Raw genomic sequence first — 72,089 nt, 5'->3', positions numbered from 1 at the left:
ATTTCAATTTCAGCATAAAAGTGTCATAAATACGTCGTTTTTTGGCGTTTAAATTCTGGAGGTGATCGCAGCTCGCTGGAGAAACCACTGCAGTAAGCGGGCTAGACCGAAAACAGTATCGTTAGTCGACGTCTGTGTGCTCGGGAATCCAGCCTAGCCTATGTACACCAGTTCAGAGAGCCACAGCTGTCTGCAGAGAGCGCTCTGATCGCGCATCAGGCCAGTGTGTGCTTTTTGAGACCTGCCTGTCTTTGCATTATACACTACTGGCCATTAAAATTGCTACACCACGAAGATGACGTGCTACAGACGCGCAATTAAACCGATAGGAAGAAGATGCTCTGATAAGGAAATGATTAACTTTTCAGAGCATTCACTCAAGGTTGGCGCCGGTGGCGTCACCTACAACGTGCTGACATGAGGAAAGTTTCCAACCGATTTTTCATACGCAAACAGCAGTTGACCGGCATTGCGTGGTGAAACGTTGTTGTGATGCCTTGTGTAAGGAGGAGAAATGCATACCATCTCGTTTCCGACTTTGATAAAGGTCGGATTTTGGTCAATCGCGATTTCGGTTTATGGTATCGCGACATTGCTGCTCGCGTTGGTCGAGATCCTATGACCGTTATTACGGCACGAGGTGGTTGTTCTGGGTACTGATTTCTCAGGATCTATGCACCCAAATCGGGTGAAAATGTAATCACATGTCAGTTCTAGTATAATATATTTGTCCAACGAATACCTGTTTATCATCGGCATTTCTTCTTGGTGTAGCAATTTTGGCCAATAGTGTATGTATGAGTGTCGGGTGGTCCATAGCTATTTGCAGGAAGCAGACATGATTATTTTGTATGGTGCAGGATACGAATTGTGTTTACTACAACGATATTGTATGGCAGTGCAATCGTTTGTGGTGAGGTACCCTGATTGGAGGTCGGTGTTACCCAGAAAAATCAAGCTTTCCTCGACAGTAGCAGATCAGTGTAATTGAGGAAGTGTCTTAGGCAACAGTTTCCGTATTTCATGACCTTTAGACCACTTTTGCAGGGTTTTACTGTCAGTGCAGTAAGACTGCTGTGTGTCTTTCGATCTGTACAAAGTAGTTTACTACTGAAATTCTCGTAATTTGTCTGTCTGCAGAAAGTGGCGTACAGTGCTCCCACACTGGCATCAGCAATTTGGTGGGTAAATTCAGCAGGAACCAAAGACAATACTTCACTCGCAAGAAGTTCCATGACATCAGAGAGTAACAAGACTTTTTTGTGCGGGGAGTAGGAGCATCTAGACTGATTCGAACAGGACAGGGACAAGGTATCTACAGAAATTCGTCTGAGAGCCAGGTGATGTCTTCTTTGCCCAAGTGTAGAGAGACAAGTTCAGATGAGCTTCCTCTGCTTCAGAAAGGAGGGATGCTGTCCCCCACCTGCCATTGTGTCTTCAGATCATTTCCAAACCAGCAGTTGCAGGACATGGAAAAATCACGGAAAATTGCAGCCATTTTTCCCGTCTGTAGGACAGCGCTTCGAATTTTGTTCTTGTTTTTTTTCACGATTTATTGTGGGTTTAGAATATGCCCTTAACCTTTAGACGTGTAATTATTCTGATTTTCATGTCTGTGCTTAGACACCAGTGAGCTTCCAAAAGTGAGGAAAATAAAAAGTAGGAGACTTAACATCCCTGAGTGGCTCTGGCTCTGAACACTATCGGACTCAACTGCTGTGGTCATCAGTCCCCTAGAACTTAGAACTACTTAAACCTAACTAACCTAAGGACATCACACACATCCATGCCCGAAGCAGGATTCGAACCTGCGACCGTAGCAGTCGCGCGGTTCCGGACTGAAGCGCATAGAAGCGCTCGGTCACAGCGGCCACCTTAACATCCGTGAGTCCAGCAGCAGATATAAGCTAAGCCCGCTCAGCGTTCCAGAGAGGTGACGACCACCACAGCTGCTGTAGGACACGGAATTTTCTCTCTCTAGCAGTGGCTTCGGAAGAGCACCTAAAACTCGAATGGTGCTGATTGCCATATTTAGAGTTACTAAGATATTTACTTTGACTTCAAAATATCCTCGTTATGGAGTGTAAAACTGGATATTGCAGCTGTGTTTAGCGCGATTTGTAACAGTGTAGTTGATAGGTTTCTTTCGCTATCAGAATCAAACAACGTACAGCTGTTCTTGAACAGTGTCCAAATTGTTTGAACACCAAATTCAATCTCGAGGTGTATTGCGATTTCAAGAATAAGTGAACAATATTCTTAAACAAATTGTTTAAACAATGCCTTAGCTCGCTATATTAGCCTAACATCGTGAGATCCTCCCAGTCCAGTAGCTCGACACAGACTGAACGAATTCCCCAAATTTTTTCCCTGGGCCTCCATATTGGATTACGTCACAGATGGGGAGGGGAAAGGGAGGGTACTGGGTGTTCCCTGAGGAAGTCCGATGTGTCGGATGGGAAAAACTCATGACATCATCAATGGTTGGGGTAACTAAGTGATCAGTTAATTAACTTGCTTAATTATTTTGTTATTAATCTGATATCAAAAACCGCACAAGAACTGGCTTTGTCTCACCACTCAGAGATTCAGAAAATATGGTTCATGTGAAACACAGCTAGCTCTTTATTTTCACGAAGTAATGAATGATATTCATAGGGAATATGAAAAATGATTCCGTACTTCTAGATTTGCATGAAGCTTTTCATAACATTAATCACAAGCGACTTCTAGTCAAATTGCGTACCTATGGCGAATCGTTTCAGTTGTGCGTCTGGAATTCCTGTCAGAAATTTCATAGTTCGTAGTAACTGACCGATACTCATAGGGCCACTGCTGTTGCTGATACGTATAAACGATGTGCGAGACAATCTGAGCAGCCGTCTTAGACTGTTTGCACAAGATGCAGTCATTTACGGTCTTGTAAAATCGTCAGATGATTAAAACCAATTGCAGAACGATTTAGAGAAGATATAAGTGTGGTTGAAAAGTGGCGATTGACTATAAGTAATGAAAAGTGTGAAGTCATCAATATGAGCACTAAAAGGCATCCCCTAAATTTCAGTTACACAGTAAATAATGCCAATATAAAAGCTGTGAATTCAGCTAAATACTCTTTCTTTCTCTTTCTCAGGGCCTTTGTCCAGTTCCAACGCGGGGTCGGCTTTGTTTTTACGGAGTTGGCAGTGTTAATTGCAGAGTGTGGCCGGATGCCCTTCCTGCCGCCACCCCGAACCCCCCTGGGACGGAAGTAGTGTACCCAGCTGTCTGCATCTAGTGTAAGTCATGAACTAGTGCGAACGTCTTCAAATGTCTGTGAGTCGTGTAGCTGAGGCGGAACTTGGGGACCGACCAGTATTCACCTAGCGGTATGTGGAAAACCGCCTAAAAACAACATCCAGGCTGGCCTCGTCGTTAATCCGCCGGGCGGAGTCGAACCGGGGCCGACGAGCCTACCTGAGTCCAGGAAGTACCGCATTAGCGCTCTCGGCTACCCTGGTGGGTGAATTCAGCTAAATACGAGGGATGTTAAATAAGCAATGCAACACATTTTTTTCTGAAAAGAGGCTGGTTTTATTCAGAATTCCAGTACAGTTTGTTATTCCCCGCCCTCTTGGCTACAAAACGCTGTTTTTCAACATAAGCTCCGTTCAATGCGACAGCTTACGCCGGCATACTGGGAGGGCCTGTATGAATGTATGGTACAACGCTACACGTCCACGTCTGAGCCAACGTCTCGCTGCATCAATAACCTCCCCGTCATCCATGTACTTCTCGCCGTGGAGTGTGTCCTTTATTGGGCCAAACACATTGAAGTCCGGAGGTGTGAGGTCCGGGCTGTACGGTGGATGGGGAAGCACTGTCCAGTTTTGTGATCTCATCTTGGGAGCGCAGACTAGAGTGACGCCTAGCACTGTTATGGAACTATAGGGGCCGAAGAGGGAATATTCCACGATGTCCCACAGCAAATTCCGAATTTTTCCTTTCGAAATTGTACGAGAAAGAAAACATGTTGCATTACTTATTGACCGTCCCTCTACCAGGGATTACTATTACGATCAACAAATCGAACCAAAAACTACAATTTATTGGCAGAACACTTAGAAAACGCAACAGGCCTACTGAAGAGACTGCTTTACAGAACATTTGCCCACTATCTTCTGGACTGTTGTTGTGCGGTGTGGGTCACTTATCAGTTAGGATTGACGAAGAACATGAAAATGTTCAAAGAAGGGTACATGAAAAAGTTCAAAGAAGGGCTCATCCTTTCGTACTATCGCGAAATAGAGGAGAGAGTGCTACGCATATTAGGGTGGCAAGTACTGAAACAAAGACATTTTACGCTGTGGCAGAATCTCCGATTGCGAAATGCGGAAAAATGATCATCATAAAAAAATAAGAAAAATCAGCTCTCGCACAGAAAGATTAAACTGCTTGTTTTTCCCGCATGCTGTTCGAAAGTGGAACGGTAGAGAAATAGCTCGAAGGTGGTTCGATGTGATCTCTGCCAGGCACTGGACTATGATCTGGAGAGTAATCATGTAGATTAGAACGGTAGAGAAATAGCTCGAAGGTGGTTCGATGAAACCTCTGTCAGGCACTGAACTGTAAATTGGAGAGTACTCATCTAGAGGTAGATGTAGGTAGTGTAGTTGATCAGACGGGAACTGAAACTTCCGACATTTTCCGAGCCCACTACGCCGTTATATAGTGAAAAGTTACAGAAGATTCAAAGACGAGTGATGCACTTCATCGAGGCTTCGTTAAAAAATGGCTCTGAGCACTATGCGACTTAAGCTCTGAGGTCATCAGTCGCCTAGAACTTAGAACTAATTAAACCTAACTAACCTAAGAACATCACAGACATCCTTGTCCGAGGCAGGATTCGAACCTGTGACCGTAGCGGTCGCTCGGCTCCAGACTGTAGCGCCCAGAACCGCACGGCCACTCCGGCCGGCGAGGCTTCGTTAATTAAAAGAGAGTATTACAAATTGTTGTGTTTGCGGTAGAAGAAAGGCGGTGGGCATTGCGTGGAGCCTGATCAGGAAGCTGGAGGCTCCTACTGTCCCTCTGGCCGCAGATCATACGCCAGCAGCACTAGAAGCAAAGTAATACCCTTACCAAAGGAACAGTGACAGCAATCGACAGAATTAAATTAAAGGATTTATATAAATTTTTTAAATTCTAGAAATTCATCAGATCGCTTAATTCCGTCACGTGATGATGTCAGGTTTTAGTAAGAGCGATTTAGGTTTGTAACGATTCACCTAGGTCCCATCAGCCACCGCTCCGAGTGAGCCGAAGGGGCGCACGAACAATATTCCCGGCTGCCTCCGTGACGGTGGTCATGATGAAGTCTGCTTGCAGCAGTACCGAAACGTGTGTAGTTTACCACATCATGAAGTGGAATCACATTCAGAAGAATTTTACTGAAATGGAATCTGGCCTCGAAAGCCTGTGCTCAGATATGGACATAATTTAGGTGAACTATGGAAAAGCTTAAGCTGGATTAACGGACGTGGATCTGAAGGCCGATCCTCCTAAATGCTTCACCAGTGCATTAACCACTGGAGAGGCATTAGATTCACCAGTGTGATACCTCTCCGTGACGTCTCTATGACGCTGACCTCTTTGACCACTGGGATTTCTACTAACTTTCGACGTCGTTTTAAGTCCGCATGTGGTGAGCCTTGGTGGAACGAGATTCTCGTCTGGTGAACTTGCTGCCGTGACTTAATGGTTCTTAGGAATACTGTGACTGGTTGTTATTTTCAAAACCTAGTTATTTCCGAGCATGAAAGTAATGTCTGGCTAACCAGATTATACTCATTTTAGGAATGTTGTCTACCAGTGTACGGTCACTGTGTGCCTTCATTAGTGTTAATAAATGGATACTTATTTATAGATTGCGCACCAGTGGATAAGTCGTACCTTGGCTCATCTTAGTTGATTTAACCTGTTCATTGACTTTGCATTAATTGATCCTGTTTATTCATTTAAGGACCATATGCCTAGCGTAATGCCGTCTAGTTATGTAATGGCTGTACAAAATTATACGAGCTTTGTGACTTTTACTGCACAAGATCCTCAGACGAAACGGCGAGTCAGTGGTTAGCGTCATAGCTCGATTATTGTTTTTATTAATACATTTTATTTATTTTTATTGTTTTCGTTCGTCAACACATGCCCTTAGATGGTTACTACACGAATGAGTCTCATCATATTAGGAGATACACAGGCGTTATATTAGCTGTAAGTAGAGGGGTCACAGACTTTTTAAATTCTTTTTCATTTTCACACCAGTTCTTATAATAAATTTTATATTTTATACATATTTTTCCCTCCCATGAACCATGGACCTTGCCGTTGGTGGGGAGGCTTGTGTGCCTCAGCGATACAGATAGCCGTACCGTAGGTGCAACCACAATGGAGGGGTATCTGTTGAGAGGCCACACAAACGTGTGGTTCCTGAAGAGGGGCAGCAGCCTTTTCAGTAGTTGTAGGGACAACAGTCTGGATGATTGACTGATCTGCTCTTGTAACAATAACCAAAACAGCCTTGCTGTGCTGGTACTGCGAACGGCTGAAAGCAAGGGGAAACTACAGCCGTAATTTTTCCCGAGGGCATGCAGCTTTACTGTATGATTAAATGATGATGGTATCCTCTTGGGTAAAATATTCCGGAGGTAAAATAGTCCCCCATTCGGATCACCGGGCGGGGACTACTCAAGAGGATGTCGTTATCAGGAGAAAGAAAACTAGCGTTCTACGGATCGGAGCGTGGAATGTCAGATCCCTTAATCGAGCAGTTAGGTTAGAAAATTTAAAAAGGGAAATAGATAGGTTAAAGTTAGATATAGTGGGAATTAGTGAAGCTCGGTGGCAGGAGGAACAAGACTTCCGGTCAGGTGACTACAGGGTTATAAACACAAAATCAAATAGGGGTAATGCAGGAGTAGGTTTGATAATGAATAAGAAAATAGGAATGCGGGTAAGCTACTACAAACAACATAGTGAACGCATTATTGTGGCCAAGATAGATACGAAGCCCACAATTACTACAGTAGTACAAGTTTTTATAGCGAGTAGCTCAGCAGATGGCGAAGAAATTGAAGAAATGTATGATCAAATAAAAGAAATTATTCAGATAGTGAAGGATGACGAAAATTTAATAGTCATAGGTGACTGGAATTCGGTAGTAGGAAAAGGGAGAGAAGGAAACGTAGTAGGTGAATATGGACTGGGGCAAAGAAATGAAAGAGGAAGCCGCCTGGTAGAATTTTGCACAGAGCACAACTTAATCATAGGTAACACTTGTTTCAAGAATCATAAAAGAAGGCTGTATACATGGAAGAAGCCTGGAGATACTGACAGGCTTCAGATAGATTATATAATGGTACGACCGAGATTTAGGAACCAGGTTTTAAATTGTAAGACATTTCCAGGGGCAGATGTGGACTCTGACCGCAATCTCTTGGTTATGACCTGTAGATTAAAACTGAAGAAACTGCAAAAAGGTGGGAATTTAAGGAGATGGGACCTGGATAAACTAAATGAACCAGAGGTTGTACGGAGTTTCAAGGAGAGCATAAGGGAGCAATTGACAGGAATGGGGGAAAGAAATACAATAGAAGAAGAATGGGTAGCTTTGAGGGATGAAGTAGTGAGGGCAGCAGAGGATCAAGTAGGTAAAAAGACGAGGGCTGGTAGAAATCCTTGGGTAACAGAAGAAATATTGAATTTAATTGATGAAAGGAGAAAATATAAAAATGCAGTAAATGAAGCAGGCAAATGTGCAAAATGGCTAAGCAGGGATGGCTAGAGGACAAATGTAAGGACGTAGAGGCTTATCTCACTAGGGGTAAGATAGATACTGCCTACAGGAAAATTAGAGAGACCTTTGGAGAAAAGAGGACCACTTGTATGAATATTAAGAGCTCAGATGGAAACCCAGTTCTAACCAAAGAAGGGAAACCAGAAAGGTGGAAGGAGTATGTAGAGGGTCTATACAAGGGCGATATACTTAAGGACAATATTATGGAAATGGAAGAGGATGTAGATGAAGATGAAATGGGAGATACAATACTGCGTGAAGAGTTTGACAGAGCACTGAAAGACCTGAGTCGAAACAAGGCCCCTGGAGTAGACAACATTCCATTGGAACTTCTGACGGCCTTGGGAGAGCCAGTCCTGACAAAACTCTACCATCTGGTGAGCAAGATGTATGAGACAGGCGAAATACCCTCAGACTTCAAGAAGAATATAATTCCAGTCCCAAAGAAAGCATGTGTTGACAGATGTGAAAATTACCGAACTATCAGTTTAATAAGTCACAGCTGCAAAATACTAACGCGAGTTCTTTATAGACGAATGGAAAAACTAGTAGAAGCCGACCTCGGCGAAGATCAATTTGGATTCCGTAGAAATGTTGGAACACGTGAGGCAATACTGACCCTACGACTTATCTTAGAAGCTAGATTAAGGAAGGGCAAACCTACGTTTCTAGCATTTGTAGACTTAGAGAAAGCTTTTGACAATGTTGACTGGAATACTCTCTTTCAAATTCTGAAGGTGGCAGAGGTAAAATACAGGGAGCGAAAGGCTATTTACAATTTGTACAGAAACCAGATGGCAGTTATAAGAGTCGAGGGACATGAAAGGGAAGCAGTGGTTGGGAAGGGAGTGAGATAGGGCTGTAGTCTATCCCCGATGTTATTCAATCTGTATATTGAGCAAGCAGTAAAGGAAACAAAAGAAAAATTCGGAGTAGGTATTAAAGTCCATGGAGAAGAAATAAAAACTTTGAGGTTCGCCGATGACATTGTAATTCTATCAGAGACAGCAAAGGACTTGGAAGAGCAGTTGAATGGAATTGACAGTGTCTTGAGAGGAGTAGATAAGATGAACATCAACAAAAGCAAACCGAGGATAATGGAATGTAGTCGAATAAAGTCAGGTGATGCTGAGGGAATTAGATTAGGAAGTGAGACACTTAAAGTAGTAAAGGAGTTTTGCTATTTAGGGAGCAAAATAACTGATGATGTTCGAAGTAGAGAGGATATAAAATGTAGACTGGCAATGGCAAGGAAAGAGTTTCTGAAGAAGAGAAATTTATTAACATCGAGTATAGATTTACGTATCAGGAAGTCGTTTCTGATAGTATTTGTATGGAGTGTAGCCATGTATGGAAGTGAAACGTTGACGATACATAGTTTAAATAAGAAGAGAAGCTTTCGAAATGTGGTGCTACAGAAGAATGCTGAAGATTAGATGGGTAGATCACATAACTAATGAGGAAGTATTGTATCGGATTGGGGAGAAGAGAAGTTTGTGGCACAACTTGACCAGAAGAAGGGATCGGTTGGTAGGACATGTTCTGAGGCATCAAGGGATCACCAATTTAGTATTGGAGGTCAGTGTGGAGGATAAAAATCGTAGAGTGAGACCAAGAGATGACTACACTAAGCAGATTCAGAAGGATGTAGGTTGCAGTAGGTACTGGGAGATGAAGAAGCTTGCACAGGATAGAGTAGCATGGAGAGCTGCATCAAACCAGTTTCAGGACTGAAGACCACAAGAACAACAACAACATATTTTTATTCTTCAGAAAGATTAGGATACTTATTGCAGGAACATCCTAAACATAATTATTCCGAACGCACGGGCATCGCCACAGTGATATTTCTTCTTATGAATCTCACTCGAGAAAGTAATGTTGTTAACATTGCTCAAGATTTCACGCGCTGGCAATAATTTCGTGGAAAACCATACAGAATGGATAACTTTTCCGAAAACTGGTACTTGTAATTGATCATGAATCAACGTACACTACATGGAATTTACAGATAAAAATTTCAGAAATATTTTTCACTTGTTTTAAGTTCATTCATCTGACATGCAGTTAGTAGACAAATAAGGATAATGTTATATCAATATATGCAGGAAAACATTCATCTAGTAAGCATCTACAGAAATGGGTGTATAGATGAAAAATAAACACAAAAGTAATAATCGGGTTTTGAACGCAGGGCCCAAAAATAAGAAGCCACCTCGTTAATCACTGTACCACAATTTCATCTTAGGGAATCGCTCCGTAAAAGACACATAAAGTAACTGGAAAATACGCGTAAAACTTCGTCGGTTTCTCGGAAGTGGATAAGTTGAGACATGTGCTCGCTTATGTTGAGGCCTCTTCCACTGAACGACGTTTCTAGGAAATGTGGTTATGACACTTTCTGTCTTCTCTTCGTTAGCCTCAGCCATCTGTAGGTTAGTAAAGAAAATTTACAAGCCAGTTATTTTAGGGGATCCCTTTCCCGAACGAGACCATCTTCGCGTAAAGTTCAGACAGGGACGACATGTGTTCCTGATACTGGTACAAGAATTTTCGGCTACTGTTTTTTTCTCGTTGTTTCAGTTACTTTTAAGAGCAAAATAAGAGGTTCATTTTTCTTGCAGCGGACAAATTACATCATAGGCCTATTTCACAAAACCAGCACACTTTAACCATTAAGGGAGCCTACTGTTAAGTACTTCTCGTAACGCGTACGAAAATAACTAGTATGAAGTTGGCAGGTTCTCAGTTTCAAAGGAAGGGATTCAGCAATAGTTTCCAAAAATGCAATTAATGCATCAACTGTAGGTACACACTGAGGTGACCAAAGTCATGAGAGAGAGAGATGCACATACAGAGGTGGCGATAATATCGCGTACACAAGGTATAAAAGGGTAGAGGATCGGCGGAGCTGTCATTTATATTCAGGTGATTCATGTGAAAAGGTTTCCGCCATCATTGTGGCCGCACTACCAGAATTAACAGACTTTGAACAGGGAGTTGCATAGCAGTTCGGCCTAGGCGCATGAGATACTCCATTACGAAAATAATTGGGGAATTCAGTATTTTGAGATCCATAGTGTAAAGAGTGCGCCGTGGCGGCCTTGACTTAACGACCGAGAGCAGCTAGGTTTGCTTAAAGTTGTCAGTGCTAACAGACAAGTAACACTGCGTGAAATAATCGCAGAAATCAATATGAGACGTACGATGAACGTATCTTTTAGGACACTGCCTGCAGAGCCTCTCCTAGGCTCCTAACAGTCTGAATTGGACACTAGGCGACTGGAAACCGTGGCGTGGTCAGATGACTCCCGATTTCATTTGGTAGGAGCTGATGGTAAGGTCCGAGTGTGGCACAGACCCCACGAACCTATGGACCCAAGTTGTCAAAAAGGCACTGTGCAAGCATGTGGTGGGTACATAATGGTGTGGGCTCTGTTTATGTGGAAAATACTGGGTCCTCTGGTCCAACTGAACCGATCATTGACTGGAAATGGTTATGTTTGGCTACCTGGAGACTATTTGCAGCCATTCATGGCTTCGTGGTCCCAAACAACGATGGAATTTTTGTGGATGATAGAGCGCCATGTCAATAGGCTGCTGGCGATTACTTGAAAACATTATGGACAATTCGAGCGAATGATTTGGTCAGCCACATCGCACTGGCAACGCTTTCACCGTTATTCATGGCTATAGATGCAGCCGAGCTCGATATTTCTGCAGAGGAGTTCCAGCGACTTGTTGAAACCTTGCCACGTTGAGTTGCTGCACTACACATGGCGAAAGTGGGTTCGACACGACATTAAAAGGTATTCCATGACCTTGTCACATTGGTGTAGTCACTTGCTACTTTTATTTATGTGCAAAAGTGAGAACAGTCAAAGAAATACTCTATATTTGCGATGTTTTTGCCGGCCGGAGTGGCCGTGCGATTCTAGGCGCTACAGTCTGGAAACGCGTGACCGCTGCGGTCGCAGATTCGAATCCTGCCTCGGGCATGGATGTGTGTGATGTCCTTAGGTTAGTTAGGTTTAAGTAGTTCTGAGTTCTAGGGGACTGGTGACCTCAGAAGTAAAATCCCATAGTGCTCAGAGCCATCTGAACCTTTTTTTGCGATGTTTTTACCTTTTTTTTGGAAGACTGTTATGGTAATATAACATTTATTATTTCGTTTGAGAATTTTCTTCAGTTAGAATTCACATAAAGATTCTCAAAAATACATGGAAAACGCAGACCGTCGTTTTTTCAGAAATGATTGAGTATCTACGGATAGGGCGAGACACGGTTTCGCTTATTTTGAGCCCTTTTTCTCTGCGCGAAATAATTGAGAAATCAGCTGACGGCATTTGCAAAGTCCTCCTCGTAAATTATCTTTTAATCTCTTTCAAAGGTCTCAGTGTTTTCCATGGTTTTTTATACTGGGTGGTGCCTAGTTTGTTTTACGAGATAACCGACATCTGTGGAACATAGATCGGTATTTGCATCTTTCATTCTTAATTTATAAATTATAGTCAATGGCAGGTCCCTTTTGCGACAGAGCGTTCTTGTATGTACTTTGCATCGAATATTATAGAATATACTTTTATTAGATTAGTAAGAAGGTCCTATAATCTTTCAGAAAAGTGAAGATGAAAAAATCAATAATAACAATAGAGGTGGCGGGACGCAAACCAGAGCAGCAGTTACATCACTTCATAACGCCATCACCATATCCATTACGCTACCGTGACAGCATACGATTACTGATAGTGTTTTTTTTTTAAACTTACACCATCTAAAGGCATTACCCGAGGACCAGTCGTTACTTTATATTTAATTGCAACAAATCGCATAAATACCGACGTGTTTCCGAAAGATCCTCAGCATCTGAAGCGTAGCTTTAGACGACAAATCATCCAGCAGAACAGAAGTGATACCTGGTGTTCCTCAAGGTAGTGTCATAGACCCTCTGCTGTTCATGATTTATATAAATGATCCATGTGATAATCTGAGCAGCCCCCTCAGACTGTTTGCAGATGACGCTGTAAATTACCGTCTACTAGAATCAACAGACGATCAGCTCCAATTACAAAATGATCTAGAGAGAATTTCTGTATGGTGCGAAAAGTGGCAATTAGCACTAAACAAAAAAAAGTGCGACATCATCCACATGGCTACTAAAAGAAATCCGATAAATTTTGGGTATGCGATACATTGCACAAATGTAAGGGCTGTCAATTCGACTAAATGCCTAGAAATTACAATTACGAGTAACTTAAATTGGAAAGACCACATAGATAATATTGTGGGGAAAGCGAAACAAAGACTGCGCTTCGTTGGCAGAACACTTAGAAGATGCGCCAAACCCACTAAAGAGACAGCCTAGGGGTGAGAGTCACTGACATGATACGTGGGTTGGGGTGGCAGTCACTGAAGCAAAGGCGGTTTTCTTTGCGGCGAGATCTATTTACGAAATTTCAATCACCAACTTTCTCTTTCGAATGTGTAAATATGTTGTTGACACCCGCCTACGTAGGGATAAATGATCATCATAAAAAAATAAGAGAAGACAGAGCTCGAACGGAAAGATTTTGGTTCTCCTTTTTCCCACGGCCATTGGAGAGTGGAATGGTAGAGAAGTAGTATGAAAATGGTCCGATGAACCCTCTGCCAGGCGCTTAAGTGTGAATTGCGGAGTAACCTTCTAGATGTAGATGTACACTACTGGCCATTAAAATTGCTACACCACGAAGATGATGTGCTACAGACGCGAAATTTAACCGACAGGAAGAAGATGCTGTGGTATGCAAATGATTAGCTTTTCAGAGCATTCACACAAGGTTGGCGCCGGTAGCGGCATCTACAAAGTGCTGACATGAGTGAAGTTTCCAACCGATTTCTCATACACTAACAGCAGTTGACCGGCGTTGTCTGGTGAAACGTTGTTGTTGTGATGCCTCGTGTAAGGAGGAGAATGCGTACCATCACGTTTCCGACTTTGATAAATCTTGGATTTTAGCCTGTCGCGATCGTATCGCAACATTGCTGCTCGCGTTGGTCGAGATCCAATGACTGTTAGCAGAATATGGAATCGATTGGTTCAGGAGGGTAATACGGAACGCCATGCTCAATCACAATGGCCTGGTATCTCCAGCAGTCGAGATGACAGGCATCTTATCTGCATGGCTGTAGCGGATTGTGCAGCCATGTCTCGATCCCTGAGTCAACAGATGGGGACGTTTGCAAGACAACAACCATCTGCAAGAACAATTCGACGACGTTTGCAGCAGCATGGACGATCAGCTCCGAGACCGTACCTGCGGTTGCCCTTGACGCTGCAGCACAGACATGAGCGCCTGCGATGGTGTACTCAACGACAAACCTGGGTGCACGAATGGCAAAGCGTCATTTTTTCGGATGAATCCAGGTTCTGTTAACAGCATCATGATGGTCGCATCCGTGTTTGGCAATATCGCGGTGAACACACATTAGAAACGTGTATTCATCATCGCCATAGTGGCGTATCACCCAGTCTGATGGTATGGGGTGCCATTGGTTACACGTCGCGGTCACCTCTTGTTCCCACTGACAGCACTTTGAACAGTGGACGTTACATTTTAGATGTGTTACGACCCGTGGCTCTACCCTTCATTCGATCTCTGCGAAACCCTACATTTCAGCAGGATAATGCACGACCGCATGTTGCAGGTCCTGTACGGGCCTTTCTGGATACAGAAAATGTTCGACTGCTGCCCTGGCCAGCACATTCTCCAGATCTCTCACCAATTGAAAACGTCTGGCCAATGGTGGCCTAGCAACTGGCTCGTCACCATACGCCAATCACTACCCTTGATGAACTGTGGTATCGTGTTGAACCTGCATGGGCAGCTCTACCTATACACGCCATCCAAGCTCTTTTTCACTCAATGGCCAGGCGCGTCAAGGCCGTTATTACGGCCAGAGGTGGTTGTTGTGGGTACTGATTTCTCAGGATGTATGCATCCAAATTGCGTGAAAATGTAATCACATGTCAGTTCCAGTATAATATATTTGTCCAATGAATTCTCGTTTATCACGTGCATTTCTTGTTGGTGTAGCAGTTTTAATGGCCAGTAGTGTAGATACATAGATACATACAAAGGTTTTTGTCATAATACAAAACCCCTCATTTAGCTAGAACTACCAGTGTGGCGTCCGCTTCTCAGAACTCGGTATGACGACGAAGGTGGATATATATCTCAAACGGTCGAATGTGGGGAACAATACGTTATCGTGATGTGACAGAGATGTATCACCGCGGTGAGCCAAAAGTCTTCCTAACCACAGTGCTGCCCGAGTTCTCAGCATCCACATCCGACCGTATCTGTAAGTGACTTTATTTACGATCACGTCGAACAAGTCTACATTCGACGTAAAGGCCATTAAGCCTGACAGGTATCCCAACCTCGGCCGCTAGTTACAGATAGTAGTTGGTGTGTTCCATAATGCACCCTCACGAGTAGCAGAACATACTCGTTCCCTAACACGGAACGCACCCTATTTGCCTGGTGTCTATCACCGACGAACGACCGGTGTACCATTCATCAGTTGGCGCGGCTGGTCGCTGAATCGACGGTGACTGCGGAGCGCCCGCCACAGTGCAGCAGGGCGCGCTGGTCGTTTTGTGATCGGGGCCGGCGCGCTGAATGCATGAATGAAATGTATATACGGGGCCCGGCCGTTCCGCAGGCCTGCTCGGCCTTTTTTGCGGCCGCTTTAAAATACAATTGTTGTCTGCGTCCGACCTTTTGTGTCGCGCCGGCTCGCCGGACTGTCCCACGCCGCGACTGCGGCTCCTCTCGACTCTGCCCGCGCTCGGCTGCGTGCCACGCACTCACGCACCGTGTGCGCCCCGTGTCACGGCCGGCGGACGACAACGTGATCGAGCTTTTTGCTGGGCGCACGCAGCCTTCCGAGACATGCGAGCCATCGTCTCCTGCTGGCAGCGAGCGAACTAGGGGCACTCGAAGAGCGTGCAGGCCCTGCTGAAAGGGAAGGCTTTTTAGCTGCGTACGTGTTCCAGTCAGTGGATGTCTGAGATGGATTAAGCACTGTTTCGCCTGCGGGAATTGGAAGTGTCTTTGGAAAGCTGCGACCATTGCTCGTGGCATCGTGTAAAGCATTCAAGAGTAATGCGGGGTGTTCCAAATAAAGCTGCCTCAGAAAATATTTCGGGCGTCTTATGGTAAGCAACCCAACTTACGTCACTTATCCTCGGCGTGGGACATGCAACAAACAAGCTGAGTTGCATATCTTAAGGTGCTTGAAATGCACTGTCTAACAAACAAAACGAGCATAATGGAATGTAGTCAAATTTAATCGAGTGATGCTGCGGGAATTAGATTAGGAAATGAGACACTTAAAGTAGTAAAGGAGTTTTGCTATTTGGGGAGCAAAATAACTGATGATGGTCGAAGTAGAGAGGATATAAAATGTAGACTGGCAATGGCAAGGAAAGCGTTTCTGAAGAAGAGAAATTTGTTAACATCGAGTATAGATTTAAGTATCAGGAAGTCGTTTCTGAAAGTATTTGTATGGAGTGTAGCCATGTATGGAAGTGAAACGTGGACAACAAATAGTTTAGACAAGAAGAGAATAGAAGCTTTCGAAATGTGGTGCTACAGAAAAATGCTGAAGATTAGATGGGTAGATCACAAAACTAATAAGGAGGTATTGAATAGAATTGGAGAGAAGAGAAATTTGTGGCACAACTTGATTAGAAGAGGGGGTCGGTTGGTAGGTCATATTCTGAGGCACCAAGGGATCTCCAATTTAGTATTGGAGGGCAGCGTGGTGTATAAAAATCGTAGAGGGAGACCAAGAGATGAATACACTAAACAGATTCAAAAGAATGTAGGTTGCAATAGGGGAGATGAAGAAGCTTGCACAGGATAGAGTGGCATGGAGAGCTGCACCAAACAAGTCTCAGGACTGAAGACCACAACACCAACAACAAAAAGGTGAACCACACAGAAGGGCAAGAGGAAATGACATAAAATTACATGGACTGAGAGCGTATGTCATGTTATTGCAGCGATCACAAGCCAATCAAATTTATGAAGAACTTGACTGTACGAGTCCACTTACTAAGTGGACCCCTCTGGGTTGCACTGAATCTCCGGTCATTAGTCCCCTAGAACTTAGAACTAGTTAAACCTAACTAACCTAAGGACATCACACACATCCATGCCCGAGGCAGGATTCGAACCTGCGACCGAAGCGGTCTCGCGGTTCCAGACTGCAGTGCCTAGAACCGCACGGCCACATCGGCCGGCCCCCTTCGCGGCACCTGTGGTATTCGTACTGAAGACCTTCGGTACACACACCATCAGATTATTTGACGAAGTAGGCGAGTGTCAGCAATATGTCTCGTGGTCTTATCGTGGCGAGTTTATCTTCTGCCGTTAGGTCAGACGATAGAAATGCCACCTGCACGCTTAGAGAAGCAGATTGACGGTGACCAACTTTAAACAGAGCTTGATTAATTTTCACACACATGAATTAAAATAATAACAAGCATAATATTACTTAACTTGATTCTGGATGCTATTTACAATTGACAATCTGAAGTTCCTTTGGTCTTGGTACGTTAATCTTATTCTCACATCTCCGATACTTGACAAAGTGTCTATACATTTCTCTTCATGGCTGTATACAGGAATATGATAATCTTATTAGGCGCAGACTGAAACTTGACTGCACACTAATGCAGACTGGTACAGACTAATGCAGATTAATGCCGACTAATGCAGGCTGACTTATCGGAGGTCTGTACACTCGTTATAATACCTCGAGCGTTCATGTATCAGTGCGCGAGTGTGATCCGCTAGGAGAAAAGGTTCTACGTTAGCAGCAATCTCATTGGCTGCGTTACATATTAATTACGCGGTTCGTCGGAAGCAGAATTTGGTCCGTCTCTATGACAGCGCCATCTAGTAGTGCGGAGACGGGCGAGCGCTGCGTCTGAGCTGTTGTGCTTAGCGGGGCGCGCTCTATTGGGAAAGTTGTGTACGCGGTGACTACGCGGAACTATGTACACAACAGCACCATTCCGGACGCAGCAGTTTGAGTTGTGGTGTTAATGACACTTACGACGATAGCTACTTCAGTCCGGATGGTGCTGTTCTTCGACCAAATGGTGCGGAATGTCACAGAATGTTGAGGGAAGTCCATTACTCGTTCTCGGACGGCACGAGCAGTTGTGGAAGTACATGGCACACAAGACGAGGGCTGCTCCAAACATAAGGTTAATTTTCAAATTACGCGGGCAACGTACATTGGATTATGGGTCTTTTTTATGTTGGTGCACATGTCCCAGACATGTGTGCACAGTTTTAAGTGTACAGCATTCTTAGTTTATTTTGACAGAGAGTATGCTAGACGTGCTTTAGAGTGCTCGGCGATTTTCGATTATTATAAGAAATGGAACAAAGAATTTACATCAAATTTTGTGTGAAAAATGGAATCAAGTGGTCTAAAACACTTGAAATGTTGAAAGTGGCATACGGTGCGTGTGCTCTATCTGAAAAACTGTTTAAAAGTTCAACAAGCTCTTCCAGGATGGCCAAGAAGATCCCAGTGACTAACCTCGCTCTGGACCTCCCAGCACATCAACGTATGATAACTTCAAAGGTGTGAAGAAAATTGTTGTGGAAAATCGTCGATTTACCGTAAGAGAAGTTGCTGAGGATGGCATACCTGTAAGCTCGTGTCATGCGATTTGTTCGGAAGTTTTGGGCATGAGACGTATGTCAGCGAACTTTGTTCCAAAACTTCTCAGTTTTTATCAGAAGAACCGTCCCATGGGCGTCGCTCAGGAGCTCTTGAATGACGTCAGTGATGATCCTGATCTGCTGAAAAGGGTCATAAATGGCGACGAAACATGGGTTTACGGGTATCACATCGAAACCAAAATCCCATTTGTCCCAATGGAAACATCCCGGAGAGACGAGACCGAAAAACGCATGCCAAGTTCGATCAAATGTCAAAGTACTGCTACTGTTTTCTTTTTTTTCAGTTACTGTGGCTTACTGCATCATAAATTTTTGCCTCACTGTCGTACAGTCTGTAAGGATTATTACCTTTACGTCATGCGCCGTTTGCGAGAAGCAATACGCAAAAAACACCGGGATTGTGGAAAAACAAGTCATGCCTTTTGCATCACGACAATGCACCTGCTCCTTCATCGTTGTTTGTGAGAGATTATTTGGCCAAAAACAACTCTACAATCATACCTCAGCCACCATATTCATCGGATTTGGCTCCCTGCGACTTTTTCTTGTTCTCATAACTGAAGAGACCTATGGAAAGACGAATATTTTCAACGATTGAGAAAATAAGAACTGCGTCGCTGCCTGAACCAAAAAGTGCTTATGAAAAGTGCTTCGAGGGTTGGAAGAAGCGTTGGCACATGTGTATTGTGTCTGAGGGGGATCACGTTGAAGGGGACAACATGAACATTGATGAATAAATAAATATTTTTTCATAGAAATATAAAGTCACCTTACTTTTTGAATACACCTCGTATGTGGTAGACCGGAAGATTGACGGCGAGTGTGCCTGTCTTGGAGCTCCAATGCAGTCCAGCATCGGGCCACTGACACAACTCAGTGCCCCAAAAATCTGTATATTGCACGTTCGGTCAGCCAAATGAGGACCCACTATGAGGCCCCTTTGAAACTCGGTCAGACGCTGATAAGCTCCCTCACTCGAGTACGTAGGATCTCCGTCTCCTCCACAACGATCACTCAACATATGACGCTGTTCACACCCCTTACCAGGCTTGGTAACAATACTACACATCACACAGACGCTCAGTTCCAATCATTTATATACCCGTTGATGCTGTGTACGTGTACAAATTTTCAACGATATCTGACCTTGTCTTCTGTCAGGCAGCGTATTTTCCCGGCCAGTACTATTTTGTTCACATTGTGCTAAGAGGGGACATGCAATTGGACAATCGCATAAAATCAGTATTCGGAAATGCGAATGGAAGACATTGATTTGTTCGAAGGTTTCGAGAAAAGTGCGACTGCATCTGAAACGAAAATCGCACGCAAGACGCTAGTGCAACCAATTGTAGCGTACTATTCTAGTGTTTGGAGCCCTCATTAAGTAGTCATAGCAACAGACAACGATCGCCAATGGGGTTGTTGTAGCTCGGTCTGTTTCATAAGAAACTGCAAAGGAAATAGTTGCACAACTTAAATGGGAATCACTGGAAGATAAACGACACAGGTTTGTAAAACCTTGCTGAGCAAATTTGGAGAAGCTCTATTCGAAAATCATTGTACTATCACTAGGCTGGCACCAAGCTATATCTCGCGTAACGATCATGAGGGAAATGCAAGAGACATCAGGGAATGTACAGAGTTATTTCGACAGTCACTTTGCCCTCGCTCAATACGTGAATGGAATGGGAAATGAAATAGGCAGTACGTGGCCTGCCGTGCCCAACATCGCATCTTCTAATGCTGGACACACTCTTTGAGCCTATAAAGATTCCGATAGTTGATTTTCGAACTAAAACAGGCTAAACAACCCGAATTATGTATACTGGGTGTTCATAAGAGAGTTCAAAAATGTAACAGAACATGTAACAGAATGCTCCATGGAACAATTTGAGGTGCGGTACCTGGGGTCGAGGAAGCCAGCTTAAGGAGATATGGAACTTGTCTAGCATTTCTGTTTTTCAGTTTATTTAGAACTAACGCGCTTATAAGTTTACACGTACTCTGCTATTTATTTACATGAATATTCTTGGAAAACGAGCCTGATTACTAGGAAAATAAGATTCACGTTTTCTTTACTTTACTTGTCCATATGGTGGCTATGTTGCATCGTTTTTCCACTGTCCCGTGACAGAATGTGCCATGAATCAACGGCAGAGTCATTCATTACTCAGTGCTTTTCAGGGACGTAAAGTACATTACGATGGAGCAGTATCGGTGTAGTTTCACAGAACTCACTGACGTGCACTTGTATGTGGGGAAGTACGTTGCAATGCTCTCGCTGGTAAAGGGCTGAACAGGGAAAGATTTCCTAATAGGCACCATCCGTCACGATGAGTGTTTATTTCTCTTGATCGACGAATTTGGGAGACCGGTTCATTGGAAGGAAGAAATGACGACACCTGGCAACTTAAGGATCACACCAGGGATATTTGTCAGCGTGCGTCAGAATTTTATTTGCCGATGTCATGCTTGCGCCGAGGCTGATGTCCGTCAGTTTCAGCACATTTTGCGAGATACAGTACAAATTACACGTTCATTGTGTCAGTGATGCCATTTGCTGTTAACTGTAACTAATGCAGATAAAAAAAGTACACAGTAGTTTGATTTTGTTCCTATTATCTGCTTAATCTGGCCTCTCCGATCTCAATTTCCCTACTTCAAATTGTTCAGTGGAGCATCCTCTATGTTCCGTTAAGTTTATACACGCTCTTACGTAAACACCCTGTACGCACCCACGTAGCAGTCTGGTTGTGGCGCGCTATCAGACAGCTGCCGGCGAGTATTACGGAGCTTGTACTGCAAAAGATTACGGCTTGCTGACCATGTTTTGGTTCGAAAATCCGCCAATGGAGTCCTTACGGTCTCTGAAAATTTCTCAAGCAGCTACACAGAATAGTGTCTTAAAACACGATTTAATGCCCACATAACAAAAATCAACAAGAATGCAAATACTGGAGGTGAATCTCGCAATGATTCAGCACTCATTTCTGCGTTAACAACAAACGTGCCAGTATTGAAAGACATTGAAAACACGTAACCACAGATGACAGATGAGATTCTGGAGTCACTAAAGAAAAGACCAAAAGGAAAGAAGAAACTTGAGACTGAACAGGAACAACAGAGGTCATTGTTTGTTGTAATCTTCATTCCAAAGACTGTTACAATGAATACTGTAAACGTCTCCAACAGGACCCTCGAAAATATGGAAAAACCGGAGAAGAATGAATAGAATATGGTTGTCATGAAACGTACACTGTCTGATCAAAGTATCCGGACAACCCTGCGTAAAATCGGCGTTAGTACTAGTGTCACGAGAGGTGGACCTGCCAGTATGAAAAACAGGAGGGGCGGGGGTGTTGGCCTAATGCGTTTCACAATAGCAAATCAGTAACAGCAGAATGGGACCGTCAGGACAGCTCAGTGGCTTAGAACGTAGACTTCTCAGGGACAATCCAACCTTTCTAAAACTGCACAAGTCGATTCTCGGTAATGTGATTGTGTAATGGAAAAGCGAGGGAACAACAACAGCTCGTCCAGAACCAGTCAGACCTCATGCAGTGATGGACACGGACCGTCGATCATTGCGGAGGGTGGCTGTAGGTAACCGTATGAAATCAGCAAAGGAATCAGTCGTGACTTTCACAGTGGTACCAGCAGTCCAACCAGGACAATAACTGTGTGTGTACTGCAACTACGCAAAATAACGGTAATTTGACATCAATAGTAGATTACGATCATTAAGTCCGTTTTACGAAATTTGCGATTCTATTCTTTCTTCACCTATGGTGTACCAAAAAACTGCAAGTCTGCGGTGTAAGAGGCGACTCTATGGGGTCGGTGTACTATATAGAAGTAGTTATTTAAATTCCACACTTTTTCAGGTTTTCTTAAATACCTTGGAACATTATTTTTATTTTTATTTTAAAAGACGCTAATCAATATATATTATAAAAGTAAGTGTTCCGATAAACTCAGAAACGAGTCCCGGTACGATCAAGGGAGTTATATGGTGTGGTAGCCCCTATCCCCCATCCATGAAGAAGTCTCCCGTTTTTACCTGAAGGGCGTGCTTTTGAAGATATAAGTCTGAGTAACTTCCGCTTCTAGAAAGCTCTAGAACATTCCAGAACATTTGAGAGTATTCGAGAACATTCTAGAATATTCTAGAGTCTTCGACATCTTTCCAGAATGTTCCCAAATGTTCTACAATGATTCGGGATGTTCTGGAATCTCCGGGAGTAGTCTTCAACATTCGGCAGGATTCCAGAATGTTCGGGAACATCCTGGAACATCACAGATCATTGTGGAATATTCCAGAACACTCTCGAACTTTTTGGAACTCGGTAGACCATTAGAAGCTTTTTTGGTCTGTTTTGGAATTGACCACTGGGGGCAGGGTGGGGGGCGCTACCCATATGTACGGGTATATAAAGCAAGACCCGTCGTGGGTTCGGATGTCAGTTTCTTATGAGTGACGAAGAGAGTAACCAAAACAGTAGTCCAGTGAGTGAATAAAAACAAACAGTGAAATGTATCAAAAGTGATGTAGTGACTAAAGGTAAACCGAAAATAAAGCGTGTAAAGTGTACTTAGTGTAGCTGTTAATAAAAATTGGCTTGATTTATATTTTAGACAATGCCCGAACGTAAGGGAGGAGAAGATTTAGCCAGTTCGGAAGCAAAGCGGCGAAAACAAGAAGGTCAACGAAAAAATGAAACAGACGAAGAGCGCGCAGCACGTTTAAGTTCCCAGCGAACGACAACGAGTACCGTGATAAGCAGAGAAACCGAAGGACAACAGATGAAAAATCAAGAATTCTGACACAGTCTTATAATAAAAGACTGCCAATTTAAGTCAGCCATGAAAACACCGCCCTACGAGAAGCGCGGACGAGGACAAGTAAATGGTACAACCTAACAAATTAAGCATTCCACTACGACCCGACGAAAGACTGTAACAAACATGGATAACATCTGCCAATTTTTCAGCGCGAAGAGATCCAGTAGAAAACACCAGGTTTCTGTTGCATGAATGGAAAAATTCTATTACCACCACTGGAAGCATCCCCGCAGGAATTTCTACATTGCATGACCGGATAAATCCAGAATCAAAACACTTCCTTTAAAATATAAAAGCGTACAACACCTGCTTCCAAATGACTTCTTTCTGTGTCACTTCGATCAACATTAACAGAGATGAAACAGATTATGTTTTTCTTTTTTTCGTCCGAGGACAAATCTATTACAACAAGGGATCACTATTAACACTACCCCACGAAGACCATAAATTTCTGCAACTATATTTCATCGGAAATGAAGGAGCAGAATCTGATCAACGATGCAGAAATATCAGTGGACTGAAACGAGAAGTTGGCAAATATATATAGAGGATAATCAACTGATTCACATATTCAAAACAGCACTAGACCGAATGATTTCGGATGACTATAAAGTCATAATTGGAGCTGACAAAAGACCACCTGGTGAACACTACCGTAGATTTAATGCACCTCAGATACACGAAGTCGCTATAGTAATTGCGGACAATGGAAACACAGATGGTGACATAATTGTACAACAAAGAAAGTAAGGACGACAACTCATTGCAGAGACCGGTAGTTGATATGATGCCCTCCAACATCCATTAATATTTCTGCAGGGAGAGGACGGATATCATTTTAACGTGAAACAAAATCAACCTTAAATAGAAGAATAAACATACAAAAAGTCACTTCCAAGGTGTTCTACGCTTATCGCTTAATGATCAAGGGCAATGAAACGTACAATCACGTTCTCAACACTCGCTGTTTATTCGTGAAATTTCTGGTAGTTATTTAACGCAAAAATAAAAGAGGAACGGATGCCTTGCATAAGGCTGAATCAGAAGAAACAACGTACGTAAGAATACATCCACTTTCGTAAGTGACGAGCTACCACACAATCTCAAATCAACTCCTTGAGCGAAGCTGGGTACCCCAGCTAGTTTCTTATAAATCGTATGTGTCTTATTTGTCCATAAATAGGATATATTTCACACTTAGTAATATTGTGGTTACGAAATTTTTGATAATACTTTATTATCCCCTAAGTCAAGAACTGTTATAGCTTTCGAATGTAACCCGATTTTTTTATAAAGAAACATTCATATGAGAAAATATTTAAAATGTTTATTATTTTTGTGATATAGCATACGCCGTAATTTTTACAAAATTCTATTTCAAAATTACGTACAATAATGTATACTCAGTTTTATTTTTATAGATTTCACTGATCTCAACTGGCATCTTTTCTTGTAAATGTTTACTCATGTATCCAGAAAACTATGCAGAAATATTAATTTGAACAGCTGCCGATTCTAGTACAATACACAAATTCCTGCTGTAATATATTGTTTGCCAAGAACATCAAAAGTAGTTAGGGTTTATATCGAGCTCATTTCGCAGTCTTCGTTAGGACGCGGACTTGTAAATTAGTCTTTGTGCTGAATACAGAATCTGTACCACGTGCGACTTTTTACGTTGGCAATTGTAGTTTGTATTGAAAATGTATTCGCAATGTTTTACGAATTTATTGATTAAGAAGATTCTCTTTAGCGATATATAGGAAAATTATGCATAAATGTCATTGTTCTGCCATTCTTAGAGAGGAAATAGAATAAAATATGGTGAAAATGTGAATAGGTATCTTCACTAACGCTCCATAAACCTGGACCTTTAAGTCGTACCTTGGCAAGAAGAAGCTAGGAGCTAAAAATATATTCACATAGTGAGATGACTATTAAACTTTTTGCTCATTACATCATCGAATTTAGAGCTGGTTTATTTACATTGCAGTTTCTCGTACTATATAACCACGTAGCTACATAGTTATGTGAGTGGCTGAAAAATGCAATTAATTATCATCAAACGTTGTAACAATGAATTTTAAGTTGATATACAGAGTAGTATTAGAACAGCTCCTCTTCATTCACACAGTGCTGCGGTGAGTGCCAAGCGGCACTGGACAGTAGATGACCATAAGCCAGTGATTTGGAAGGATGCTATACTCTCCGGCAGTCCGATGGGAAGGTTTGGGTTTGATGAATGCTTTAGAGAGAAAGTGTAGTGCCAACAGTCAAGTACGGAGAGGTGGTGTTACAGACTGTGGACGTTGTTCGTGATTAGGGCGTAGTAACGGTAAATGCAGAATGATATGAAAGCATTTTATAGCACGGTGAACTGCGTACAGTATAGGAAGAGTACCTAGGCGATGAGTGATTGTAATAACATTAAAATGTACTGTGGCATAAACCAGCATCTGTGAGGCAATGGTTTGTGTAAAGTAACATTCCTGAAGTGGTCTGACATGCCCAGAGTCGCAACGCGAACCCAATGGAACATATTAGGGATTAGTTAGAATGATAACTTCACTGCGGACCTCGGCTCCCATCGTCTCAACCTCTGCTGGAGACGGCCCTTGAGGAAGAATGAGCTGCCATTCTTCCACAGACATTCAGACATATCATTGACAATGTTCTCAGCTCAGCTGAAGCCATCATATGGGCGAGCAGTGGACACGCTTGATATTAATGTCCTCTAATATACGTCCAGATGCTTTTGATCATATAGTCTAGAGACAATTGGAACAGGATACAGCACACGATGTTTACTTACTGACAAAAAGTAACTATAGAGAGCGAAGAACAAGGAGCATGTTGAACAGAGAAGCAAAGGGTAATTGAAGGATAGGAAGGAAAACTAGTGTTTAACGTCCCGTCAAGATCGAGGTCATTAGAGGCGGAGCACAAGCTCGGATTTATTCAAAGACGGGGGAGGAAACCGTCTGTGCCCTTTCAAAGGGACCATCCCGGCATTTGCCTGGAGCGGTTTAGGGAAATCACGGAAAACCTAAATATGGATGGCCGGACGAGGACTCCCGTCGTCCTCATAACGCTAGTCCAGAGTGCTAACCATTTCCCGACATCGCTCGGTAAAGGCAATTAAGTAAGGTAGCACAGAAAACATCAACAAGCCAAATATAAATGTAAATATCGTACGACTAGGGCCTCCCGTCGGGTTGACCGTTCGCCGGGTGCAAGTCTTTCGATTTTACGTCACTTCGGCGACTTGGGTGTCCATGGGGCTGAAATGATGATGATTAGGACAACACAACACCCAGTCCCTGAGCGACCCAGCCGGGAATCAAATCCGGGCCCTTGGGCTTAACATTCTGTCGCGCTGACCACTCAGATACCGGGGGCGGGCATCAACAAGATAAGTAAACAGATATTAGGTCACTAGAGGCGCCGTGGAAACTCTAATTCCCGAAGAATAGGGAGAAAATGGTCAGTGGTCTTTTCGAACGAATCATTAGGTAGGTGCATTACCCGCTTTAAGGAAACCACGAAGTACGTATATCTGGGGAGCTGAACTGTCGTCCTTAAAAGGAGTCTAGAGTCTTACAACTGTGCCATCTCGCTCACTGTAGCGATACATTAGAAGTGTCTGGAAAATCTACTTAGTTCTGCAGTGGAAATTACGACAACTGAAAATCAAGGCACAGTATAACGTGATTATTGTAGATATTCAGTGTTTCCCTCTAAATTTCAAAAAGGGGAGAAAAAGATTATAGTAGACTAACTGCGTACTCGGCGTTGCTCAGGTATGAATTTATTCCAACACTATTGGCCCATCTCCTTCTTCCCGCTCTCTCGATAAATCTTCCCCACACTCTGTTTCTCACCTCTCTCTCTATTTGTCTATTTCTGTCCCTCTCTCTTTCCATCTTCTACTTCCCTCCTTTCATCGTCCATCTGCTCTTCCCCACTATCTATCTCCATCAGCATCTGCTCCCTCTAACGATCTGTTCCTTCTACCTATTCCTATCTCCTCTACCACACCCCCCTGAGCCCGTATCTTCCTGTCCCTCTGTCTCCTCCTCGCTCCCTCTATTTCCTCCTTCCCCTTCCCTGTGTTCATTTCGTTCTCCCACTCTCTCCGCCTGTCTCCTCCTCCCCATCTCCATTTTCATCACCACCACTTCCCTTTCTTTGTCAATTTCCCTCTCCCTCACTGCGCCCATCTCCTCCTCGCTCGTATTTGTGTCCACGTCTCCATTTCTCTCTCTCTCCCCATCTCGTCCTCGCTCCTCCTCTACGCTATCACCTCCACAGTATTTGTAGGTTGTTGGTTCTGACTCTCATATTATTTCTTTCCAGATAGTTATATGTGTACCACGTTTCGTTGAAATCGATCCAGGGCTTTAGAAGGAACCTTTTAGCAGTGGCTTTGCCAGAGCACGCACATATAGGGCCATTTGACATATGTTTAACCTATTTCAAACATATTTGTACCCGTATTTCACATGTAGCTGTAGTAAATTTCGTCCTGCAGTTTCGATTTCATGCCCCTCAATATGTAGACGTCATATTTCCTAAACAACGTGTCCTAGAAACACGTAGTTTCGCTGGTGCATTCAGTGATACATTTTTATGCTATCTGCTTAATGCGTTTCGAACAGAGGTTGTTGTACATGATCTGGCACTTTTCACACATCTCAGTGTCTATGACGTCGTATCACCTAAGCTATGTGCCATATATACAATGAAGCGCTAAAGAAACTGGTATAGGCATCTACAGAGATACTTAAACACACAGAATACGACGCTGCGCTCGGCAATGTCTATATAAGACAAGTGAATCTGAATGTGATATTATACCCGGTGCATGAGCGATGGGACACAGCATCTCTGGGGTAGCGATGAAGCGGAGATTTTTCCCATACGACCAATTCACGAGTGTACCGTGAATATCAGGAACCCGGTAAAACCTCAAATCACAGACATCGCTAAGGCCGGAAAGAGATCCTGCAAAAACGGTACCAACGACGACTGAAGAGAATCGTTCAACGTGACAGACGTGCAACCCTTCCGCCTATTGCTGTAGATTTCAAAGCTGGGCCATCAACAAGTGTCAAGAGTGCGAACTATTCAACGAAACATCATGGATATGGGCTTTCGGAGCCGAAAGCCCACTTGTATTCCCCTCATGACTGCACTACACAAAGCTTTCTGCGTCGCCTGGGCTCGTCAACACTGTCGATTACTGGAAACATGTTGCTTTGTTGGACGAGTCTCGTTTGAAATTCTATCGAGCGGATGGACGTGTAGGGGTGTGGAGACAAACTCATGAATCCATGGAACCTGCACGTCTGTAGGGGACTGTTCAAGCTGCTGAAGGCTCTGTAATGGTGTGGGGCGTGTGCATTTGGAGTGATATGGGACCGCTGATACGTCTAGATACGATTTTCACAGGTGACACATGTCTAGACATCTTGTTTGATCATCAGCATTCATTCAGGTCCATCGTGCATTCCGGCGGACTTGAGCAATTCCAGCAGGACACTGTGACAGCCCACACGTCCAGGATTGCTTCAGAGTGGCTCCAGAAACACTCTTCTGAGTTTAAACACTTCCGCTGTCCACCAAATTCCCCAAACATGAACGTTATTAAGCATATCTGGGATGCGTTGGAACGTGCTGCTCAGAAGAGATCTCCACTTCCTTGAACTCTTGCAGATTTATGGAGAGCCGTGCGGGATTCATGTTGTTATTTTCCTCCAGCACTATTCTCTCCAGCATTACTTTAGACATTAGTCGAGTCCATGCCACGCCATGTTGCGGCACCTTTTGAGCGCTCGTGGGGGCCTTACACGATATTAGGAAGGTGTGAAAGTTGTTTTACATCTTTAATGTAATTTTGCAGGTACATTCAGTGGTACATGTGAATACTATCTGCAAAATGTGTCGTGAATACAATTAGTAATAAGGAAGGAATAAATCAAAACGTCATGCCTAGTGCAGCAGTCTTACATGAACAGCGAAAATGTAGTAGGCGTCAATATTTTTTCTGTCATTTTGTTTGTGATGTCTTGAAAGAAATAGTTTCGTTAATGCTTAAAATTATGTTTCAGGTCACTAAGCGTTCTCATTCCGAAATACTGGGTGAATAAAGGCTGCGAATTCGTACATGGTGAGCTATACTAAACTGTTTACACCTGCCAGTGGTTTAGAAGAAAATATGGAACGTACTTTTTTTTTGTCATCAATCTACTGACTGGTTTGATGCGGGCCGCCACGAATTCCCTTCCTGTGCTAACCTCTTCATCTCAGAGTAGCACTTGCAACCTACGTCCTCAATTATTTGCTTGACATATTCCTATCTCTGTCTTCCTCTACAGTTTTTGCCCTCTACAGCTCCCTCTAGTACCATGGAAGTCATTCCCTCATGTCTTAGCAGATGTCCTATCATCCTGTCCCTTCTCCTTATCAGTGTTTTCCACATATTCCTTTCCTCTCCTATTCTGCGTGGAACCTCCTCATTCCTTACCTTATCAAACCACCTAATTCTCAACATTCGTCTATAGCACCACATCTCAAATGCTTCGATTTTCTTCTGTTCCGGTATTCCCACAGTCCATGTTTCACTACCATACAATGCTGTACTCCAGACGTACATTCTCAGGAATTTCTTCCTCAAATTAAGGCCGGTATTTGATATTAGTAGACTTCTCTTGGCCAGAAATGCCTTTTTTGCCGTAGCGAGTCTGCTTTTGATGTCCTCCTTGCTCCGTCCGTCATTGGTTATTTTACTGCCTAGGTAGCAGAATTCCTTAACTTCATTGACTTCGTGACCATCAATCCTGATGTTACGTTTCTCGCTGTTCTCATTTCTACTACTTCTCATTACCTTCGTCTTTCTCCGATTTACTCTCAAACCATACTGTGTACTCATTAGACTGTTCATTCCGTTCAGCAGATCATTTAATTCTTCTTCACTTTCACTCAGGATAGCAATGTCATCAGCGAATCGTATCATTGATATCCTTTCACCTTGTATTTTAATTCCACTCCTGAACCTTTCTTTTATTTCCATCAATGCTTCCTCGATGTACAGATTGAAGAGAAGGGGCGAAAGGCTACAGCCTTGTCTTACTCCCTTCTTAATACGAGCACTTCGTTCTTGATCGTCCACTCTTATTATTCCGTCTTGGTTGTTGTACATATTGTATATGACCCGTCTCTCTCTATAGCTAACCCCTACCTTTTTCAGAATCTCGAACAGCTTGCACCATTTTATATTGTCGAACGCTTTTTCCAGGTCGACAAATCCTATGAACGTGTCTTGATTTTTCTTTAGCCTTGCTTCCATTACTAGCCGTAACGTCAGAATGGCCTCTCACGTGCCTTTACTTTTCGTAAAGCCAAACTGATCGTCACCTAGCGCATTCTCAATTTTCTTTTCCATTCTTCTGTATATTATTCTTGTAAGCAGCTTCGATGCATGAGCTGTTAAGCTGATTGTGCGATAATTCTCGCACTTGTCAGCTCTTGCCGTCTTCGGAATTGGGTGGATGATGCTTTTCCGAAAGTCAGTTGGTATGTCGCGAGACTCATATATTCTACACACCAACGTGAATAGTCGTTTTGTTGCCAATTCCCCTAATGATTTTAGAAATTCTGATGGAATGTTATCTATCGCTTCTGCCTTATTTGACCGTTAGTCCTCCAAAGCTCTTTTAATTCCCGATTCTAATACTGGATCCCCTATCTCTTCTAAATCGACTCCTGTTTCTTCTTCTATCACATCATACAAATCTTCACCCTCATAGAGGCTTTCAGTGTATTCTTTCCACCTATCTACTCTCTCCTCTGCATTTAACAGTGGAATTCCCGTTGCATTCTTAATGTTACCACCGTTGCTTTTAATGTCACCAAAGGTTGTTTTTACTTTCCTGTATGCTGAGTCTGTCCTTCCGACAATCATATCTTTTTCGATGTCTTCACATTTTTCCTGCAGCCATTTCGTCTTAGCTTCCCTGCACTTCCTATTTATTTCATTCCTCAGCGACTTGTATTTCTGTATTCCTGATTTTCCCGGAACATGTTTGTACTTCCTCCTTTCATCAATCAACTGAAGTATTTCTTCTGTTACCCATGGTTTCTTCGCAGCTACCTCCTTTGTACCTATGTTTTCCTTCCCAACTTCTGTGATGGCCCTTTTTAGAGACGTCCATTCCTCTTTAACTGTGTTGCCTTCTGCGCTATTCCTTATTGCTGTATCTATAGCGTTAGAGAACTTCAAACGTATCTCGTCATTCCTTAAACTTCCGTATCCCACTTCTTAGAGTATTGATTCTTCCTAACTAATGTCTTGAACTGCAGTCTACTCTTCATCACTACTATATTGTGATCTGAGTCTACATCTGCTCCTGGGTACGCCTTACAATCCAGTATCTAATTTCGGAATCTCTGTCTGATCATGATGTAATCTAATTGAAATCTTCTATTATCTCCCGGCCTTTTCCAAGTATATCTCCTCCTCTTGTGATTCTTGAACAGGGTATTCGCTATTACTAGCTGAAACTTGTTACAGAACTCAATTAGTCTTTCTCCTCTTTCATTTCTTGTCCCAAGCCCATATTCTCCTGTAACCTTTTCTTCTACTCCTTCCCCTACAACTGCATTCCAGTCGCCCATGACTATTAGATTTTCGTCCCCCTTTACATATTGCATTAACCTTTCAATATCCTCATACACTTTCTCTATCTGTTCATATTCAGCTTGCGACATCGGCATGTATACCTGAACTATCGTTGTCGGTGTTGGTCTGCTGTCGATTCTGATTAGAACAACCCCGTCACTGAACTGTTCACAGTAACAGACCCTCTGCCATACCTTCCTATTCATAACGAATCCTGCACTTGTTATAGCATTTTCTGCTGCTGTTGATATTACCCGATACTCATCTGACCAGAAATCCTTGTCTTCCTTCCACTTCACTTCACTTCACTGACCCCTACTATATCTAGATTGAGCCTTTGCATTTCCCTTTTCAGATTTTCTAGTTTCCCTACCACGTTCCAGCTTCTGACATTCCACGCCCCGACTCGTAGAACATTATCTTTTCGTTGATTCTTCAATCTTTTTCTCATGGTTACCTCCCCCTTGGCAGTCCCCTCCCGGAGATCCGAATGGGGGACTATTCCGGAATCTTTTGCCAATGGAGAGATCATCATGACACTTCTTCAACTACAGGCCACATGTCCTGTGGATACACGTTACGTGTCTTTAATGCAGTGGTTTCCATTGCCTTCTGCATCCTCATGTCGTTGATCATTGCTGATTCTTCCGCCTTTAGGGGCAATATCCCACCCCTAGGACAAGAGAGTGCCCTGAACCTCTATCCGCTCCTCCGCCCTCTTTGACAAGGCTGTTGGCAGAATGAGGCTGACTTCTTATGCCGGAAATCTTATTTATCAAAATTTAGACAATGGCGGGGATCGAACCCGGGGCCGAAGACGTTTTTATTATGAATCAAAGACGCTACCCCTTTTTTTTTTTTTTTTTTTTTAAAGCCTAAAAACAAAAACAAAGATAGTGCCACCGCCACTTTCATCCTACAGTTAACTAGGACGGCCGTTCGCCACCACTTTAGATTTTGCGAACGAAACAAAAATTAAATATGCCTCTGAACTTTTAATATAAAAAAAAATAATAAAAGGAGAAAGGAAAGGGTATAATACGTTATTATATTTGATTTGTTGTTCATTTTGTTCTTGTGTATTTATTAGGATTCTAAACGCAGGTCTCCTGCCCACTTTTTTTAAATCTTTTTTTTTTATTTATTTATATAGGTATCAATGTGCGAACAGTCATAATTAATCAAGCCTGGAAAACTAAAACAGAATGAAGACACCATCGAAGATATTAAACGTAAATAACATGAAAAAGAAAACTACCACGTCGTAGTTAGGCTTCCCATTGACTGCGCCCTCTGATAAAGATTGTTCAATATATGCTCGTTTGCAGTTTGTTCTGACCTCATCTGCCACTGCCTGGAACATTCCAGCTGCACGGGGGGCTGTGAAAGGCGCTCCATAGGTAGTTTGCGAAGCATTGTCGATATCTGGTATGCCCTGAAATAGCATGATGTCTTTCTTGCAAATAGAGCCAGAAGTCAAGGAAATTCTTGTGTCCGTCACGACAGAGGTAATGGACCGCATGTCCACGTATCCAGGTGACGGAGTTGGTTCGAGTCTTGGGGTAAAATGTCTCATCCGGAAACAATAACGTGCGTGCAGATATATGCTCCGGCCTAACTCGCAAGACATAAGCCAGCATCTGCCGCACTAGGTGCCAAACCGGTTCCGCCTCTCCGCAGCTGAGGCGGTGCTCGTCAGAATCTACAGTGTTACAACCCACACAATTAGGAGATTCTGCCATGTGGATATTGTAGAGACGTTCTTGCGTCACCAGCTTCCCATTAACGACTACGTACCATTGGGAAACAACGTCGGAATCAAGCATGGCATCGTGTACAGTCTTCCACACAACGCGCCACCGTACGTCAGGATATTTTAGTTCGACCACATTTAGGGGGCGGCGTTGCATCATGTCGTGATAGATACGTCGAGTCGTGGCCATTTGTGGTGTCGTGAGCGCTACACTGCAATAACTTTGTTCTAAATAGAAACGTCCTATATAAAAGAGGGGCGCTGGGATGTCCTGTAGTGGCACCGGCGCTCTTAGTGAAGTAGGTCGTAGCGCCGTCAGAAGCAGACTCGTGAGGCTCGTAGGACAACGGCGCAGCAGACATAAATGTGAGCTAACATAGAGGGCAATGGCCCTATCATGGACGTTGACTAGGCCGAGACCACCTTTTTCCTTGGGGAGAGTAAGAGATACGTATCTGATCTTCAGTAACATACCAGCTGTGACGAAGTATCCCAGCGCTGCCATAATGCTACGAGCCAAGGATTTCGGAATGGGTAGCGTTTGGGCGACATGCGGTATGCGGGACGCAAGGTATACATTGGCATAATACGCCCGCTGAACGATGTTGAGGGACCGCAAGCGCTGATTTGCAATTCCGGCCCTAATTTGGTGAAGAAGGCGTCGATAATTGAGCGTCGTCGCGCGTCGCATGTCGTTCATGAAATCTAAGCCCAAGCAGCGGACAGTATCACTGAAGTGTAAGGGGGCAATGTGTTCCTGCGGTAGCCCAATCCCGATGCTCAAGGCGACAGATTTGTCAATGTTGATTTGGCTACCAGAAGCTGTACCGTAGGTTGCAATCCAGTCCAACGTCGCGGCCATATCGTCAGCTCCTCGTATGACGATCATCAAATCATCCGCATATGCGGTGCAGCGATAGATGGAGCCGCCGAACTGTATCCCAGTGAGCCTGTCTCGGAGACCACACAACAAGGGTTCTAAGGCCAATGCAAATAACAATGTTGATAATGGACATCCCTGTCGTACTGATCGGCGGATCGGCATGGGTGCCGTCAGTCTTCCATTAACAAGAACTCGAGAAGTAGCCCCATGCAGAAGGCGTGTCAACACTGTGATAAAGGGGTCGGGATATTCCATGCGCCGTAGAACGGCAGTGAGGAAAGTGTGGCCCACACGGTCAAAAGCCTGGCTAAAGTCGATAGACGCCAGGGCTGCCGGCAAACGTCTCACCCGTGCAAGGGAGATGAGATCTCTGTAACGGCATAACGCAGTTCTGATGTTGTTTGGTCCCCCCAAGGACATCTGATCGCTGGACAGGACGTGCAATAGTGTGCCCCGAAGACGTTCTGATAGTAGCCTCGAAAAGATCTTGAAGTCGCTGTTCAATAACGTTAAGGGGCGATAATCGCGGACATGATTCCGTCCCTTCGGCTTATGGATGGGGACAATCAGTCCTTCCAAGAACGGTGCAGGCAGCGGTATACCCGGGGACATCAATTCCTGACAAATTTCAACCCAACACGGTACCAACAGTTGTTTAAATGCTCGATAGAACTCTAATGGTAATCCATCGATTCCTGGTGATTTATGGGGAGCACCTTTACCAATGGCGTCGAGCACTTCCTCTTCTGTCACTTCCCCCAGTAAAGTCGGTACCATGTCTGGTGGAACTGTACCGTGGACATGTGCTGAAACGGAGTCTACCGTCGCCATATCAGGGAGCACTGCTGAATAAAGTTGAGCGTAATGCCCATAGAAGGCTTCTGCTATATCTGCTTGTTCTGCCACGTGTCGTCCGTCGTCCGTTATCATGTCGGTTACCAGTGCCCTACGGCGCCTCCTGCGTTCTAGGAGCACATGGTGCATAGATGGCCTTTCTGATTGTATCATGTCTGGAGCACGCGACCGTATAACAGCGCCTTGTAAATGATGGCGTGCTAAGGAGATGAGTTGCGCTTTCGCGCGATTGACTATGATCTGCCGGTCAGGTGAGGGCTCCATAGCAAGACATTCTCGTAGGACGGTGTAATAAAAGTTTTCCGTGCTCCTCCTCCATGCCGCCGCTTCTCGGCCGTAAACCATGAAGGTGCGCCTAAGAGCAGGCTTGGCACATTCAATCCACCAACTGAGGGCCGATCGGTAACGACCACGACGCTGTAAGGACGCGTTCCACGACTCTTCGATAGCACGTTTACATGCCGGCTCGTCCAGATGGGCGACGTTCAGTTTCCAGGGGGGCCTACTGCGCCACACACGTGCAGCTGGAAGGGCAATGGTGCAAATATAGGCTGTGTGGTCGGTGAATGCAGTGGGCCAGAGCTCTGCTCCTCTCGTCGCCGTCGAAAGGGTGCTTGTGACGTAAATCCTGTCTAACCGACTTGATGAATGACTTGTATAGTGGGTGTATCCAGGAGCTGGGCCATGGATATGGCGCCACGTGTCAATCAGGTGGAGGTCACGCACTAGCATTTCCAATTCCGCACACGGGACGTGATGTGGCTGCTGATCAGACTGAGATAATGTACAGTTAAAATCTCCTCCGATCACCATATCGTCTATGCGGCCCATAAATAGACGTGTGATATCTTCCGAAAAGAAGCGGGCCCGGTCTCTCCGTCTCCCTGATCCTGAAGGGGCATAGACATTGATGAGTCGTACACCGTTGACAGTTACTGCCATGGCTCTTGCACTCGGTAAGTACAGTACGTCCGTAGCCTCCAAACCGTCCCGTAGCAGAACAGCCACACCACAATCGGTAGAAGAGGCGTGGGAGATGTGGGCGGTATATCCGTAGAAGTCAGGGAAACTAGCGACACATACTTCCTGTAAGAGGGCCACGTCGACGTCCGCCGCATCAAGCATGCGTTGTAGCATTGTCAGTTTGTGTGGTGCCCTTATCGCGTTGATATTGATTGTGGCTAGGCGAAAGGTGTGCTGCCTAGCCTCTTCACCTAGGGTAGACCCCATAGCAATCAAAGCTAACCGCAAGAGATGCCGGACCTACCAAATTCGTTACAAATTATGCGTCTTTTACGATAGGAGTGGCATCTCCTATGCCACCCCCTCCGCTGTCACCCGTGCCCTCTTTAGGAAGTTCCTCAACATCGTCCGACCACAGTGGCTGCAACACGATGCTGTGTAGCTGATCAGCACCTAAATCTCCCGCACGTACGTCGTCTTTGTTAGAGGTAGACGGAGCGCCATCCATCGACGCGACCTGCTGAATCCGTGGTGCAAGAAGTAACTTGGCACTCGTGGTATGGGCAAGTGAACCGTCTACACCACTTAGATTCTCAGCAGGCGCAGCATCCATGCCGTCTGAGGAGATGTCACCGTCTTGACCGGCCGTGTGTAGGAGGCAATCGTCTGAAGGGGTCCGCCGACGTCGCTTCCGTCGTCGAGGCGAACGTTGGTTGCGAACGTGGACATCCGTATCCGAATGTGGGAGGCAATCCAGCGTCGTATCACCTTCCGCTAGGAAAGCCGCGGTCGGGACAATGTTCGCGTCCACGTCCATCGCGTTCTGGATGTTACGTTGCGTCTGGAGTCCGTGGGACTGCTGCTGCTGTTGTTGCTGTGGAGGGGGCGACATATGGGTTGGCATCGGGGGTCCTTCCTCTTCCTCCCTTGGTGCTTCTGGCGTCGATGGGTGTGTCTGATCGCCCGTTTCGTCCTCAACTATGGTGCGCATCGTCGTCTGAGCGTACGTGAGGGGCAGGATTGTCGTCCCCGTCGGGGAAACGGAGTCTCCCACTGGTATCTGCGTAATTCTACGTTGTAAGCAGCTCGATCGAACATGGCCTTCCTGCCCACATCCGGAACAGGTACGCGGCTGACCGTCGTACATGATGATTGCACGACAGCCACCGATGTTCAAATAGGACGGCACATGTTTCTTGAGCTCAAGTTTAATTTGGCGCACACCATTGTAGACCTTATACGTCGAGAAAGTTTGCCACTTTTCTGCAACGTGGTTGATAACATTGCCGTACGGTCGGAAGGCGGCCTTGACAACTTCCTCTGGGACCTCGAAGGGGAGCTCAAAAACTCTTACAGTCCTTAGGCCCATGCCTGCATGATCCACCGTCACTGCACCGATATGCCCGTCAGAATGTTTGAATCTGAGAGAGTTCGAGTATTTAGACACCACTGTCGCGCAGACCTCTGCACTGGTCATTTTAACATAAACCACGCTCGCCGTTATAGAAAAATGTATTCCGACGACAGTCGCCGGATCTAAACGTAGATCGTCTCGTATGAACTGTTCTATTTCATAGGCTCGAGGACGCGCGTGATCTGGTTGGAAGGTAATTTTGATCGTATCGTGGCGCCATGTGTGTGCCATAGTCGCACCGAACTTGAAACTAATACAACTCGCGCCGCGAGAAGGTAAACACAAGCAAGCGCTCACGGTCGCGCACGGCGGGGCGCAGCGGACGTCCTCGCCCCACCGCAGCCGAAAGCAGACTGAATATAGTCGTTTCCGTGAAGAGCTAACACTTTACCGCAAAGCTAACATACAACTGCATCCCTAGACCACGGGTGCTGTATTTTCGCTGTTCCTCCAAGTCTGCTGAACTAGGCATGACGTTTTAATTTATCCCTTCCTTACTACTACATTACACACATTTAAAGAACATCAATTTTTTATATGTATGAATGATGACAGTACCAGTTTGAATTCACGAGCAGCAGGGGCACTCGAGACATAATTTTAATATCACGGCTAATAATAGCAGATTCCGGAAAGTGAAGGAATCATATGGCTCTGAGCAACGTGGGACATAACCTCTGCCGGCCTGTGTGGCCGTGCGGTTCTAGGCGCTTCAGTCTAGAATCGCGCGACCGCTACGGTCGCAGGTTCGAATCCAGCCTCGGGCATGGATGTGTGTGATGTCCGTAGGTTAGTTAAGTTTAAATATTTTTAAGTTCTAGGTGACTGATGACCACAGATGTTAAGTCCCATAGTGCTCAGAGCCATTTGAACATAACTTCTCAGGTCATCAGTCCCCAAGAACTTAAAACTACTTAAACCTAACTAACCTAAGGACATCACACACATCCATGACCGATGCAGGATTCGAACCTACGACCGTAGCGTTGGCGCAGTTCCAGACTGTAGCGCCTGGAACCGCTCGGCCACTCCGGTCGCATTCAAGGAATTATACTTTGTTTTCGTAAATTTGGAGAAAGGTATTTATAGAGTAGAGTGGAATAAATTGTTTTCTGTTCTCAGGCAGCATTGTACATGTCAGTTACAGGGACAGAAGGGAAATATGTTCTATAAGATGAGACATGGCCAAGTTTTCGGAGTATGCGACTTTTATTTTCAATATAAAATGAATTAGTCATTATTGGAAATTTATACAATGTTACTATGGCAGTCCCCCCCCCGCCCCTTGAACCATGGACCTTGCCGTTGGTGGGGAGGCTTGCGTGTCTCAGCGATACAGATGGCCGTACCGTAGGTGCAACCACAACTGAGGGGTATCTGTTGAGAGGCCAGACAAACGAGTGGTTCCTGAAGAGGGGCAGCAGCCTTTTCAGTAGTTGCAGGGGCAACAGTCTGAATGATTGACTGATCTGGCCTTGTAACATTAACCATAACGGCCTTGCTGTGCTGGTACTGCGAACGGCTGAAAGCAAGGGGAAACTACAGCCGTAATTTTTCTCGAGGACATGCAGCTTTACTGTAAGAATTAAATGATGATGGCGTCCTCTTGGGTAAAATATTCCGGAGGTAAAATAGTCCCCCATTCGGATTTCCGGGCGGGGACTACTCAAGAGGATGTCGTTATCAGGAGAAAGAAAACTGGCGTTCTACGGATCGGTGCGTAGACTGTCAGATCCCTTAATTGGGCAGGTAGGTTAGAAAATTTAGAAAAGGAAACGGATAGGTTAAAATTAAATATAGAGGAGATTAGTGAAGTTCGGTGGCAGGAGGAACAAGACTTCTTGTCAGGTGACTACAGGGTTATAAACACAAAATCAAATAGGGGTAATCCAGGAGTAGGTTTAATAATGAATAGGAAAATAGGAATGCGGGTAAGCTACTACAAACAGCATAATGAACGCATTATTGTGGCCAAGATAGATACGAAGCCCACACCTACTACAGTAGTACAAGTTTATATAGCAAGTAGCTCTGCAGATGGCGAAGAAATTGAAGAAATGTATGATCAAATAAAAGAAATTATTCAGATAGTGAAGGATGACGAAAATTTAATAGTCATAGGTGACTGGAATTCGGTAGTAGGAAAAGGGAGAGAAGGAAACGTAGTAGGTGAATATGGACTGGGGCAAAGAAACGAAAGAGGAAGCCGCCTAGTAGAATTTTGCACAGAGCACAACTTAATCATAGGTAACACTTGGTTCAAGAATCATAAAAGAAGGCTGTATACATGGAAGAAGCCTGGAGATACTGACAGGCTTCAGATAGATTATATAATGGTACGACAGAGATTTAGGAACCAGGTTTTAAATTGTAAGACATTTCCAGGGGCAGATGTGGACTCTGACCACAATCTGTTGGTTATGACCTGTAGATTAAAACTGAAGAAACTGCAAAAAGGTGGGAATTTAAGGAGATGGGACCAGGATAAACTACAAGAACCAGAGGTTGTACGGAGTTTCAAGGAGAGCATAAGGGAGCAATAGACAGGAATGGGGGAAAGAAATACAACAGAAGAAGAATGGGTAGCTTTGAGGGATGAAGTAGTGAAGGCAGTAGAGGATCAAGTAGGTAAAAAGACGAGGGCTGCTAGAAATCCTTGGGTAACAGAAGAAATATTGAATTTAATTAATGAAAGGAGAAAATATAAAAATGCAGTAAATGAAGCAGGCAAAAAGGAATACAAACGTCTCAAAAATGAGATCGACAGGAAGTGCAGAATGGCTAGAGGACAAATGTAAGGATGTAGAAGCTTATCTCACTAGGGGTAAGATAGATACTGCCTACAGGAAAATTAAAGAGACCTTTGGAGAGAAGAGAACCACGTGTATGAATATCAAGAGCTCAGATGGCAACCCAGTTCTAAGCAAAGAAGGGAAGGCAGAAAGGTGGAAGGAGTATATAGAAGGTTTATACAAGGGCGATGTACTTGAGGACAATATTATGGAAATGGAAGAGGATGTAGATGAAGACGAAATGGGAGATACGATACTGCGTGAAGAGTTTGACAGAGCACTGAAAGACCTGAGTCGAAACAAGGCCCCCGGAGTAGACAACATTCCATTAGAACTACTGACGGCCTTGGGAGATCCAGTCATGACAAAACTCTACCAGCTGCTGAGCAAGATGTATGAGACAGGCGAAATACCCTCAGACTTCAAGAAGAATATAATAATTCCAATCCCAAAGAAAACAGGTGCTAAGAGATGTGAAAATTACCGAACTATCAGTTTAATAAGTCACAGCTGCAAAATACTAACGCGAATTCTTTACAGACGAATGGAAAAACTGGTAGATGCGGACCTCGGGGAGGATCAGTTTGGATTCCGTAGAAATACTGGGACACGTGAGGCAATACTGACCTTACGACTTATCTTAGAAGAAAGATTAAGAAAAGGCAAACCTACGTTTCTAGCATTTGTAGACTTAGAGAAAGCTTTTGACAATGTTCACTGGAATACTCTTTTTCAAATTCTAAAGGTGGCAGGGGTAAAATACAAGGAGCGAAGGGCTATTTACGGTTTGTACAGGGGCCAGATGGCAGTTATAAGAGTCGAGGGGCATGAAGGGGAGGCAGTGGTTGGGAGGGGAGTGAGACAGGGTTGTAGTCTCTCCCCGATGTTATTCAATCTGTATATTGAGCAAGCAGTAAAGGAAACAAAAGAGAGGTTTGCAGTAGGTATTAAAATTCATGGAGAAGAAGTAAAAACTTTGAGGTTCGCCGATGACATTGTAATTCTGTCAGAGACGGCAAAGGACTTGGAGAGCAGTTGAACGGAATAGACAGTGTCTTGAAAGGAGGATGTCAGATAAACATCAACAAAAGCAAAACGAGGATAATGGAATGTAGTCAAATTAAATCGGGTGATGCTGAGGGAATTAGATTAGGAAATGAGACACTTAAAGTAGTAAAGGAGTTTTGCTATTTAGGAAGTCAAATAACTGATGATGGTCCAAGTAGAGAGAATATAAAATGTAGACTGGCAATGGCAAGGAAAGCGTTTCTGAAGAAGAGAAATTTGTTAACATCGAATATAGATTTATGTATTAGGAAGTCGTTTCTGAAAGTATTTGTTTGGAGTGTAGCCATGTATGGAAGTGAAACATGGACGATAACTAGTTTGGACAAGAAGAGAATAGAAGCTTTCGAAATGTGGTGCTACAGAAGAATACTGAAGATAAGGTTGATAGATCACGTAACTAATGAGGAGGTATTGAATAGGATTGGGGAGAAGAGAAGTTTGTGGCACAACGTGACTATAAGAAGGGATCGGTTGGTAGGACATGTTTTGAGGCATCAAGGGATCACAAATTTAGCATTGGAGGGCAGCGTGGAGGGTAAAAATCGTAGAGGGAGACCGAGAGATGAGTACACTAAGCAGATTCAGAAGGATGTAGGTTGCAGTTGGTACTGGGAGATGAAGAAGCTTGCACAGGATAGAGTAGCATGGAGAGCTGCATCAAACCAGTCTCAGGACTGAAAACAACAACAACAACAACACTATGGCAGTCATATTCAGGTCATTAAAAGTTCGTTATAGCGACCATCTCGTCACAGGTAATTTACGCTTATACTTTTTTATTAATTAATCTGCACCGTCGGATAACTCTCCGAAAAGTAGGAAGTAGGACTTTGTTAATTTTATGCTGTATTTTTGCAAGTACGGTTTAGACGTCACCATGATGTCAGAATGGATAAATGTCGCTTATCTGGAATCTTTATGACTCACAATTTATTCTCGCTTCAGCGTCATCATATTTCGCTTCTTAGTTTTATATCTTATGTAGCGACGTTTTTAAGCTTACACAAAATTACGTCTCTACTGCAGAACACTTACCTCTTTTTCAAGCGCGTGCCATTCCGACTGCATAATGGCTTTTTTTTTTCTCTGAGTCGACCACCGCATGCGAAAGTTATGCGTTTGCATAAACTAATGTCTAGTGGGTGGAAACATGTGACTGTCGCTTTCCCACGCAAGCCTCTAGCCGACTGATTACGTCATCGTCCTTGGCGCATAGTGTACTGCTCTAACATTCATTACTCATCTACGCGTCGCTACGTTTAACTTGAATCCACGCGCACCTTCGCCGAGTTACTTGACTACACACTGAGATAAAAAAAAGAACGACGCACCTTGAAGAAAGTATTATAATGCGAGGAAATTCAGTGGATGTGATGTACTCGTACAGACAATCAAATGATTGCAATTTCAGAAAAATTGGGTGATTTATCAAGAGAAAGAGTTTCACGGATTGAGTAAGTCAGTATCGCGTTGGTCCATCTCTGATCTGTATGCGAACCATGAGTCGGTTTTGCATTGACTGTTAGAGACGTTGTATGTAATCCTAATGGATGCGATGTCAAATTCTGCCCCATTGACACATTAAATATAATGTCGTGTGACTAGGGCCTCCCGTCGGGTAGACCGTTCGCCGGGTGCAAGTCTTTCGATCTGACGCCACTTCGGCGGCTTGCGCGTCGATGGACGTGAAATGATGATGATTAGGACAATACAACACCCAGTTCCTGAGAGGAGAAAATCTCCGACCCAGTCGGGAATCGAACCCGGGACTGGCACGTTAGATCGTCATAATTCCGAGCGTGTTTTAGGGCCCTGCGAACTATGCTCCAATTGGGCAGAGACCTGGCGACCTTGCCAACCACGGTACTGTTTGGCAAGCACGAAGACAAGCAGGAGAAACTCTCGCCGTGTGCGGGCGGGCATTATCTTGCTGGAAGGTAAAGCCAGGATGGCTTGATGTGAATGACAACAAAGCGGAGCATGAGAATATCGTCGACCTACCGCTGTGTTGTGAGGATGTCACGGATGACAACCATCGGCGTCCTACTATGATATGAAATGCCATGCGACACCATCATTCCTCGCGGTCTGGCCATATTGAGGGCGACAGTCGAGTTGGTAGCCCACCACTGTCCGGGGCACCTTCTGACACATCCTCGCTGGTCATAGGGGCCCAGGGTTTAGTTCGAAGCGGGACTCATCACTGAAGACAGTTCTGTTCCACTCAATAAGATTCCAGGTCGGTGACGTGTCTGGAGACGGTCGCCCGCAGTAGTGATGCTTGCCTAATCGGGTGGACTTCAGAAGTGCAGTAGTTTATTATGCTAGACTCGCACCTGTACACCGGACTAGTTTCAGAACAGAGTTTAGAGGAAATTTCCACAACGCTGCGCTTCGATTTGCTGGCACAATCGAGGTGGACCTCTGACGTCGCTGGTCACATCAGGCCACAAGCCAGTTTTGAAAGCGACACTCAGTCCAAAGTTGGCAGACGTCTGTAATGTGAAATAAGAAAACAAACATCTGATTACTACAGTTAAATGTGCACATTGGATTACCTACACGTTCACATGTTGCAGAGCTCATCCACGGTGGGAACTGTCGAGGAAGAATAACACAAGTTGCTGATGTGAGATACAAAAAATCTGTGCAGTTCTTCTCCCAGCTATTGAAGTAATTTAAGTACTACAGATAACAATCATATGAAAGGGCTTGAAATATACAAGATGTTCGAAATACTCAGAAAAGTGAGTGTAATCTATAGGGAAAGATTGGTGCCGGCCGCGGTGGTCTAGCGGTTCTAAGCGCTCAGTCCGGAACCGCGTGACTGCTACGGTCGCACGTTCGAATCCTGCCTTGGGCATGGATGTGTGTGATGTCCTTAGGTTAGTTAGGTTTCGTAGTTTTAAGTTCTAGGGGACTGATGACCTCAGATGTTAAGTCCCATAGTGCTCAGAGCTATTTGAACCATTTCAAAGACTGGTAATACAAAATATCAATAAGAACTAGGGGCAATAATAAGAATGGAAGGCTAGGAACGAAGGCCTCGGATTAAAAAAGGTGTAAGACAGGGGTGCAGTCTTCCGCCACTACTGTTCAATTTATACATCACAGAAGCAATGACTGAACTAAAGGAAAGATTTAGGAGTGGCACTGAAATTCTTGGTGCAAAAATTTCAATTACAGTATTGGCTGCTGACGTTATCGTTCTACGTGAAATTGAAGAAAAATTACAGGACCTATTGAACAGAAACAACAGTCTAAAGAGTAAAGAAAACTGAGTGAGAGTAAACCGAAGAAAGTAATGAGCAGTAGCCGAATGAGATTCACAACAAACTTAACACCAAAACTGACGACCACGATAATGACGTAGTTAAGGAATTCTGTGCCTTGGAAGCAAAATAACAAGGGACGGGCGAGGAAGGGAGGGTATCAAAATACACTCCTGGAAATTGAAATAAGAACACCGTGAATTCATTGTCCCAGGAAGGGGAAACTTTATTGACACATTCCTGGGGTCAGATACATCACATGATCACACTGACAGAACCACAGGCACATAGACACAGGCAACAGAGCATGCACAATGTCGGCACTAGTACAGTGTATATCCACCTTTCGCAGCAATGCAGGCTGCTATTCTCCTATGGAGACGATCGTAGAGATGCTGGATGTAGTCCTGTGGAACGGCTTGCCATGCCATTTCCACCTGGCGCCTCAGTTGGACCAGCGTTCGTGCTGGACGTGCAGACCGCGTGAGACGACGCTTCATCCAGTCCCAAACATGCTCAATGTGGGACAGATCCGGAGATGCTGCTGGCCAGGGTAGTTGACTTACACCTTCTAGAGCACGTTGGGTGGCACGGGATACATGCGGACGTGCATTGCCTGTTGGAACAGCATGGAACAGCAAGTTCCCTTGCCGATCTAGGAATGGTAGAACGATGGGTTCGATGACGGTTTGGATGTACCGTGCACTATTCAGTGTCCCCTCGACGATCACCAGAGGTGTACGGCCAGTGTAGGAGATCGCTCCCCACACCATGATGCCGGGTGTTGGCCCTGTGTGCCTCGGTCGTAAGCAGTCCTGATTGTGGCGCTCACCAGCACGGCGCCAAACACGCATACGACCATCATTGGCACCAAGGCAGAAATGACTCTCATCGCTGAAGACGACACGTCTCCATTCGTCCCTCCATTCACGCCTGTCGCGACACCACTGGAGGCGGGCTGCACGATGTTGGGGCGTGAGCGGAAGACGGCCTAACGGTGTGCGGGACCGTAGCCCAGCTTCATGGAGACGGTTGCGAATGGTCCTCGCCGATACCCCAGGAGCAACAGTGTCCCTAATTTGCTGGGAAGTGGCGGTGCGGTCCCCTACGGCACTGCGTAGGATCCTACGGTCTTGGCGTGCATCCGTGCGTCGCTGCGGTCCGGTCCCAGGTCGTCGGGCACGTGCACCTTCCGCCGACCACTGGCGACAACATCGATGTACTGTGGAGACCTCACGCCCCACGTGTTGAGCAATTCGGCGGTACGTCCACCCGGCCTCCCGCATGCCCACTATACGCCCTCGCTTAATGTCCGTCAACTGCACATACGGTTCACGTCCACGCTGTCGCGGCATGCTACCAGTGTTAAAGACTGCGATGGAGCTCCGTATGCCACGGCAAACTGGCTGACACTGACGGCGGCGGTGCACAAATGCTGCGCAGCTAGCGCCATTCGACGGCCAACACCGCGGTTCCTGGTGTGTCCGCTGTGCCGTGCGTGTGATCATTGCTTGTACAGCCCTCTCACAGTGTCCGGAGCAAGTATGGTGGGTCTGACACACCGGTGTCAATGTGTTCTTTTTCCCATTTCCAGGAGTGTAGATTAGCACAGGTGAAAGTGTCATTCATGAGCAAAAGAAGTCTGCTTGTATTTAACATCGACCATGCTTTGAGGAAGAATTTTATGAAAATGTTATATGAAAGTGATTCGTGCCGTGGAAAAAATGGAACAGAACGAAATCGAATCGTTTGTTGCCACGATACTAAAAATTAGTTAGATTGGTGTGATAGGAAATGGGCAGGTTCTTCGCATGATCACTGAAGTAAGGAACATACGGAAAACACTACCAAGGAGAAGGGAGAGGATGATATGACCTGTGTATAGGGGGAGCTGTAAAGGGTAAAAACTGCAGGGGAAGAAGGTGATTGGTGTATATCCAACAAATAATTAATGGTGTAGTATGCAAGTTATACTTTGAGATGAGGTAGTTGAAACTGGAAGGTAGGTTGTGATAGGCTGCATCAAACCCGTCAGAAAATTTGGCAAATAATTACACCAAATTGACAAAAATACACTTGACTTGTAAAATAAATAATAATGAATCTGCCAAGGGTATTAACTAATTTGCAAGAATAATACAGAATCTGGACGCAATCTACGCCGATTTTGGAAAAAAACACCGAATTTGCCCATAAAATAAAACCTTTTTCTTCTGTTCTTATGTATTACTGCTGTGATCCTGATAAGAAACTGTTCGGGTTTCCCGCGCGTGACCGGGCAAAGTGTCCTAAAAAGCCTCTCATTCTCGCGTGCATGACGTCTGAGGTTGGACCTCGTATATCACTACTGTCCGGAATCTTATGACGTCATTATGGTGATATTTGTCGTCCCAAATCCATACCGTAGATACTTACAACACTATCTATTTTACGTGATAGTTGTTCGTCCACTGTACCTCTTTGATATTATGTACATAAAGCTGTTAAGCGCCGCCTGTAAAATGTCGTAGGGAAGCTCAAAACGGATGTTGTACACTTTAATTGTTCTCGTTCCAATCGCGATTCACACAAGGAATTCAGGATTTTTCTATTTTGTTCCTGCTTTCTACTGTTAATATACATAAATTTTCATCACTTAATTTGACAGGTATTGCATATCAATATCAATCTTACAGGGCCACCGTACGTGTTCAGTTTTCAAACCTGTCTTATTAGCTATCCAATCGTCCATTATCGCTATATGTGGTTTTCGTAGCCGAATGGGCATGCAAAGCCGGCCGCTGTGACCGAATGGTTCTAGGCACTTCAGACAGGAATCGCGCTGCTGCTACGGTCGCAGGTTCGAATCCTGCCTCGGAAATGGCTGTGTTGACGTCCTTAGGTTAGTTATGTTTCAGTAGTTCCAAGTTCCAGAGGACTGATGACCTCAGATGTTCAGTGCCATAGTGCTTAGAGCCATTTGAGCCATTTTTTTTGGGCATCCGAAACGAACAATTTTTCGATGAACCTGTTTGTAAAAAAACTTTTTTTGTTTACCGTTGCGTAAATGTGATATTGTAATGAGAACTGTTACCTTTATTTGTTTCTACTGTTCGTGAGATACACTGCGTGACTGATGAAGCCCGCACCTGTTCTTAGGCGACACGTTTGCAAAAGATAGAGGCTATGGGAGCATGCAGTCGAGGTGGATATCGACTCAGAAGTCAAGGTCTCAAGGCTGTTGAGGTACGTTTTCAAACAAGTTTGATACAATAACGCATGGTATTCTTACTTGCGAAGGTCTGCATTTTCCCTACACAGTGATTAGAAAGACCTATCAAACGTTTCTTGAATATCTCATCGAGTGCCTTGCACCAAAATACTCAGAAAACATCCCTGAATAACCTCAGCAATTTTGTCGGGGGAGTTCGAGGTCACCCTTTGTAATTCAGGGTCGCTGAAACTTCTAAATCTACATCAAATTATACACAATGCTAAAAGTGTGTATTAAAGTAAACTGGATGCTGTACGGTAACAACAGCTCGAGTACAGTCCAGCGGCCGGCCGCTGTGGTCTCGCGGTTCTAGGCGCGCAGTTCGGAACCGTGCGACTGCTACGGTCGCAGGTTCGAATCCTGCCTCGGGCATGGATGTGTGTGATGTCCTTAGGTTAGTTAGGTTTAAGTGGTTCTAGGGGACTAATGACCATAGCAGTTGAGCCCCATAGTGCTCAGAGCCATTTTAACAGTCCAGCGTAGCATCTATGAGGGCAAAACGAAAACGGAGGCACGGTGCGACGCAATGGGAGAAGGGTGCAGGAAGTGGGGGCTCGTGCTGGGTGGGGAGGAATGTTCTGAGACACTATGTATTCATCGATCGGTGGGCTGGCGAGTACCGCCTGCAGTCATTCGCTATTTGCGAGGGCCATTCCATAATTAAAGAGACTACCATATGTGAAAAAAAATGTGTATTTTTACAAAATGAGACTTTTACACTTCTCAACACAATCCCCACCAATGTTAATACACTAGACCCAACGGTGACCTCGTTCTCTTATACCTGATGCAAAAAAGCTGCAAAGGTAGTTCTGTTCTATACAGTATTATACAGTACCCTCCCCACCTGCCCCCCCCCCCCTCATAGAAGATATACAGGGTGATTACAATTGAAGTTAAACTTTCAAAACGCTGTAGAAATAACACTACTCGTCAGAATGACGTCAAATTGCAACGGAATGTTATCGGAAAAGAGGGCAAAACGTATGGCAGGAGAAAAAAAATAGTGTAAATTGATCACTAGATCGCACTGAATGTGTCAGAATACGTAAATGAAAACACCTGTCATGCGCACCACCCATTGAAGTAGGTATAAACACGCCGAGTACGCGGCTTTTCTCCTTTAGCGTCTGCGTCGTTCACCGTGACTGTCTCAATGAAGGATCGCGCTCTGGTTGTAAAGCTGTATTACAAGAATGGTGACTGTGCACACGTCGCCCTGCAGAATTTCGGGACACTGAAGGGTTTGGAAAAAGGCATTGGTCCGATGACTGCTGTGGTTTTGGAGAAAATGATTCGTAAATTCGAAAAGACTGGTTCTTTTGGTGTGCAACCTGGCAGAGGGAGGAAACGAATTGAAAGCGGTGGCCACATCAGTGCAGAAGGAGACGAGTGGTGGTGTGCAAACGTGTAGTGCGTGGAGAATTGCCCAAACATTGCACATACCGGCGAGCATGGTGCGTAAAATCCTACGAAATATCCTTCTTTGCTATCCAATCAAAAATTATCCATGTGCACGAGTTACTTCCTGTTGACTTGCCAGCAAAAGAGACCTTTGCTTTAGAATTTCTTTCTCGCTTGGAAGTGGACAATGATTGGCCGTGGAAGATTTTGTGGACAGACGAAGCCCACTTCCATCTGACAGGATGTGTCAATACACAGAATTGTCGAATATAGGCAACGGAGAACCCACACTCAAATCAACCCGTACCTTTTCGTCCTGAAAAGGTCACTGTGTGGTGCGGATTTACGGCATCATTTATCATTGGGCCATATTTTTTCGTAGGGACAGGTGCTTCTGGTCCTGCTACCTATACCGTCTCTGGTAAGCGCTATGAGTGTCTTTTGAGCAACAACGTATTCCAGCTCTTCAACAGCATGAATGTGTGAATGGGATCATTGTTACGCGAGATGGCGTACCTCCGCACATTACAAATCGAGTTAAGCAGCTGCTGAAGCGCCATTTTGCAAATGCTAGAATTATTATCCTCCACTTCCGTAGAGCCTGGCTGCAGAGATCACCTGACCTTCATCCGTGTTGCTTCTGGCTGTGGGGCTATCTGGAAGATGTTGTGTTCAATGTTCCGATTGCAAACATAGCTGCATTGAAGCCACGCATTGCGCAACACATTCTGAACGTGACCCCGGAAACACATCGATCAGATGTGGAACATGGTGTTTCTCAATATCAACTTGTAGCACAAAAGGGTGAACAGCATATTGAACATCTTTTGCACCAGTCACACGGCAATTAATAATTCGATTTGATTTTGAGTGATCCCTTTTAAGTGGCTTTTGGCTTCAGGGCAATTAAAAATCGATGTGACTGATGATTTTTATACGGTTTATGGCCTTAGGATAATTGAAAGCAGATGTGATTGATGCTTTTTATGCGGTTTTTGGCCCCAGGAAAATTAAAAACCGGTGTTATTGATGCTTTTTATGCAGCTGTTGGACTCGTGACAGTTAAAAACCGCTTTTTCCCCATCCGATGTGATAAGACCTTGCCATGTTAGACGAGCTTACGTAACTAACAGTTCCTTAACGTCAAACGTACACCTTAGGCATTGTTGTATGATTCATTTGTCATTTGTAGTCGATCACTATTAAATTATGATGCTTACAGCGCCATCTGTTGTCACATTTTGTAGCCATGTACTTTTCTTCTGCCATATGTTTTCCCATTTTTGCGATAATATTCCGTTGCCATTTGTGTCATTCTGACCAATGGTGTTATTTCTAGAGCGATTTGAAAGTTTAACTTACATTATAATCATACTTTATTTCAAATTCTTTTTGTTTAACCCACATTCCCAAAAATTCTTTGACCACTTCGTTGTTGCTAAACTTTTTCCACGTAATGTCCACTCAAGTGAACCAGAAAAATGAAAATCATAAGGACCACATCTGCACTGTAGGGAGGATGAGGAAGTATCTCCCAACGCATTTAGCCAGCCGGAGTGGCCGCGCGGTTCTAGGCGCTACAGTCCGGTACCGCGCGACAGCTACGGTCGCACGTTCGAATCCTGCCTCGGGCATGGATGTGTGTGATGTCCTTAGGTTAGTTAGGTTTAAGTAGTTCTAAGTTCTAGAGGTTGATGACCTCAGCTGTTAAGTCCCATAGTGCTCAGAGCCATTTGAACCAACGCATTTTTTCAATGATCCCTTGGGTCAGCTGGGCGGCTGAGGGCGAGGATCTCGTGTAGTAATACCACTCCTCTCATCTACAGCTACATCTACGTGATTACTCTGCTATTCACAGTGAAGTGCCTGGCAGAGGGTTCAATGAACCACCTTCAAGGTGTCTCTCTACCGTTACACTCTCGAAGAGCACGCGAGAAAAACGAGCACCAAAATTTTTCAGTGTGAGCCCTGATTTCTCTTATTTTATTGTGATGATCATTTCTCCCTATGTTGGTGCGTGCCAACAGAATGTTTTCGCAATCGGAGGAGACAACTGGTGATTGAAATTTCATGAGAAGATCACGTTGCAACGAAGAACGCCTTTGTTTTAATGATTACCACATCAATTAACGTATCATGTCTGTGGCTTAGGTTATTTGCAGTCGTAATCCTTAAGTATTTGGCTGAATTTACAGCCTTCAGATTTGTGTGATTTATCGCCTAATCGAAATTTAGCGGATTTCTTTTAGTACTCATGTGAATAATTCCACACTTTTCTTTATTCTGGGTTTATTGCCACTTTTTGTACCATCCGGATATCTTATCTAAATCATTTTGAATTCATCTTGGTCACCTGATGACTTTACAAAACGGTAAATGACAGCATCATCTGCAAACATTCTAAGAGGGCTATTCAGATTGTAACCCAAGTCGTTACTACAGATCAGGAACAAAAGAGGGCCTATAGCACTTCCTTGGCGAATGCCGGATATTACTTCTGTTTTACTTCATGACGTCCCGTCTATTACTACATACTGTTACCGTTCTGACAGGAAATCACGAATCCAGTCGCACAACTGAGGAGATACTCCGTAAGCACGTAGTTTGGTTAGAAGACGTTTGTGAGGAACGGTGTCGAAAGCCTTCTAGAAATATAAAAATATGGAATACATTTGATATCCCCTGCCCATAACACTCATTACTTCATGAGTGTAAAGAGCTAGTTATGTTTCACAAGAACGATATTTTCTGAATTCGTGCTAACTATGTGTCTGTAAACCATTTTCTTCGAGGTAATTCATAATGTTCGAACACCAAATTCGTTCCAAAATACTACTGCAAATCGACGTTAGTGATATGGACCTTTCTATGAGCAAGCGGCTGTATATAAGTGCTAAACATGGAGCTATTGTATCAGCATACTCTGAAAGACACTGGTATACAGTCTGGACCGGAGCCCTTGCCATTATTAAGTGATTTAAACTGCTTTGCTACATCGAGGATGTCTACCTCCATGTTTTCTGTCTTGGCGGTTGTTCTTCATTGGAATCCAGGAATATTTTTGGTGAAGGAGTTTCGGAAAACCGTGTTTAATAACTCTGCTTTAGTTGCATTGTCATAAGTTACTTGACCGTTGTTATCGCGCAGTGAAGGTATAGACTGCATCTTGCCACTGGTGTGCTTTAGGTTTTCTACCACATTCCGAGACAGAGTTTCGTTGTGGAAATTATTAAATGCATCTCATATTGCTATGTTTCGAACTTCTGCAAAACTTTGCCAATCTTGGTGATTTTGCTTTATGTTAAATTTGTAATCCACCACCAACTGTGTTTAACCTGAACACTGTTAGGTCTTTTAAAAAAAATTCGGCTGAACCTATTTCCGGGTTTAGCCAGCTTTCTGTACCTATAACTATTTGAGATTCAATGCTTTCTATTGGGTCTTGGAGGTCTGGTTCTTTCCCAACACAGCTACCACGATTTACAGCTACAAATCAGATTGTTGCTACAACTACCTTACTGTGTCTTACCTACCGCTTTCAGACGGATACCCTTTCTGTGGTTTCCTGAGACCCTCTAACCTAATAAACCGCCCAGTCCCTTCCACACAGCCCCCGCTACCCGTGCAGCCGCTTCCTGTGTGTAGTGGTCTCCTGACCTATTAAGCAGAAACAGGAAACCTGCCACCCTGTGGCGCAAGTCAAGGAATATGCGGCCTACTCGGTCACAGAACTGCCTGAACCTCTGATTCAGACCCTCTACCCGGCTCTGCGCCGAAGAACAGCAGTCGGTTTTACCAACGATGCTGCACATAGTGAGCTCCGCCTTAATTTCGCAAGCAAGTCTGGCAGTCTTTACCATGTCCGCTTGCCGCCCGAAACCAGAGAGAATCCCCTCCGACCCAAAGCGACACACGTCATTGGTCTACATGAGCCATCACCTGCAGCCTTGTACTCATCATGACACCCGGCAGCACCCTTTTCACATCCGGAATGACTACTCCCGGTTTGCACACGGAGTGTACACAGGTTTCCTTCCCCTCCTTGGCAGCCATGTTCTTAACGGGTCCCATTACGCGCCTAACGTTGGAGCTCCCAACTATCAGCAAAACCCACTCTCTGTGAAGGCTCAGACCTGCAGGCCGGGAAGCTAGCTTTCTCTAGCACAGCGTGGACGACGACGACTACATCCGGCTTAGGGACTTCGTCAGCCACAGATAACGCCCGATGGTAGAGCTCTTGCCAGCGAAGGCAAAGGTCCCGAGTTCGAGTCTCGGTGGGGCACACAGTTTTAATCTGCCAGGAAGTTTCATATCAGCGCACACTCCGCTGCAGAGTGAAAATCTCATTCTGGCCCGAAACCTGTTCGTCAAACGAACGAGACAGGCTCTACGTTGGCCCCTCATAAAGTCTTTCGCTGCCTACCAGACTTTGGAATGATCTCCCACTCGAGCACAGGTGAGGGGTCAACTTAAGTGCAGGCAGTACCGGGGCAGATACGGCAGTGGACCGACCGGTGGGATATGTGGGATGTGCTAGACGTCCCTCGCATCCCTGTGTCCGACCCTTCACCGTGGTGCCCCTTGACGGAAGCCAACGCAGCCTGGAGCTGTGAGCGAAGAGTCACCAACTCAGCTCGTCGCATCTGTACACAGTTCCTATCCATGCTTGAAGTCGTTACTGTTTGAAGCTTTTAAAAATAAGTAACAAACGAACAGTGTACTCAGCTTATTAGCAGCAGGAACTCGAGGTGCTCTCTACTAAAGGTCTAACATCTTTTGTTTGAGATACGCGACGTTTCATTCTCTTTGCTAGATTTACTTTGCTCATCAGCGCGTCTCATTAGTAGCAAGCTGATCTTCCAGGTAACAACAAAAGACGACTTCTTGGACGTCCAAAATGACGGGCAACGTGGTCGTGGGGTTCTGGACTCTACAGTCAGGAACCGAGCGACCGCTATGGTCGCAGGTTCGAATCCTGCCTCGGGCATGGATGTGTGTGATGTCCTTAGGTTAGTTAGGTTTAATTAGTTGTAAGTTCTAGGGGAATGATGACCTCAGAAGTTAAGTCGCATAGTGCTCACAGCAATTTGAACCATTTTTGATGGGCAACAGGACTTTCCTGCTTATGCTTATGTTCTGAATTTATTTCGGACAGGTGAGCTGGTGTGCTTATATTCCATGCTTAGTCTTTTGAACTCTTGTTTAGAATGATGAATAAAGTTTCATCATAATTAAAAATCTTGTTTAGCAAAGGGTCAGCTTGCTTTCAGTCTTTTTTCCTTCTGTTGTTGCGTTATCTCTTTCGGGACCCACCTTGCACTTGTTTTGCTGTACTTCAGCTTCTTACTTATAATGTTACGAACAATACCAACAGCTGCTGTAACTCTTTTCGGTATACGTTCAGCTGTTACACGTCGGTCTTCACGAATAATGTCGACAATGTGGGTGTCAAACGGCATTTCAACTGGCCGGCCAGGTTACTGTTCGTCAGTTACTGAGGTTCGACCGCTTTTTTGGACTGTTATATCCATTCATGAAAGTTATCGCTATTTTTATAACTTTCACCATTCTGCAAAATCATTCAAGAAAAGAATTTAGCAGGCGTTTCACTTTCACAATACAGAAAAATCGTATCACAGAACGTTATCATATTCGTGTGGAAGCTTCGAGTGGACACGACATCGTAAATGCAGTAGTGAGGTTACAAACAAAACAGTTTCTATCTGTTAACTGTTCTCAGCTCATCCCAGTGATGTCAACGTAGAGTAATGGAGGTACAGAACTCCTCCTACACACAGTTTCATTTCTACATCACTTTGTCTCTTTAATTATTGAATGTCCCTCGTATATTGATACACAAAATTGATTTTGTCTAGCTTGCACTGAGGGTTCTAAAGAGAATATTTTTACATACTGCTGTAGTTACAAACTTTATTTTACAATTTCATGTATCACATGATGAATGAAATATATATGAGAAAATAACGAGTTTACCATTCAGTAAAGTGCAGGTGATGCTGAAGGATTAATGCTATAGAGAAGCGTAAATGTACACGGATATTTTGGGAGGGATAATACATAGTTTAGGAGGTGGTAGTAAGGACTAATCCCTTATAACATGTATCCAACATTTGATGGTTATAGAGATAAGACCGTCAAAATGCAACTGAAATAAATGCTCAACCAAAGTATAATGCAAAGGCAAGTAGTGAAGTTCAAAGTTGACTTTCATTAATTCCACATCCGACATCAATGATTTTGAATTGTCTTGTCAATAGCACTTGAAGCTCTTCTCAGATCGTCTTACAGACATCTGTAATGTGAACTATCAATTCTTGACTTGTGTTTACATTGTCTTTGTATGCTTCTCCTTTCAACCAACCCCACAAACACAAATCTAAGGGTATGAAATCCCGGCGCCTTGGTGACCAAAATGTGGCTTTTTCTCCCAATCCATCCACAGGGATATGTAAGGTTTATATGAAGTGTCACCTGAAACTGTAAGTGGAGAGAAAAAAAATCCTTATAGCCAAAGTAATCTCCTCCAGTATTGCTGGTTTTCGAGAAATTATAGATAACAGAGTTCTGTAAGAGGGTGCAATAACGCAATAGGCATAGTCGATTGGTTGTTCACCGCACCACACCACACATTTACAGATATGTTTTCTTGAAAACGTGTCTCCAAAAAAGTATGTGGATGTTCGTGGTATCACCGTCGTGAGATACGAGTTTTCATGGTGCCATCGGGTTAAAGTGGCTTCGTCAGTAAATGGTATCAGTGAGTTTGGTCAGTAACCGCTCCAATAGCTAAAAAGTTATTTCTCTTACTCCACGACCGGATTCGGCTTTTATATTGACAACACTTTCCAGATTCCTCAATAACGCAGTAAACAGTTGTGGACCAGCAGCGTTCTCCATATGAACTAATAACTGATGGTGTTTACTGGCGATTGGGAATCAGGCAACAACAAAATTCCAATCGTATACCTTCATCTCCTCGAGTGGATCGAATACACTGTAAATGATAAAGATAGAGGCCATGCATACATAATGTCCGCTGTATTATTATATCTGCTAGTTCAAGGGTTACGTTCTGTCAACTGTATAATGCCTTCTATGTCATCGACACTGTTCATTTGCACGTTCAGATGAGATATGACTACTTGACACTACACCAGTCTGATACCATGGAGTACGGAAATGGTCTAACGTATTATCTACAAATAGTAGTAGCAGCATTTCCACCATAAATACCACACCGTCTTACTCAGCATTCGTAAGTACGTGGCGTGTACTGAAAACCTACAGTAGAATTGGTCTGTAATGACGAGCTCAGTAACCATTGAAACATTCAATTATGTGAACTGAATTACAACTTCACAAATTGAACTTAAAATAAAAGTGACGACCAATAAACAAACCCATAGAAGATGGAGTGACATTATCTGAAATGAAAATCACTATCTGTCACCAGACCACTTGTACCTCTATAACCAACAAAATCTGGTCTCGTGTTACATGGAATGTTTTTTTTTCTTTTTTGCCTTTTTACAGAAATAAAATAACAACAAGTGACAAATGATATCAAACAGCGACAATGATCTACATGGCTGACAAGGAGTGGCTTAAAAACTCCTGAAACAACAACCAAGAAAGATATTCTGCACGATTACACGTAATAGACAAATAAGCTTGAATAAAACACTATCAAAGGTTATGAATAGAAAACAATTATGAAGTTGCACTAACGAAAATAGACCGAGACAAACAACAAAGGGGAGATAAAAGGGGCATTGAAGCAGATAAAGAATAGAAGAGCAGAAGGACCCGATATTATTAATTCAGAATGTATATAACTTTATGAGGTTTAATATTAGAGCTAAGGCAGTTGCAGTTATTAAATGAGTGCTGGACATGGAAAGTCGTATCCGACACTTGGAGAGTGTTGGAAGTAATGTCACGCTATAAAAAAGGAACTAACAGAGCTTGTGAAGAAAACTACAGGTGAATAAGTCTGTTGAACACTGGCTATAAATTATGTGCACGAAAAACTGATCACAGAACAGGTTGGTTGGTTGGTTTTGGGGAAGGAAACCAGACTGCGAGGTCATCGGTCTCATCGGATTAGGAAAGGATGGGGTAGGAAGTCGGCCGTGCCCTTTGCAAGGAACCATCCCTGCATTTGCCTGGAGCGATTTAGGGAAATCACGGAAAACCTAAATCAGGATGGCCGGACGCGGGGTTGAACCGTCGTCCTCCCGAGTCCAGTGTCTAACCACTGCGCCACCTCACTTGGTGGTCACAGAACAGAACAAAATAATTTTTAAAAAGGACACTCATCAAGTGACAGTTTTACAGTAGTGGTGCAGACATTTGAAAAGAGGCGAGATCACTAAGTTGAGACTCATATTGCATTTGTAGATCATGAAAAAGCCTTCGACAGAGTGAATAGGTTTTTGCAGTGGAATGTAACAGTGAGACGTGGTTATCCTAAACATTTAATACAAATAATAGAAAATTGCATTTAAATAACAAATATTTAATTAATATTGGCAAAGAGAGAGCAGTTAACAGAGGGGTGCGACAAGAGGCAGTGTCTACCCACTTTACGAAATACGTAAGTCGATTGCGTTGTTAAACAATGGAAACTGGAAATTAAGCCGGAACAAAAGTAGCTCCAAGAAACACATATTTAAGTACTGTACTCTTTGCTGCTGACCAAATAATTTTACAAAAGACGGAGAATAAATTACAATTGCCCCCACACCACTTGGGTTCCACAGGTAAACTCCGTAACTTAATAATACCACAAAATAAAGCCAAAGTTATGGCTTTTTAAGGAAAAACCCAGTGCGCTCTAAAATAATGATGAATGGAAAATCAGGTGAATAGGTCTCTCAAGTTCAGCTATTAGGATGTGATGTAAGTTAAACAAGTTTCAAATGATATGTGGCACTATACACAGAACATTGGCCAATAAAGCCAGAAGAAGCAAAAAGACAGAATTCTACAAAGTAATGGAAAGACCTATGTCCAAATGCGAAAGTAAGATCTGGACAATAAGTAATAAAGACCAAAGAAGGATAGTCAGTTGAAACGAAATTTTTAAAGAAAGTAGGGGGATTGGCTCTGAGAGATCAAATAACGAATTCTGAATTAAGGAAAAAATTAAATATATTGCCTGAATGAAAGATTAGAAAATTGGAAAAAACTAAATATGTGTTGCCTGAATGAAAGATTAGAAAACAGTAAAACAAAGTGGAAGAAGCACATCGAATGAATGGGAGCAGAAAGAATAGCCAGATATGTAACGGTCTATACACCATGTAGGAAAGAGAAAATTAGTTAGATGAAGAAAAGTTGGCTTTTGTGGAGACGGAACAGGCTGTAAACTTACTCTTTGCAGTGGAAGAAGAAGAAGTTTTATTCCAATTAGTCTATAACACAGCCTCCTAAAATACAAATATATTGAAAAAGCAGAATGGTCTTACAAAAAAACTATTCGTTGCATGCCAAGAAATTCGAGAGCTATTCGTTTGACAGCATGATTGCTTATCGGTATTTAATTCATATTCATTTGTTTTCATAGCGCTTCCTGTGATTAATAGCACACAATCCTATTTTAAGCCATATCTAAATTTATTTGACTGTTAAATTTTTAGGTCTCACTTCAATTTTACATTTAATTTCAAAATTTTGAATCTTCACGGCCTGTTGTATGTACACAGAGAAAAGAAGTATAGTGACTGTTATTTGTCAATATTTGTTACTGTCATTAGTATAAGAATTCTGCTCGATTCACTATTGAATTATTTCGGAGGTAACTCAAAGAATGAAGTAATTTTTAATACGTTCTTCAGAATATCAAAGCTCGAATTAAAGCATACTTTCGTAATTAACATAAATCACTAAAATTCTGAAAAGTTATAATCGCCTTGCAAAATATGAAAATGTATGCAAGATATGTATCGTATGTGAGTTTTCTCTTGACGCTATGAAAGTTATTTTCCTGCTGACAGGCCGTATATTTTTTGAGTAAATGATGAACTCATACAAGAGAAATAGCCTTGCATATGATATGTTATACGTCGGAGGAACAGTGCGTTCAAGAAGTGCGATCACCGACGAATGTAATATATGCGTTACATACTGTCTACTGGCATTTACGGAAGATGAAGGACGGTAATGTATTTTGTCACCATATTTTACATTGTACGTGTGCTCGAACAAATTGTCGTCCTTCGACTTTTGAGGTAATTTCGAAAATTTATGACGTCCTCGGGAAGGATCGTTTACCACATTTACCACGGAAGGTGCCGGCCGCATGAATACCATTTCAGCGATAAACATTCGCGAACACTTCTAAAGATTAATAGCGTCGTAGCGTGCTTATAGTCGCTATAACCAGCACAGCGGGATGCAAGGCTGAAGTGAGAATACGGGCGTAAAAGTTTGTGAACTCCTGTAATTACTCTTGTAACAGGCGTACCAAAGCTCTTAGTGTTCTACTTACGGCGCGCGCTTAACTTTTTATAATTATGAATGATACTGCAGCAGCCCTTTGGTCCTACGACATCTGACGTCAACGGTTGAGTACTGATAGGCTCGGAACTCGTGTTGTTTATCTGGAGATTAATTACTGTGAGAGTCAGTTTATTCTAACTTTGGCGAGGCGTAAACTAATTCTACCTTCACTGTTTTACTGACTAGAAATTTATGAATCAAATGTGGCGCTTATCAGAGTGAAATTATTTGTCGACAGCTGAAAATTAAACTCTACTCCTATACTTTTCAAGTGTGAACTTATTATTAATTCCCCGAACTAAACAGTATGTACAGGCTGGATTACATGTTATTGTTGTTGTGGTCTTCAGTCCTGAGACTGGTTTGATGCAGCTCTCCATGCTACTCTATCCTGTGCAAGCTTCTTCATCTCCCAATACGTACTGCAGCCTACATCCTTCTGAATCTGCTTAGTGTATTCATCTCTTGGTCTCCCTCTACGATTTTTACCCTCCACGCTGCCCTCCAATACTAAATTGGTGATCCCTTGATGCCTCTGAATATGTCCTACCAACCGATCCCTTCTTCTGGTCGAGTTGTGCCACAAACTTCTCTTCTCCCCAATCCTATTCAATACCTCCTCATTAGTTATGTGATCTACCCATCTAATCTTCAGCATTCTTCTGTAGCACCACATTTCGAAAGCTTCTCTTCTTGTCTAAACTATTTATCGTCCACGTTTCTCTTCCATACATGGCTACATACAAATACTTTCAGAAATGACTTCCTGACACTTAAATCTATACTCGATGTTAACAAATTTCTCTTCTTCAGAAACGCTTTCCTTGCCATTGCCAGTCTACATTTTATGTCCTCTCTACTTCGACCATCATCAGTTATTTTGATCCCCAAATAGCAAAACTCCTTTACTACTTTAAGTGTCTCATTTCCTAATCTAATTCCCTCAGCATCACCCGACTTAATTCGACTACATTCCATTATCCTCGTTTTACTTTTGTTGATGTTCATCTTATATCCTCCTTTCAAGACACTATCCATTCCGTACAACTGCTCTTCCAAGTCCTTTGCTATCTCTGACAGAATTACGATGTCATCGGCGAACCTCAAAGTTTTTATTTCTTCTCCATGGGTTTTAATACATACTAAGCATTTTTCTTTTGTTTCCTTTACTGCTTGCTCAATATACAGATTGAATAACATCGGGGAGAGACTACAACCCTGTCTCACTCCCTTTCCAACCACTGCTTCCCTTTCATGTCCCTTGACTCTTATAACCGCCATCTGCTTTCTGTACAAATTGTAAATAGCCTTTCGCTCCCTGTATTTTACCTGCCACCTTTAGAATTAGAAAGAGAGTATTCCAGTCAACATTGTCAAGTCTACAAATGCTAGAAACGTAGGTTTGCCCTTCCTTAATCTAGCTTCTAAGATAAGTGGTAGGGTCAGTATTGCCTCACGTGTTCCAACATTTCTACGGAATCCAAACTGATTTTCTCCGAGGTCGGTTTTCTACTAGTTTTTCCATTCGTCTGTAAAGAATTCGCGTTAGTATTTTGCAGCTGTGACTTATTAAACTGATTGTTCGGTAATTTTCACATCTGTCAGCACCTGCTTTCTTTGGGATTGGAATTATTATATTCTTCTTGAAGTCTGAGGGTATTTCGCCTGTTGCATACATCTTGCTCACTAGATGGTAGAGTTTTGTCAGGAATGGCTCTCCCAAGGTCGTCAGTAGTTCCAATGGAATGTTGTCTACTCCGGGGGCCTTGTTTCGACTCAGGTCTTTCAGTGCTCTGTCAAACTCTTCATGCAGTATCGTATCTCCCATTTCATCTTCATCTACATCCTCTTCCATTTCCATAATATTGTCCTCAAGTACATCGCCCTTGTATAGACCCTCTATGTACTCCTTCCATCTTTCTGCTTTCCCTTCTTTGTTTAGAACTGGGTTTGCATCTGAGCTCTTGATGTTCATAAAAATGGTCCTCTTTTCTCCAAAGTTCTCTTCAATTTTCCTGTAGGCAGTATCTATCTTACCCCTAGTGAGATAAGCCTCTACATCCTTACATTTGTCCTCTAGCCATCCCTGCTTAGCCATTTTGCACTTCCTGTCGATCTCATTTTTGAGACGTCTGTATTCCTTTTTGCCTGCTTCATTTACTGCAGTTTTATATATCCTCCTTTCATCATTTAAATTCAATATTTCTTCTGTTACCCAAGGATTTCTACTAGCCCTCGTCTTTTTACCTACTTGATCCTCTGCTGCCTTCACTACTTCATCCCTCAAAGCTACCCATTCTTCCCCTACTGTTAAGAAACTTCTCTTCTTCACAAACACTTTCCTTGCCATTATAATTCTACATTTTATATTCTCTCTACTTCGACCATCATAAGTTATTTTGCTCCCCAAATAGCAAAACTCCTTTACTACTTTAAGCGTCTAATTTCCTCATCTAATTCCATCAGCATCCCCGATTTAATTCGACTACATTCCATTATGCACGGTTTGCTTTTGTTGATATTCATCTTATATCCTCCTTTCAAGACACTGTCCATTCCATTCAGCTGCTCTTCCAGGTCCTTTGCTGTCTCTGGCAGAATTACAATGTCTTCGGCGAACCTCAAAGTTTTTATTTCTTCTCTATGGATTTTAATTCCTACTCCCAATTTCTCTTTTGTTTCCTTTACTGCTTGCTCAATATACAGATTGAATAACATCGGAGATAGGCTACATCCCTGTCTCCCTCCCTTCCCAACCACTGCTTCCCTTTCATTCCCCTGGACTCTTATAACTGCCATCTGGTTTCTGTACAAATTGTAAATAGCCTTTCGCTCCCTATATTTGATCTCTTCCACCTTCAGAATTTGAAAGAGAGTATTCCAGTCAACATAGTCAAAAGCTTTCTCTAAGTCTACAAATGCTAGAAACGTAGGTTTGACTTTCCGTAATCTGTCCTCTAAGACAAGTCGTAGAATATGTGTTTCCGCGAGTGTTCCAACATTTCTACGGAATCCAAACTGATCTTCCCCGAGGTCGGCTTCTACCAGTTTTTGCATTCGTCTGTAAGGAATTTGTGTTAGCAAATTGGCAACTGTGACTTATTAAACTGATAGTTCGGTAATGCAGTAATTAAAGAAAACTGAATGATCTTAAAAGTTAGCTTTTATCATTCTTCTATTAATGTAATTTCATATGCTCAATATCTTTCCTCAAAACATATTATTAGAAAGATCACTTTTTTTTAATTACATTGCCTGTACTGCACAGCCGACCAGATTCTATCCGTTCCAAACCAAGTAGATTGCCAGACGGCCCAACACACACTGATGCTTTCTTCAAAGGAAGTAAACTCTCCGACCAAAGTCTCTGGTCTCAAACATGTTCTTACAACGAATATTTCAGTATTATAGAGGAAGAGTACATCTATTAAATTCGGAACTTCATCCACATGTATGCTCGAAACTTCCTGAAAATCATCATGTCAAATAGGACAGTCCCCTTTGGAGGGTTACGTGAGAATATTGGGTTGGTAGTAGGATCGAGGGAGGAGAAAGACTAATTGAGTTCTGCAATAGTCAGCTCAAGGAGGAGTTATACGTCGGAAAGGCCGAAGATACGGAAGATTTCTGTTCGATTAGAGCATGGTCAGGCAAATATCGGAAGCCAGATACTGGATTGTAGGGCGTACAAAGGAGCAGATGTAGTTGATGTAGTTCCAGACCTCAATTTAGTACTGTTGAAGAGTAAGGTGAAGTTTTGAAGTTTAAGGGACTCGTCAGGAAGAATCAATGTGCAAAGATGCAGAATACGGAAGTACTAAGGAATGAAGAGATACATTTGAAATTCTATGAGGTTACAGATACTGTGATAAGTAACAACTCAGTAGGCACTTCAGTTGAAGACTATTAGACATCTCTAAAACTGGCGATCACAGAAGCTGGAAAGAAAAACATAGATGCAAAGAAGGTAACTGTGAAGAAACCATGGGTAACAGAAGTAATTCTTCAGTTGATCGACGAGAGTATAAAAATGTTGAGGGAAATTCAGGAATACAAAAATTGAGGTCACTTAGGAATGAAATAAATAGGAAGTGCAGGGAAGTTAAGGCGAAATTGTTGGATGAAAAATGTAAAGAAATTGAAACAGAAATAACTGTCGAAAGGACTGACTCAAAAACTCAAAACAGCTGTAGGTGAAATTAAAAGCAAGGGTGATAACATTACAAATGCAGTGGGAATTCCACTGTTAAATGCAGAGGAGGCAGCGGGTGAGTGGAGTGAGTAAATTGAAGGCCTCTATGAGGATGAAGACTTGTTGATGTGACAGATTAAGAAACAGGAGTTTGTATACGAGAGATGGGGGATCCAGTAGTACAAGCAGAATCTAAAACAGCTTTGGAAGACTTAAGATTTCATAAGAGAAAAGTGATAGATAAGATTCTACCAGAATGTCTAAAATCATTGGTGGAGGTGGCAACAAAACGGCTATTCAAGTTTGCGTGTAGAATGTACTAGTCTGGCGATATACCATCTGACTTTCGAAAGAACATTATCAATACAGTTCCGGATTGCAAGATCCGACAAGTGCGAAAATTATCGCATAGTAGCTTAAGAGCTCATGATTACAAATTTCTGACTAGATTAATATACAAGAGAATGGAAAAGAAAATTGAGGATGTGTTAGATGACGATCAGTTTGGCGTTGGGAAAGGTATAGGCACGAGAGAGCCAGTTATGACGCTGTTGATAATGGAAGCAAGACTGCGCAGTGCCGTGCAGCAAGTTTGGGAAAGTCATCTTTCGAAACGATATGCAAGGATGGTGCGAGAACGTTATCAACTGAGTGCATTTCATCAAGATACGTACAAACGTGGAGTGCCTTTCACATAATGTAACATGGCGTTTTTGTAACATGTTCCATAAACTACGTGAAATTTTACATAATAGGTGGAATTAAATGTAGTCCCTCCCCTCCCCCCCCCCCCCCCCCCGCCCAATTTAACATCACGTTATCTCCTTAGATCAGATGATGACAGCTTAAGACTGTTTAAACTGAACACTTTGGAACAATAAAAGTTTCTATAATCGGGGAGTACAATGTGTGTTCTTCACTTCCTGTTTTTGCTCGCTGGTACACTTAAATGCAAGTGTCGTTTCTTTCGGCCAAGATGCACAAAAATTGCACAAAGTTTAGAATTTTTTCATACAAGGATTGCTTATATTATAATGGGGGTTTTACCCCTATATTGCACATACATCACGGATTTAAAAAACATTGTTTCCAACATATTAAAAACTGCGGCTGCAATGTTTGTTAAAATATGTGCCTCGCGGAGCGTGCTGATTTTCGATTTTTGGATTGATTTAGGGGAAGAGACCAAACAGCGAGGTCGTCGGTCTCATCGGATTAGGGAAGAAAGTCGGCCGTGCCCTTTCAAAGGAACCATCCCAGCATTTGCCTGGAGTGATTTAGGGAAATCACGGAAAACCTAAATCAGGATGGCCGGACGCGGGATTGAACCGTCGTCCTCCCGAATGCGGGTCTAGTGTGCTACCACTGCGCCGCCTTGCTCGGTGCTGGTTTTCGAGAAGCGTTGTTCAGACTCGTGACTATTTACGAAACCCATGAAAGTAGAAAATTCTTAATTTAGAATGAAACTGGGGGAACCATCGTGATAGGATTTCGAAAAATACCTCGAAAAAAAATTTCAGTTATTTGGAAAATATGTCAATTTCTTGGCATGCTTTTTTACGTTAAAATGGTAGAAAAATATTTAAAATCTCATTAAAAATAGCTGTCGCTGAGGCCTCCTAAATATAATTATCTTTCATTTAAAAGATTCGAATGAATCGGTTAAACTTTCGAGGCTCTGGAGCGCTGAAAAATGTTATATCGAAAAAAACTGATTTAGAGTTTGAAAAAGAAAATTAATTCAAAACTTACTGTTAATCCATGATCCTAGCACCACAGAGGCATCCTTCTACTTCCTCAAACTTGTTCTGTTTTCCATTCTGCTGCATCTTTTAATCAAATCTTAACTGGACTGTAATTCGTGTACTGGCGAATCTTTTCTTGAAATAATTTATCGAGAGCCTATAGCTGCCTATACTTTGGTTGCCACACAGTTCCGTTCAACACGCTATAACTTCTAAGGAATCCTTTTGCATATATAATGTATATCATTCACGGATCGAAATTACTTTAAAAAAATTCCAATTTTTTTCTTTGGTCTACACTAGAACCTCCCCAAACTTAGCACATTAAAGCCACAAAAAAAGCACTATATTGTCCGTGGAAACTTCTTTGCACGATTTGACAATAATTATAATACTGTGCAAAGATATATGTTTGCTTCTAGTTCAAATAAAATGTTATACCCTTAACCGACCGGGGATCGAACCCAGTAGAATACTCATCTTAATACTTGTGATCACAGATGATTTGGCTTCCCTCTGTGACTTACTTGACCATCCTAGTGAATCTGCTTATTGTATCTGAAATAAAATGTAAAATACTTCTAATGAACTTATATTTCGAAATTACGTAAACTATCTGATACAAATCGAGATCTAGTGGGGAAAAGTCTGTACAGTTGCGCGAAAGAAGCAATAGATGACGAGATTAATCTGAAAACGTAGGGTGACTGTTTACGTGATAGTTATTCCACAAAGCTGTGAAGTATTTCAGCCCAGATTTGTCAACAATAATTGGAATTAATAAAATCAGCAGTTGGTATACGGACTAGAAGATTCTTTGGTCTGATCTCCGAAATATCTGTTTAACTGTAGATTTGTTGTACAAGGGGCAGTGAAATGTAAATGAGACATAGGGGAAAACGTAAGTAAACTTTTATTCAGTTAACTTACGGAAATGCAGTCGAGTAAAGTTGTCAACAACCGAAGATATTCCGACAGGTGGTCACCGTATCATTTTCAGGGCAATAATGCAGCAAATAAGGGCCTTCTTTCTTCGATTTTGCCTTGGAAATGACAGGGTGGTCACCTTTCTAAATATCGTAGATGTTCGACGATGTCACTCGGCTGAATTTGCGTCAGTTACCTGAAGACGGGAGAAACTCAGATCTCGTAAACTCTTTATTACTTCAAAAACAATCACCATAACTTTTAGAATATTCATTCCATGGTGAGAAAAGACGGTGCCTTCATGGAAAAATGTCGGTGGTTCACTATGGAACCGTCACCGTCCACTGGTGGCCACCTCTACGTTCGAAGCAATCAACGGCCGCTGATGTTTTCTTCAGGTCTCCAAAATCACGGCAATCGCTTGGAGAGAAATTGGAACTGTATGGAAGTTATGTAAGGGCTTCCCAGCGAAAACTTTGCACCGCACTGGAAACAAACTTGGCAACATGTTGTTCCCCCCGCTCACAGTGTGTCGATTACTTTTGAAATAATAAACAGATTAGCTAATTTTCCCATTTGTCTCGTTTTCTTTTGACTGTCCGTTGTATTTCTAGAATCTACATCAAGCAGAAATCATAATAAGTTGTCGATTTTCGTTGCCTTGGAAGAACGGGTATTTTAGATGACCAAAGGAAAGCAAAATACAGAGTGATACAGAGAGAGTAAACCTTTTTACAGAAAAATAAAGTTAATTGATATGCAATATTGTCTGAAATGAAGTAAGACTTTCCATAAAATGGAAGTCTGAAACTCAATACTATATGGAAGTGACGCTTTCGCCATCGGAAAACTGTAATTGCAAACCAAACTATCGAGAGAATTATGTCACAAGTAACTGTACAATGAGCTAGAAGATACGAAGAGCTGGTTTTAACGAATGCGGACAAACCTTTACTGCACTCTACTAACAAAATAAAACTTACACCGACGGAATCTTATGTGTAATTAGGTCCTTCATTTCAAATGCGTTCCGAGTTCCACTTATATGAAAGGTAAGTAATTAAGTGTATCGTGTGTGTATAACAACTCATTTGCGTAGCGTAGAAGCAAAAACGATTAATGGAAATAGCATTTAATGCTGGTAGACTAAATTCTGAAAATGCCCACATTGCGATACAGAATTAGGTGCATACGACAGCCGCAACAGCTTCGTGTAGCTTTAATTACTGGCGTAGCCATTAAAGTGGTCAACATTATAAAATACACTCAGGGTAATGGGATTTTTATACGCTGCTCAGTTTCACAACAAGCATTCGAGTAACAACAGGAACAGGTGCTATTAACTTTCCCAGATGCAACCGAAGCCTGAACACTTGGCACCAGAAAGATAATTTAAACATCAGTGACGAAACATCTCCGGTTAGCAAGATACATCCACCAAGTAAACACACGTCATTGCACTTATTTGTCTTCCTCGTTATTATTATAATCACTATTATTGTCATTATTATAGTTACTGTTGTAAGGGTTTCACCACCCTGCTGGAGCAAATGTAATCTCAATGTATTGCTCACTTGCTAGAACGACACTTGACAGGCGCCGCCTGAGACATAAAATATCTTTGCTCCTGTTAAAACAGAGCTGCAATATAGTGACAGGTCAGAGCAGTCTCTGCAGCAGTTGCTGTCGCTCGCTGCTACAGTGTAGTTGTAGTTTGTCGCTGGTACAGCGCAGTTCACAGTTAATAGTTGCTAAGTCACTTGTCTGATATGTTAATATGAATTTGTTTCGATCTTTTCTTTTGTGATTCGTCAGCACCAGTTGACCCAGAATGACGAGCAGATATATAGGTAGCGTTATCTAGCTACACTATCATGAGGTAAGAATTTTTCAGTCTATTTCTCACGGACAGATTCGGATTGATTTCACAGGGCCATGGCGTACCGCTGCTTACTTAAAAAATTTATCAGTTTTTCATAAGTTAAGATTTATCAGTTTCCATACGTCAGAAGTTAATTATCCAAATTTCATTATTTTAACTCTTTTATTTATATGGGAAGGTTATATGGTTATTATTAGTATACACGCAGTAAAACAGAACGTTCCGCAGACACTACCAAAAACCAGTTTTAGGTCTTTTTCATTACGAATAATATACACTTACATATGTACATCACATATTGCTTTACTTCAAGAGTTTTCCAGATTGATTCTGTAGCCGGCCAGAGTGGCCGAGCGGTTCTGGGCGCTACAGTATGGAACCGCGCGACCGCTACGTTCGCAGGTTCGAATCCTGCCTCGAGCGTGGATGTGTGTGATGTCCTTAGGTTAGTTAGGTTTAAGTAGCTCTAAGTTCTAGGGAACTGATGACCTCAGAAGTTAAGTCCCATAGTGCTCAGAGCCATCTGAACCATTTGATTCTGTATAAACTACTCTTAAGTGTAAAACATAAGCACTAACGTGAAAAGGTGTTTTGAGTTTCGCATTTTGACTTTCGCGTGATACGTCACTGCCAAAAATATAGATCTATGAAACGTAGGCCATACGTAGAAAGAACTGTTACACTATAGTGCAGAAGTTAACAGAAAAAATACGCAGTGAGACGAACAGAAATGACTTTATTCAAGGACAATAATCACACTGAGGTGACCGCGATCCATGATGGTGGGATATAGTTCTTAGCAAGGTGTGTGAGATCATCGTGGATGTCAATGCATGCTTTGCAACGTTTTTCCATGCGAGTTTGGCAAGGGATTCTTGTGATAGGGAGTTCCCTTCCTAGCCAGTGCAGTTGACAACTACTGGACGTCCTGCAGTAACTTTCCCAAGTGCATCACAGACGTGCTCGACGGGATTCAGGATGGGGGAAAGGGCAGATCAGTCCATAAGTAGAGTATCCTCTCGCTTGAAAAGCTCCTTGACCTATGCAGTGGCCGCCCCGGTAGCTCAATGGTCAGCGCGACGGAATGTCATGCCAAGGGGCCCGGGTTTGATTCCCTTCTGTGTCGGCGATTATCTTCGCTCAGGGACTGGGTGTTGTGTTGTTCTTATCATCATCATCTCATCCCCACCGACACGCAAGTCGCCGAAGTTGCGTCAACTCAAAAGACTTGCACCAGGCTAACGGTCTACCCGATGGGTGGCCCTAGCCACACGACACGACGACGACCTACACAGTTTGATGTGGTCGCGAACTGTCAGCCACAAAAACGAAACCAGGGCCGAATGCACCCCTGAAAAGACGTACATGGGGACGGAATAGAGCGTCACAATAGCGTTGCCTGGTGACTGTACCGTGTCCACACATTTGGAGGGCAGTACGCCCATGCAACATTATGCCTCCCCACACCATAACACCTGGACAAACAAAACGTTTGCGTTAGACAATGCTGGACGTAGCCTCATATGACAAGGGGTGGGAGCACGTTATTTACGCAAGAACATTATCGGACATAATCGTTTTGGTGGTTCAGGTGATAAGCACTTAAAGCAGTTGACGGGAAGAGCGTTGTCGGCTGGTGATATCTCTAAAATGACGGCCTGTAAACAGCTGGGAAGTGCGCCTTTATTTTCTGTTTGTTTATTCGTACAGTCTTTCAGTAATCTAGAAAGGACAATATTTTCCTCCTGGACTATTAGTATATGTATTTATTTAACCCGTACCCGATTTTACGTACGTGTACCAATTAGCTCGCTCCACGTAATTTTTATACAATTTTATCTACGACCTGTTTAGGGATGGACTCGAATGGTTTTTGTATTGTCGTGTTGCCTGACGTTTAATAACACTGCTTGACTTGCGACGTTATCTTTGACGAAAAAAATAATTAGAACCTCGGATTTTGAGATGTGATTCGATAGAACTTTTACTGTGGTTCATATGATATTAATCTGTGTCTAATTGCTGCGAGACTAGCCTGTACTTTATCTAGACGAACGCAACGGCGGGAACTACGAATGGCTGTGGTCAACTTAGTCAGTTATAATGGTATAGTCGACACAGGCACTTGATCCACGCATCAAAGACAACAATTTTGGGGAAAAAGGTGTTGAGTCACTTGTAGTTCTCTTTCAGTTGAAAAAACGAGATAAGATTAAAGCAGTTCGTGAGTGTGTATTTGAGAACTATGAGAATTTCAGGGAAAATTATAAAAACAAGACAAAGTGTCACACAAATTTGCTTCCGCTGGCAACTAGCACCAAGACAGTTCCTTTGTCATAAAATGAATGTTAAAGAGGATCTTCCCAAATGAATTTGTTCATTACTGAGGGTAGAGCCTTTTTGTTAAAAAAAACTGTTTCCTCATTACATTTTATGAAGTTGAGTGGCCTACCACTGTTTCGTTTCCACCCGTCAAAGTATATGGAATCCTGGTCGCTTCGGTGACGGCACTCCAACATGGACACGAACAGCAAGTAAGGAGAGAGGAGGGACATACGACGAGGTTTATGAACTGTAAGTTAAAATATTTTCCGTTTTTCAGTATATTAAAGTAAGTATTTAGGTGTGGTCACCTTACTGAAATTTCCTTTTTGTAACAAATCGTAAAATGAAAATAATATTTAACTTAACTAATAAAACATGCAATAAATGACTTTTGGCGCACCTGCGAGTTTCGTTTTTTAAGTGTACCAATATTGTATCGATACCTTTAAAACCTCTGAAGGAAAATATCCTTATCGGTGCTTCATATTTGATGTTCCTTCTGCACATGTGAGAAATTTTTAACAATTTCGACAGGTGGCAGGGTAGCAGTGAACCATCAAAATGAAGTTACGAAGACACTCGTTACCTTACTGTGTTCATCATAAGAATAAACTTGATGTAAACATTTACACTATGTATTCTTCCGCGTTTCCTAGAATATCACTGGATTTCGTTATACTTGGAGTGGAATCTCTGCTGTCTCAAGCAGTCAAGTACGTTAAAAAGGACA

This window comes from Schistocerca gregaria, chromosome 5, assembly GCF_023897955.1.
Source record: "Schistocerca gregaria isolate iqSchGreg1 chromosome 5, iqSchGreg1.2, whole genome shotgun sequence".
Taxonomy (NCBI): Eukaryota; Metazoa; Arthropoda; class Insecta; order Orthoptera; family Acrididae; genus Schistocerca; species Schistocerca gregaria.
Note: the sequence above shows the minus strand (reverse complement) of the source record.